We start from the raw sequence: 72,089 nt of genomic DNA, 5'->3' as shown, positions 1-72,089 counted from the left end.
TAGCAGACAAGAGCAAACATTCAAAATTTGGATACCCAAATGAGCCAATTAGCAACATCCATGATAAAGTTGGAATCTCAAAGTAAACTGCCATCTCCAACCAAGGTTAATCCAAAACTAAATATAAGTGTTGTCATATTGACAAATGATAGGGAATTACTAGAAAATCTCTGTTAGATAACTCGTGGGTAAGGCTTACGAAAATATAAACCAGAGGTTGTTGTTGATAGTAAGGTTGACAGAGCTAAGCCTGCTTCTAACAAGCCAACATTGTTTGCAATTAATATATCTTTTCTAGTAGAATTTGTAAAATCTAAAATAGAAAAAAAAGACAGAGTTTTTAGAAACTTTTGTAAGGTTGAGATAAACATTCCTTTACTCTATGCAATTAAATAGGTACCTCAATTTTTAAAGAAGATGTGCACCAACAAGAAAAACTGAGCTGCAATAAAAAGGTAAATGTGGGAAAAAATGTCTCAGGTATAATTTAACGGAAACTGCCCTCTAAATGTAAAGTCCAAGATATAGTTGCTATTTCTTGTAAAATAGGCACTTCAAGCATAAAGAAAGTCATGTGTAATTTAGGAGCATCAATAACTGTCATGCCTTTATCCATTTATTCAATATTGAATACTGATCCATTAAAAGAAACATGTGTCATAACTAAGTTGATAGATCAGTTGTTTATCTTGAAGGAGTTTTAGAGGATGTGCTAGTTCAAGTTGATAGTTTCATTTTCCCTACTAATTTTTATGTGTTAGATATGGAAGATGATAAATTTTCTAATTCATCTAATCTTTTACTATGAAGGTCTTTCCTTAGTACAGCGAAGACAAAGATAGATGTGTAGAATGGTACCTCACCATGGAGTTTGATAGAAAAATTGTAAAATTTAATATTTGTGATAGTATGAAATATCCTAGTGATGTGTCTTATGTGTATAGTGAGGATATTATAGATTCTCTAAGCCAAAAATATTTTAACTTATGCCATGATGATAAACTGAATATTGTGTTTTATAACAATTTTGAAATGAACAGCTTAAAAATTTTATAATATGATTTTGTTGCTGAAGATAATCTACAAGAAATGGTGTTTGAATTTGGGGCACTTAAACCCCAAAAAAGCAATGCACCATATATTAATCTTCCTATTTCTCACATGAAATTTCCACCTTTTGTTTTGTAGGCACCAAAATTAGAGCTCAAACAGCTACCTGACCATTTGAAAATATGCATTCTTAGGAGAAGAAGAAACCCTTCTGGTGATAATTTCTAACAAGTTAAGCACAATAGAAGAAGACAAACTGATTAAAGTGCTTAGGGAGCATAGGAAAGTTGTTCGGTCAATTGCTATAAAAAGAAATAATGTTCGAGTTAGATGTAGCTTGAAAAAAGCCATTTGACACACTAAAAAAGAGTTAGTGCCAGCACCAATTATGCAGCCACCAAATTAGAAATTGCCGTTTGAGATCATGTGTGATGCCAACAATAAAGCCGCAAGTGTTATCCTTGGGCAAAGGATAAGAAAAGACCCTCATGTAATTTATTATGCCTCAAAGACACTTGACAATGCTCAAAGCAACTATTCGATCATAGAGAAGGAGCTTTTAGTTATTTTGTTTCGCTTTAGAAAAATTTTGTTCATATTTGTTTGGTATTAAAGTAATTGTATAGTTTGACCATGTAGTCTTGAAGTACCTACTTAAGAAGGAGGAAGCAAAACCAAGATTAATTCGATGGATACTATTTCTATAGGAGTTTGATTTGGAAATATAAGATAAATAAAGGGCTAAAAAATCTCATTGCTGACCATCCCAGTCATCTACTGTTGAGTGAAGAACCATTGTCATTGAAAGATGACTTCCTAGATGAGTATCTCTTTTCAATTCATCGATTGACACCATGATATGCTGATATTGTTAATTAGTTAATTAGTAATGCATTTCTAGATGAGTTATCTAGAATTAAGAGAGATAAAATCAAAAGAGATGCCAAATGTTATGTTTGGGACGATCCATACTTATGGAAACATTATGCATATTAGATAATTAGGCATTGTGTTTTGGAAATAGAAGTTCCTTTCATTCTAAAATTTTGTCATTCATATGCTTGCGGAGGACACTTTGATTCGAAGCGGACAATTCATAAGGTACTGGAATGTGGCATGTATTGGCCTTCTTTAATTCGTGATTCGTATGTGTATTATAAATCATGTGAAAATTGCGAAAGAACTAGAAATTTAGGACGTAGAGATCAAATGCCATTAACACCTATTTTAATTTGTCAGATTTTTTATGTTTGGGGCAAAAATTTTATGGGGCCATTGCCCTCATCTTTTGGCAATTCTCACAAATTGTTTGTCATTGATTATGTTTCAAAATGGGTAAAGGCCAGCCAAGGCTACTCGAACTTACAATACTAAAGTTGTTGTAGATTTTTTCAAATCCTATATCTTTGTCAGGTTTGGAATACCACGAGCAATAATAAGCAACACAAAAACTCATTTTTGTAATAGAGTTGTAGAAACTCTTTTCAAGAAGTACCATGCCACTCACTGGATTTCCATAGCCTACCACCCACAAACTAGTGGGTAAGTTGGAGCGTCTAATAGGGAAGTGAAGTCAATTCTTGAAAAAACAATTGATGGGTGTCAAATCCATCAAAAATAAATTTTTATTAAAAAATTAATATTATAATAGCAATGAATAGGATTGAATCACGGGTAATTGAGTCATAATGTTCTTTTATGACCAATAATTAAATAAAAGTAAAAGGAGGGGGTTTTTGCTTTGAGTTAAAATTGAACAACTAATTGATTAAACTAAACTAGCAGATAAAAATCAATAAAATGATATTGACATAAAATAATTCAACAAAATAAGAAAATAAGAATAAATTATGAATAGGTTTCCAATCAAGGAAATATTATATGTTTTAATATGAAAGTTTGATCATTGATGCAAAAATAATTCTTACTAATTCTCAATAAACATGTTCTAGCAATTGGAGACGCTCCTAATAGTCAATCTTTTCTTAATTTTAAATTAACCAAGAGACACCCGTTGATTAGTTCTTACTAATGAACAACCCCGAAGACACTCCCAGAGTTTAATTCACCATTAGTATTAAAAACCAGAAAGACCTGATTCTAATCAACAAACTCAATTGTGTGGTTCATTTAGATTACATTATATATTTTCTTAGTATTAATACTAATTTACCACTAGTTTCAGGATGTCCTTAACAATTACAAATTCAAGAATCCTGAATGGCAATATGCTATTACGCTAGATGCATAATGGGCTCTATTGCAATGAATAACAAACAACAATATTCTTATGGACAGAAGAATATATAAATAACGAAAATAAGGAAGAATAAAAGTAAAGCAATTAGATCTCATAGCTATTGTATTGAAACTTCAGTTAAATCATTGACTGGAAAGTAGTGTTTAACCGCTCATGTTGAGCTTGATACACTAGAAAGTTTAATTAAAATCGATTGAAGAAATCGTAGAAAAGATTGTTGAGGAAGACGAAGTCTACTACTGTGTTTTTCTTGCTACTACGACTCTCTCTTTCTTCTTTTATTTAAAGGGTCAAGTTATGGACAAGTAGGGTCTTTTTCCTCTTTTAATTTCAGTCTCTTTCCATGTTTAAAAGACTTGTTTTTATTTGTTTTCCTATTTTCTCTCTTTTTTTTTTTCATTTTGACATATTTTAAAAAATTTGTATCTAATGTCAAGCCTAAGGTGTAAGCTTTGCCCAATGCTTGCCTATGCATGATCTGGTGTCAGCTATTGCTGCTAGTTGTAAGCCTTGCCCAAGACTTGCCTATGAAGGATTTGATTTCAGCTGGTGCTTCTGGGTGTAAGCCTTGCCCAAGGCTTAATCGTGGATGAACTCCTTGGTGCAAAAATAAGCTCTGTTGCACTGTTTTCTGAATATTGAGCCCTATCTTCCCACCTACATAAAAAATTAGCAAAATCCATTAAGTTAGGCAGTAAGTACCTCAAATATGCACTCAATCTAAGCAATAAAAGTGTTATTTATGCACATTATCAAATTCCCCCACACTTGTCTTATGTTTGCCTTCAAGCACCGCACAATACAAATCCTCAACTCTAAAGTCGTCACTTTCAACCCATATATTTTCAACCCTTGGTTCCCAGTTCCATTACAATTTTAGGAGAGATTGTCATGTCACTCCTAAATAAATTATTCCCTACTTTCCGAGCTATCAGAATAAGAAGAGAAATTGAGGCATCAAACAGAAGGACACTGAGAGCCTCTATGACTACTAGGAAAGGTTTAAAAGATTACATGCTAGCAACCCACAGCATGACATATCTTAACAATCACTGATCCATTATTTTTATGAGGGACTGATCCTTACAAAAAGAAGAATGTTGGATGCAGCTAAGAGAGGCACAATTATAAACAAGACTCCTTGAGAAGCGAGAAAATTAATATCAATCATGGTAACAACTTCACAGCAATTTGGAGCCTTATGAGACACTTTAAGAAAAGTGAATGAGGTAAGTATCTCTTCCCTTGAATCCCAAATTTTTGAGCTAATACATTTAATACAGAACATGGGGGCAGAAAACAGACCAAATGTGAAAGTATATGGGATATACGCACACACAAGACATCTAACGAATATGTGTCCCATACTTCAAGAGGATGATACGCGGCATGTTAACATCATGGGAGAATTCCAGAATTAGCAATAAAGGAGATATGACCCCTACTCAAATACATACAACCCCAGATGGAGAGACCATTCAAATTTTAGCTACGGGGTGAGGCAACAAAATTTTCAACCACACTAGGCTGGACCACCTCTTTAACAACACGCAGTTACCCGTAAGCAAGATATGTCCCTCGAAAAAATAATAAAATTACTTGTAACTAACACACAATAATTCCAACAGGAAATAAGGGGCAGTATCCAAAACTTGAAAACTCAGATGCGCCAACTCGCAATATTTTTTAGCATACTGGAGTCTAAAGGAAAATTGCATTCGTAGACCGAAGTGAATCTGATGCCTAACATGAGCGTGATCATATTAAGGAGTAGAAAAGAGTCACAAGACATCCCTCGTCGACCTAGCCTTAAGTAAGGATCACGAAGGGAGGCTGAATCAGAAGCCTTGGCCAGGCTCCTAACCTAACTTACAAAGAAAACAACCACTAAGCAAAGCGAGATTCTAGTCAACCTGAGCTATTTGCAGTGAAGCCACCATTCCTAGAACGGTTCATCAAGACAAAGAAAGAAAAGGAGGATTGAGAGATTCCAAAAATTTTCTGTAAAGTAGAAGTGAATCTTTATTTCTTGATGCAATCAAGTAAATACCTCATTACGCCAAGTTCTTGAAGGAATTCTGCACACACAAGAAGAAGTTGAGTTATAATGAGAGAGTTAGTGTGGGGGAGAATGTGTCGGTTATCATATACTAGAAGTTGCTTCCAAAATGTAAGGACCAGGGCATGTTTGCCATTTCGTGTAAAATTGGTGCTTTAGGCATAAGGAAGGCCATGTGTGACCTTGGAGCCTTAATCAACTTGATGTCATTGTTCATTTATTCCCAACTGAAGGCTGGACAGTTGAAGAAAATGAGAGTTATTATCCAATTAGCTGACATGTCCATTTTTTATCTTGGGGGGGGTGTTGGAAGATGTATTGGTGCAAGTAGACAATCTCATATTTCTGGCTAATTTCTATGTACTAGACATGGAGGATGATAAGTACCCAAACTCGTTTGACCTTTTGTTTGGGAGACTATTTCTCAACACTGCTAAAACCAAAATTGATGTATAGGATGGTACCCTCACCATAGAGTTCGATGGGGAAGCAGTCCAGTTCAACGTGTATGATGCCATGAAGTATTTTGCTGCCCTGTCTTGTGTATACAGTGTTGACATCTTGGATTCCTTATAGTAGAGGCATTTCGATTTGTTTTTGAGATGAAATGCATATAGTGCTCAATAACGTATTATACTCTGACAATTTGGAGGACTGGAAGTAGACTATATGGCTGATAGAAAGTTACAGGAGGCTGTGTTTAAACTGGATTCATCCAAATGACTCAAACGAACACTCCATAATTTGACCTTTCTATTTCTCGCACCAAGATTTTGTCTTCTGTTTTGTAGGCCCCTAAGTTGGAACTAAAGCTGCTGCCGGGACACTTAAAGTATGTAACACCCCGTTTTTTTTTTATTTTTTCCTAACGGTATACGATAAAGCACTCATACAACACAATACCGAAATCCCATATTATTCCAACCATGCACAAGAGAAACTTGTCCACCTTCCTTGTTCCAAATTAATTGTACATACATCTCCACCTCTACAACACATAATAACACAATATCAAACATTCCTAGATATTCAATATCCAGACTAAACCATCCTTTCAAACTACTTTAAATCACAAACAAAACTTGTGCCCTATAGCACTACCGACGGGGCTCCGTTACCAGCCGCTCGGATCCCAATTCCGTTCTTACTCCACCTGTGAATGATGAGAAGTGAGTTCACATAACTCAATACGATAAAAATCAAGTTGTAAGTGCAATATGCAGTGACAAGAATTTTCAGAAATGTCTATTCCAAGGAAATAGCACGGCCAAACAACCACACCCACCCAACAATCATCCATTAACTCCTGTCACCAACATCGGCGACTCATACACTCTTCCCCCATCTCCCGACCTCACGAGGCCACACACACACACACACAATCACCTTCATTCCACGTCACCAATATCGGCGACTCATATCCATATCTCCACCTCTCGACCTAATAGGCCACGCACACACACAAACACCATTATTCCGCGTCACCAACATCGGCGACTCATACTCACTCCTCCACCTCTCGACCTAAAGAGGCCACACACACACACGAATACCATCATCTCGCGTCACCAACATTGGCGACTTATACTCACTCCTCCAACTCTCGACCTAAAGAGGCCACACACACACACGAATACCATCATCTCGCGTCACCAACATCGGCGACTTATACTCACTCCTCCAACTCTCGACCTAAAGAGGCCACACACACACACGAATACCATCATCTCGTGTCACCAACATCGGCGACTTATACTCACTCCTCCAACTCTCGACCTCGTTGGGCCACGCACACACACAAACATTTCCACCTCCCGTCACTACCATCCGTGACTCATACACCCTCCTACCCCTCTCGACCTTGCTAGGCCACACCCACACACATATCCCCTCCCCGCTCCACCAACATCGGCGACTCAAACCGCCCCCACCAACGGCCTCCAAATCTCCTATCCCAAACCGCATGCTCCCATCTCCCCTTATACCATGCTAGTCCCAAGCGCTCTAACTTGCTAACTCCTACTGACCACATTACTCCTCTTCTCTCATCCAATCCCCCTCAAATCCTGTTTCCTAGTCCCCTCTGCCGTACCTTCCAGCCCCCTTCCCTCTCCTACTGCCCCCTACCCGCCACCTCCCCCATCCTCCTGCCTCCTCCCGTTTCCTATACACTTTTGCCTACCTAGGGCGATTAACCTCTTAGCTTGCACCGTCTCACGCCATACACACGCCCTCACCACCGTGCATTTCGGGGAAACACATCGCCGCCTATTAGCGGCTCCCTCCACATCCCCACCCACGCACACACCACGCACACACCTCTTCTGTCCTCTCGAGTTTTTATCCCACCCGCGCCCCCTAGATTGTCCTCTCACATCCTCCTCACTCTGTTCTACCCGCACCACCCCCATCCTTCCCCACGGCTCCCCACACGCCTCCAACACCGCCACACCTTCAATTCCTCCCCCGATCACCTCCGTGAGCGCGCGGGACAACCCCACGCTTACGGCCTACCTTCACCGCTCCACTCCGTCGCGTCATTGCCGACACCGCAACCTGCAACAAAAATTCACTACACACACACACCACACCAAACAGCTCAAATTTTCACCGTACCTCCCGTTTCCATCTTCCTTCTTCCTGCCGGTCGCGTCGTCCGTCCACGGCCTCCTTCCCTCTCCCTTCTCGCTCCCCTCCGCCCCGACTCTCTCCTATCTCTTTCTGGAACTTTCCTCTTCTTCTTCGTCTCCGCTGCCCTCCTTCCCTCCTTTTCTCTTTTTCTCTTTTTCCTTTTTTTTCCTTTCTTTTTTTTTTCTTCTCCCTTTCCCGACCTCCCTTTATACTCTGCCAGCCTACCCCAAAACGACGTCGTTTTCCTTCATCCCAAAACGACGTCGTTTTTTTTTCTTTCAAAACGACGTCATTTTTCCCCTCTCTAAAACGACGTCGTTTCCTACCTGATAGAAATTTATTTAATTATTATATTTTTATTTTTATTATTATTATTATTATTTATTTTTTTTTCTTTCTAGTCTTTCTAGTCCTTACAAAGTATGTCTTCTTAGGAGAAGAGGAAACACTTTCCATCATAACCTCTAACAAGCAGAGCAAGACAAAGGAAGAGAAACTGATCAGAGTACTTCGCAAGTATAAAGAAGTTGTGGGATAGACCCTTGCTGACATCAAAGGAATATCACCCTCAACATGTATGCACCAGATATTGAAGGAGGAAGATAGCAAAACTAGCAGATAAGCACAAAGACATTTGAAACCACCTATGATGGATGTGGTGAAAAAGGAAATCCTAAAGTTACTAGAGGTTGGAGTGATTTACTCGATCTCGAATAACAAATGGGTTAGCCTAGTATAAGTAGTGCCCAAAAAGACTAGAGTAACAATGATCAAAAACTAAGATGGTGAGAAAATACTGACCAAGATACAAAACAGATGGAGGATCTGTATTGATTACAGAAAGTTGAACGCTTCTACTGGAAAAGACCACTTCCCTCTTCCGTTCATCGATAAGATGTTAGAGAGACTCACAGGAAAAACACACTATTGCTACCTAGATTGGTATTCAGGATTCTATCAGATTCCAATTGCTTTAGAAGACCAAGAGAAAACCACTTTTACTTGCCCCTTTAGCACCTTTGCCTACAAAAAGATGTTATTCAGACTTTGTAATGCTTCAGCTACTTTTCAGAGATGCATGATCAATATTTTTTTTATTTTGTAGAGCAAATTATTGAGGTCTTCATGAACTATTTTACAATCTATGGAGAGTCCTTCAATGAATGCCTTGACAACCTCATTAAAGTGCTAAAACAGTGCCTTGAAACTAATCTATCCTAAATTATGAGAAATATCATTTCATGGTTGATCAAGGACTGATCTTGGGTCACATAATGTCTTCAAAAGATATAGAGGTGGATAAAGTAAAGGTCGATGTGATTAAGTCCCTACCCTATCCCAAAAGTATGAGGGAAATTTTTTCCTTCCTCGAGCATGCTTGTTTCTATAGGAGATTCATCAAGGACTTTTCATAGATCACCCAGCCTCTATATAAACTACTATAGAAGGAGGCCAATTTTGAGTTTGATGAACCTTGCAGAAAAGTATTTAACAAGTTGAAAGAGAAGTTGATCGCAACACTTATCATGCAACCACCGAATTAGAACCTACCATTTAAAAACATATATGTTGCTAGTAACCATGCCGTAGGTATAGTTAGTTGGCAGCGAATGGGGAAAGATCCAGATGTCATATATTCTGCTTTCAGAACTTTAGATATTGCTCAGGTGAATTACTCCACCACTGAAAAAGAACTGCTAGTTGTTGTGTTTGTACTAGAAAAATTTCGTTCCTATATGTTGGGTATTAAGGTTATTGTGTTTTCTAATCACGCGGCATTAAAGTACTTACTGAAGAAGAAAGATGCCAAGCCTAGACTGATCTGGTGGATTCTCCTACTGTAAGAGTTTGACATAGAAAAAAGGATAAAAGAGGCATTAAAAACTTGACATTGATCATCTCAGTTGTCAACCTTTAGATGAAGAGCCTGTACAGTTGAAAGATGAATTCTTGGATGAGCACCTCTTTTCAACACAACAAATCACACCATGGTATGTAGCTATTGTTAATTTCTTGGTCACAGGTACACTTTTAGATGAACTGTCCAGGTCATAGAAAAACAAAATAAGAAGAGAAAGCAAGTAATATGTGTGGGATGATCTATATATGTGGAAGCACTACACATACCAGATCATCTGCCGATGTGTCCCGGAAGTGAAAGTCCCTTCTGTCTTGGGTTTTTATAATCCACATGCTTGCAGAGGACACCTTGGTCCCAAGCACACAACCCAAAAGGTGTTAGAATGAGGTATGTTTTGGCTTTCTCTATTTCGGGATGTATACATTTACTGTAAAACTTGTGAAAATTACCAGAAAAGGGGGACTATAAACTGCAGGGACCAAATGCCTTTGACAACCATTCTTGTTTATGAAATTTTTAATGTATGAGGAATTGACTTCATAGGCCCTTTCTCTTCTTTGGGAACTCATACATCCTATTAGTTGTAGACTACGCCTCGAAGTGGGTGGAAGCTAAAATAACCCGAATATATGATGCAAAGACTGTTGTCAGATTCATCAAATCCTATATCTTTGTACAGTTCAGGATACTTCGTGTAATGATTAGTGATAGAGGCACACATTTTTACAACTGAGTTATTACGACGCTCCTTAAAAAGTATCATATCACTCATTGTACTTCCATTTCTTATCATTCAAAGACCAGTAGACAAGTAGAAATCTCTAACAGAGAAAGGAAATCCATACTGGAGAAAACAATCAATCCAAATCGAAAGGACCAGAGTTTATGGTTAAAGGATGCTTTGTGGGCTTGCAGAACAACCTACAAGACTCCCATTGGAATGTTACCATATCGACTGACCTTCAGCAAGACTTGTTACCTTCCTGTAGAGTTGGAACATAGAGTGTATTGCGCAATTAAGAGTTGTAATATGAAGATGGAAGAAGCCAGAGAACAGAGGAAGCTACAACTATGGGAACTGGAAGAGATAAGAAGGGAAACCTATGAAAATGCATGTATCTACAAGAAGAAGATAAAGACTTTTCATGATCAGATGATTTCATGGAAGCAATTTTTTGTAGGTCAGAAAGTTCTGCTGTATGACTCCCGTTTGAAACTATTTTCAGGAAAATTGTGTTCCAGGTGGCTAGGACCTCTTATTATCGCTATTATCTACTCCCACAGAGCTGTTGAAATCATGAGTCTGGACACACAAATTATTCAAAGTAAACCGTTTTATAAGGGATTTACTGAACAACAAGTTAAAGAGGTGGTCATCAAGGATCCTACAGACAATGATTAACAACTCGCAAGCTAAGTCCAACCTAAACTACAAGAATTCATAGATATTTCTCTCTTGCAATTCTATTAGTTGGATGATCACATTACACTTCTCCAATAATTGACATGAGAATTGATTGTAAAAATTGATATACTGATAGAGCTACTCACCCAAAAAGGGCAACTACCCATGCGACGCAGCACCAAATGAACCTCCAAGGGAGTACTCTATTTTTTTTTTCTTTTTTTCCCTCTTATTTTGCATTATTTTTTCATTTTTCTTATTTTCTCACTTATTTACCACATGTATTGCATCACATTATGGACAATGTGTCATTTATATGTGGGGGAACTTAAGTACGAGTTTATGTACATGCTATACTTTTAGGATTCAGGATACCCATGTTTTGAATACTTTTGCCTCATATCCTTATCCATGCCCAAATCCCCACACCCTTAATCGTGCCCAAATCACATACAAAGACATTTTTAGTAATTTTCACCCCAACCTCCTTCAAAACTATTTTAGTTATTTTGAAAACAACTCAAATGTGATATTTCAAAAATCGAATTGCAACTTACAACCATCTACTTGGAATCATAACTGGTCTTTTATCCTTTCACACTAAGAACAGTCATTTTTAATCTTGTATCTTAAAAATGACTTGTTTAGAGATTGTCATTAACAAATGAAAAAAAAATTGATTTTCTCTTACTTCCAAGTGAATGTCAATGTTTAGGAAGAACCTCACTACAACCTATTTAGATTTGTATGTCTAGAATTTTGCACAAAAAAAAAAGAGAAAAGAGAGAACAAATAATCTACTCCTCTAGTCACTTGAATCTGTAACTAGCTGTGTAACCAGGTGCATCATAAATGTTTGCTCTTGCGTCAAAAGGTAGGTGACAATTAGAGTCAAACGACCATGAGTAGCTCTAGTAGCCACTTGAATTTATAACCAGCTGAGTAATCGAGTGCATTCATCACAAATGTTTGCCCTCTCATTAAAAATTTGTTACTATTCAAACATATAAGAGGGCTCAAGTTAGCCACAAATAAATTTATTTTTTTTAGCATGAACCAGTTGCATGAAATCTTTATTTCTGGATAGGTTGGTAGCTATTCTATTAAGCATTGGTTGTTTCTCTCAATGGAAAATTTTTATGCTGAAAATTTTTACAAAACTCTTATGTTATGTCTATATACTGGTTAAATGGTTGTCATTTGTGTGCTTATATGAAAATCTATTCTATGAACTCCTAGTTGCAAGCATTGGCATCCATCATTGCTATCGAGCCTCTCCTCTAATGAGGTGATGGGTGTCGAATCCACCAACATATTTAACGAACAAAATAAAATTATAGAAGTGGTAAATAGAGTCAAATCTTTAGGTAGTCAAAAACTACTTTTCTTTTATGACCAATGAACAAAAAGTAAAGACAGGGAGGAATTTTCTTCTTTTTGGATTTGAAAATGATAAAAGGAGGTGACTGCTAAAAATGAACCTTAACTAAAGAGACAAGAGATATTTGAAAATAATTATAGAAATAATCAAACATAAGAACAATCCCAGTTGAAGAAGTAGCTAGATTTCATTTATGAAATTGATCATTGATGCAGTGATTAGTTTTGATAAAGTGTAGCAAACTAGTTCTAGTTATCAGAAACGTTCCAACTACCAACCCTTCCTTAATCCTAAACCAAGTAAGAAACATTTATTGGTTTATTCTTGTTGATAGGCAGTCTTGGAAATGTTTTTAAAATTTAATCTACCAATAGCCTTGGGAACTAGAAAAACCCAGTTCTAATTGTCGGATTCAACCATGTGAACTGCTCAACCAGATCATCTGTCCTTCTTAGTTCAAAGACTAATTTACCACTAGGTGTCAAAGTATTCAAATAATTACGGATTTAGAATATTTCGACTGAAAGTATTCTGCCGTGTCCCACACCTAATGGGCCCTATTCAAATGGTTAACAACAACAATAATAATGTATGCAGAAGAATAAACAAATACTAAACTTCAATAAAACCAATATTAAGGTTATTAGATCTCACAATACAACTGGAGTTTCACTAAATCCACAATTAGAAAAAAGAGTTTTCAACTAATCATGGTGGGTTCAACACAAAAGAAAGTTTCTATGATTACTAGAAAAAGAAGAAAAAAGGTTTAAGAGAGCTACAAGTCCTATGATGTGTCGCAGCCAAAATGACCCCTTATTTTATTTTTTGCTCCTTTTAAACCATAGAGGAATTAGGGTTTCCGTTTGTGAAGATTGGGATCTCTCACAATGATTTTGACTTCTTTCTAACTTCCTAGAAACATCTTGTCTTTGATTTTTAGTTTCATCTTCTGAGTGCAATGGGATCCTTCTTCAATTTCAAAAGCACACCTTCTTCTTTCAAACCAGCTGCGGCACCTGCATAAGCCTTGGCTCTCCCCGTGATGCTATGATGTTTGTTGTGCCCAAGGGTTATTTGTGCCCTAACCAGTTTTTTATTTTTACGAGAATGTAAGCCTTGCTAAAGGCTTAATGTGCATGTACTCGAGACTTGTGGCCCATATGATCCCTTAGCCTTGCCTGATGCTTATAGACAGAGGCTTACTACCTTTTTTGGGGTATAGACCTTAGCCAAGACTTATAGACAGAGACTTATTGTATTCATACAAAACTTGCTTCTATGAGACTTCTTTCCCTGAATTAAGCGTTATCTCTTCCACCTGCATCAAAATAAACAAAACCACATAAATTAGGGAATGAGCAGTTCAGTTATATATTTAAAATAAACAATAAAGTGTTGTTTATGTGCTCTATCAAACTTCCCCACACTTATTTTGTGTTTTTCCTTAAACACTTCGACGATATCCTTCAATAGCTCTCAACCCTTCACCTTGTCCCACCTGTCCCAGTCACTCCCTAACAAGTCGGATAATGCATCACAATACTTAAATTATAAAACCAAACATCCACTAGTAGTCCTAGGTCTTGAGTTTCATGAAACCACACTAAAAAATAACCACTTTTAACTATGCTCAATTGAAAAGGTTTTGTAGGTTTTCAAACTTTATTTTTATTTTGAAAATAATAACCAATAACTTAGTACACTATCCATACCATGCCTTTTTGGATAAAATATTTTTCCAGTATATAGTTAATTAAAATCATTTCTTGAGCACTACTTTGCTTACTTGAAATGTCACTAGCTTTTTTATGCGATGGCAAATACTTGTGATGAATGCACCCTATTGCTCAGCTGGTCACAATTTTAAATGGCTATTAGTGCTACTTATAGTCAATTTATTAGCATTTTTTTTATGGCTGTCTTGAAATGTCACCAACTTTTTGACATGAGGGAAAAAATTTGTGATGAATGCATCCAGTTACTCAATCAGTCACATTTTTAAATGATTAGAGGAGTATTTTATTATTCGTAATCTTTTTTTCTTTCCTCTCTCTATCTTTCTCTCTCTTTTTTTAATATAGGCAGGCAATTGTGTAGTTTCCTAAGGTGCTGGCATTTTTAAAATAATGAAAAATCAAATTAATGCAATACCTAAACAAATAATGTTAAAGAACATTGTCAAACATGGTTATTTATGGTGTGAAGAGATGAATGACAAATCAGAAATCCTAGAGGGTTATTGTAAATGTAACCCAAGTTTTGAGACATCATAATTGAGTCATTTTGGGAGCAACTAGTGCAGTAGTAGAAAGTTGGGGTTACTATTTATTGAAAGTGTGTCTATGTGAGTGCCTTTGGGCAAGGATAAGAGTGTGTGTCAGCTTGTGTTTAGAGAAAAAAAATGTGGCCAAAATAGGAATCTAAAAGTGCAATATGTGCCTTCCCCACACTTAAATGGCACATTGTGCCCAATGTGATGCAAACATGTAAAACAGAGAACAAAAATAGAAAAAGAACAGAAAATGAGAAAAAAAGAAGGATATAATACTGCCCTGGTGTGGTTAGTTGGGGAGAGGAAGACACTTGTGGCTCGTCTTATGCAGGATCGAGTGGCCACTTGCCCTGATTGGATGAATAACTAGACTAGCTTATCAAATTTTTTAGTTAGCTTACATGTTCATTGCTTGAGCTGGTTTAGGTGGCTCTTGATCATCCAGACATGCAATAATATGAAGTCCATGAATTCCTTAAATTTGACAGGTGGAGTGTTTATGATAGCGGGTTTTCGTGGGTTTCTCTTTTTGCTACAAACTCTTTAGTCTCTGGGCACGGGTGGTCTAGGAGGTGTAAAGCATGGGACGCCATCCTTGAGGTGCAGTAAGCCCATGATATGTAAAGAGCCTATGTCCAATGGTGACTGCAGGCAAGCAAAATGCAAATCATTGGTCATAGTGGCAAAAGAGGTGAGGCCGATAGCAAGTCTGATGATGATGGATCCCAGGATGAGAGGTCATTTGAAGGAAATGACATTAGGGAACTGAGTGGAAATCCAAAAGTCGAGTTTGACTTACCTCTTGTTTACTATGCACCAAAGGAAGTACAACTCTATTTTGGACAGGATGCGTCCTTTCACCCTGAAAAGGAATAAGCTAAAAACTTGTGGATGTACTTCATGCTTACTTCCTGTAGGAAGAGGTCTTTGGAGTTATTGGGGTCATAAGTGTCTGGCAGATTATCGTAGAGCTCGTCGTAGACAATGGTAGGGTTAAAATCCTCACAAAAGTCACAGAATAAGTCTTCATAAAAGGGGTCAAAAAATCCTAAAACATCATTGAATTGGGCGATAGAGTAGTTAAAACAAGTGCCCATCAATCGGAAAGAGATTTAAGTTTGGTGTTTTACAGAGTTAAATTAATTTGTTTTTAAAATTCAAAGGTAGTGTAGAATTCAAGGACTAACTCCACATATGCTAGTATGGTATCCTCAAAGTAGGGTGCCCAACCAATATTATTGATGAGGTTCAAAACTTCATCTTTGATGTTAAGGGTTTCCAAGGTGGGGGGATGAATGCACTTACTTGACATGATGGGGAGTTTAGATATTTTCCCATAAGCTCTCTCCAATTCATCTATGAAGGTGAGGTGTCTGCCGAGCTTTAATTTATTAGGTGGAAGAACGTGTTTGCCCTTTCGGATATGTGCCTTTTTCTGGGCTCTAGTTGCCTCTAGGTCTCTATCTATGGAATCCTTTACTTGAGGTGACATAGAATCTGGCTGGTCATTGATGTGGTTAGGTCCCATGTCCTGGGTGCTAGACTTTCTGTGTGGGGAGTCAAGAATGTTGATGATGGGGCTGCAACATGGATGTTCAGCCGTCACAGGATGGCTCGTGCCCTATGTTGCAGGTGGAGCTTGTGGTTCAGGTGTGGCTAATGATTCAGATAATGATGGGGGTGTGACATACGATGATGATGCAGTTGTCCTGTCAGTATTTTTATGTTGGAAAGGTAAAAGACCACTAGTCTTCTTGGTAGAATGTTTGTGCCTCATATTTTGATAGTTGTGTTAGTCGAATTTAGTTGGAGGGAGAGAAGATAGGGTGTTAAGTTATGATTAAGGCATGGGGAAAAGGTTGCGAGTTTATAAAAAGGGGAAGTGTGGTTATAGAGGTGCAGAATGGTGGGTTAAGGTTGTGTTTTGAATTTAAAAATGGGCGCCAGGTGTCATGACCCTAGCCCAAGGCTTAAGCAAAAGGAAAAAGCTTTTTTTTTTCTTAAAAAAAACCATAAGCCTTGGGCGAGGCTTATTTCAAATGGATGACTGGTGTGAGTTATGCTACAGTAAGGTTTATGATACAATACCAACTGAGAACAAACCTAAACCAGTGGAAGACAAGAAGTAGGCTAGTACTAATGAACTTTTGGGAAATAAAAGGAAACAATTGCGAAGTAATAGTATGTCGGGCTACTCTATCCCTAATCAAATATCAAACAACAAGGTCAAATCCACCAAATAAAAATTTCAGCCTAGGAAAAAATGACACCAAAAGGTCCCAGAAACCTAAAGAGTAATAGGCCTCACTGCTACAGAATGATTCGACCTAAAAATCCCAACCCAAGAAGAAAGCCCAAATGTAATATGGGTATGGGTGCCTATGGGGTACACATGTGTCGCAATGAACATCTAGGATACTTGGTCCCCATTTCTGCCGGTGTTCCAAGGTCTCGTAATGAACTAATCAAAGTGACCTTATACTCGATAAGAAAATTGGAGGCACGTAAATTCCTTGATTCATGGACACAGAGGCCCACACGTGAACGAGGTTGCCTGCACGTGCCCCAAGTATGTGGCCTAATCCACACACCCCACGCACATGCATGCCCATGCGTGCCTGAATGGACCACGCGTACGAGCATGTGGTATAGTCCACCTGCACGGCCCACTAGGCCCACGCATGAAACCAGCCGCGCATGCATAAGCCTAAGGGGTCGAACACGCGCGCCCTACGCAGATGGGCTAGGAATCGACCCAGCTAGCGTCGCACCTTGCCCGTGGCCCAACCCTTATGCCTGCTTCATGCACCCTACGAGGACGGGCCAGGAAGTGGCCTAGTCAGCCTTGCACGCAACCCATAGCCCAACTCGCAAGCCTACTTTATATGACCCAACCTGCCAGCCTACTTCGCACGACCCAACCCATGACCCAACCAATTCTTTTTCCCCTTTTTAGTTTTTTTTAGCTTTACTTTTTTTATTTTATGGACCTTACTTTTAAGTCCCAATGTTTTTATTTTAATTCCCATATGCCTAAATTAATTTCTCCATGTGTTTTACATGAAAATCACATGGGATAAAGCCTATCCCTAGGATTTCTTAATTATTTTTTTAATCTAAATTTTATCCTTACGATTACTTAATTGATTATCTTGTATTTAGATGGGATAAAATAAATATTTTATTATGTAGTTATCCTAGAATTAGCTAGAATTTTATCAATGATATTATTTTATTAATTTTTTTTAGAGTTGTAATCATCTAGAATTATCCCAGGAAAGGTTATAAATATGTCATTTCCCATAGGTTGTAAGTACATTCAATTACAATCAATTTGAGAGAACTTTTTGAAAGCTTAGGCTTTTCTTCAATTAGTATTTTGGTCATTTTTAGTTTCTTCAAGTTCTTCGAGAAAAAGAAGTCTTCAGAAGTCTTGTTGAACTAAGGAGCAGGGATCAACTTATCGATAAGTTTGTGGCATTTTTCCATTCTTTGTTTATTTTTTCAAGTCTTTTTAAGATTTTAGATTTAATTAGAGGGAGAGATTTTCTAAGCGGTTAAGTTTTGGTATTGCATACGTTGAGTGAGTTATAGGAGTTGATTTGATCCTCCCCATACCCTCCTGCGTTAGCTTTGATGAGAGGTTAAGAGCAAGACACATGGACAACTATTTTACAAACCTTGGGCAAGGGTTGTGCAATCAATTGGGCTGATGATGCGATTAGCCTGGGGCAAGGCTTATGCTAGTTGTTGATATCTAAGGCCATGTGTGACTAGAGTATAAACCTTGGGCAAGACTTATACAGATAGCACCAAAATCATTATCCAGACATCATTTCCCTCACACACGTTGTGCAAGGGTTAACACAATTGGCACAAACCTTGGGTAAGGGTTGGTACTATGCTTTTAGCCTTGGGCTAGGCTCATGTAGTTTTTGTCCGAGGATCTAGTGGTCCCATGTAGTTTCTCTGATAATCTCTAATTGAGAAGAAGACTCTAGTTAGAGTGATCGTTAACAATGATTATGTCTAAAAAAATTAAAAATAAAATGATGAAAAATTAAAAAAATGATAAAACCAAATGGGTTGCCTCCCATCGAGAGCCTTTATTTACTGTCTTAGGCTAGACATGACCTCTTGGCTATTAGTTATTATCTACAGGGGTTTCTAGGATGAGCTCTTCAACTTATTACTCTGTAAGCCTTTGTAAAATGGTTTAAGCCTGTGTCCATTTACTTTGAATATTTTTTGTGTATCTAAACTCCTAAGCTCAATGGCTCCGTGGGGGAATATGTTTGTGACAATAAAGGGGTTTAACCACCTAGAGTGCAATTTTTCTGGGAACAACTTTATATGGGAATCATATAATAGGACCTTCTATCATATAGAGAACTGCTTCCTAGATATCATTCAGTCATGAAAGGATTTTATCTTATTTTTATAAATTCATGAATTTTCGTAAGCTTCCTTTGTTATCTCCAATTCTTATAGCTATAGTTTCCTATGTTTCCCGGCCACTTCCAACTTCGTATTGCAACTCTTAATTACTCAGTAGTTCCTATATTCCAACTCCATAGGGAGGTGACAAGCTTTATCGAAAATCAGGGAGTAGGGTGACATTCCAATAAGGGTTTTGTAGGTTGTTTTATAGGCCCACATAACATCCTCTAGCCACGAGCTCCAGTCCTTCCTATTGGGGTTGACCATTTTCTCTAGCATGGACTTCACCTCTCTATTAGAAACTTCTGTTTGGCCACTGGTCTGTAGGTGTTAAGCAGTGAAGGTACAGTGAGTGACATGGTATTTCTCCAAGAGGGCCTCCATAACCTAAATATAAAAATGAGTTCCCCTATGTCGGTCATTATACAAGGAACTAAAAACCAGATGAAGATATGGGTTTGATGAAGTTAATCGGTTCTGCTAGCCTTAGTTTCCATCGATTTAGAGACATAGTCCACTATAAGTAGAATGTATGAGTTTCCCAAGGATGATGGAAAAGGTCCTATGAAGTCTATCCCCCACACATCAAAGATTTTGCAAAGCGAGATGGGTGTCAAAGGCATCAAATCCTTGCAGTTTATACTTCCAACTTGTTGGTAATTCTCACAAGTTTTGCAAAAGACATGCATCATGAAATAGAGAAGGCCAAAATAACCTGCATTCTAAAACTTTGCATGTCGTGCACTTAGGACCAAAGTGTCCCCCAGAAGCTTGAGAATGACAAAAGCTTAGGATGGAAGAGACTTCTACCTCAAGGATGCATCGGTGAATGATTTAATCTGCATAGTATCTCCAAAGATATGGGTCATCCTGCACATACTATCTAGCATGCCTTTTAATTCTATCTTTCTATACTCTAGACAGTTCAGTTGTTAGCGTGTCGGTGACTAAGAAATTGACTATGTCAGCATACCAGGGTGTGGTCTACTACATTGAGAAAAGATGCTCATATGGGAATTCATCTTTTAATGGCACAAGTTCTTCATTTAAGGGCAGACGGCTAAAGTGATCAACAACCAAGTTCTCCGTGAGCCTCTTGTCTCTTATTTCCGTATCAAATTCCTACAGTAGGAGAATCCATTAGCTTATTCTTAGTTTGGCTTCCTTCTTCTTCAACAAGTATTTCAATGTCACAAGATCTAAAAATACAATGATTTTAGTTCCTAACATATAAGAACAGAACTTTTCCAAGGTGTACTTGGTTGAGTAATTTATTTGACCACTGTTTAGAGTTCTGGAAGCATAATAAATTATATGCAGGTCTTTGTCCACTCATTGCCCAAAGACTGCACCTACAGATTCATTGCTAGCATCGCATATGATTTCAAATGGTAGTTCTTAGTTCAGTGGTTGAATGATCAGAGATATTACTAACTTCTCTTTAAGCATATCAAACACTTCTCTGCATGACGTGTCAGATTCAAAAGTTACCTTTTTTTGTAACAATCTTTACAAAGGTTGGGTGATTTTGGAGAAGTCCTTAATAAACCTTCTATAAAACCAACATTTATGAGGAAGGAGCGAACCTCTCGTACACTCTTAGGGTGAGGCAGAGACTTGATCACATCAACTTTTGCTTTATCAACCTCTATCCCCTTTGATGACACAACATGTACTAGTATCAGCCATTGGTCCACCATGAAATGACACTCTTCATAATTTGGGAAAATGTTAGTTTTAAGGCAGAGTTTTAGCACCTTTGTGAGGTTGTCTAGGCATTCATCAAATAAGTCGCCATAAACTGTGAAGTCATCCATGAAAACTTCTGGAAAGTAGTTAGGGCATTGCAAAGCTCGAAGGACATTCTTTTGTAAATAAAGGTGCTAAAGGGACATGTGAATATGGTTTTCTCCTGATCTTCTAGGGCAAGTGAAATTTGATAAAACCTCAAATAATTATCCAGGAAATAATAATGTGTTCTCTCAGCAAGCCCCTTTAACATTTGATCAATGAAAAGAAGAGGGAAGTGGTCATTCCTTATGGAGGCATTCAACTTTCGGTAATCAATGTAGACTCTCCAACCATTTTGTACCCTGGTTGATACTTTCTCACCATCTTGGTTTTCTATCACTGTTACCCCAGTTTTCTTTGGCACCATTTGTACGTGACTTATCCACCTGCTGTCTAAAATTGGGTAGATGACTCCGGCGTCCAGTAGGTTTGGGATCTCCTTCTTCACCACATCCATCATCGGTGGGTTTAGGTGCCTCTATGCCTGATATAATTGAATTTTATAGACATTTTTCTATTTAATTTGAGTTAATTTGGATTGATTTTTATCACATATATTATTGGATTGTCTTTGGCACTTTTTAGGAATGATTTTGAGACTTAGAAGCAAATTAGAGCGGATTGGAGCAAGATTTGGGCAGAAAGGGTTGAAAAATGAAAATATCGGAGACATGGCCATAACGCATGGCCATGTATTATGGAGCTAGCATTTCTATTTCTGAGAAGCAGTGAGACACAACCATGTTCCTAGAAGACATAGTCGTATGCCCTATACTGGGTTAACACACGACCATTTATTAAGAAGCCACTGTTTCTATTTTGTTCAGTGAGAAAGACACGAACCTGTGCCAATTCAACACAGTTGTGGGATGTACCACGTCATATTTGGACTTTGTCAAAGTATTAGGTCTTGAACTATATAAAAAGTGGATTATCTCAAAAAGAAAGGGGAGACCGGATGAGGAGAAAAGAGAAGACGGCTGCAGGCATCAAGAGCTTTTTCTAGTGGGTTATTCTTAATCATTTCATGTTTCCGTTAGATTTGATTCTTACAATTTTCTTTAGGATGTCTAACTAAATTTTTCTATTCGGATCTTTGATGAAACCCTAAGGAATACTTTGTAATTGCTTTGTTTAGTCTATAAAAGTCTTTTTTCCCAATCCTTATGTGTTATCTTGTGGCTTAATGCATAAATAGATTGATCACCTATTTATTGATTTATAATGAATGATTTATAATGAATGATTGGATTCAGAGATTGATTGTTTATTATAATATCAAGTTAGAATAATAGATTGAATGTGAGTAGAGATACTTGGTAGGATCTATATTTTGATGATTGAATATTAATACATCGATTCATACTAATCCATAGAGATATGTGTGTTATTAAGAAGTAGGTAGGATAATGGATTCTGAGAAAGAGATTACTATATGATTGAATGAAATTGGGTGAAAGTTTTAGTTGTAAATTGAATTAAGAAAATTCATAGTTGAACTTAGGGTGGAGTATAAGATTTTAACCGTCATTATATCTTGATCATTAATTAATCCTAATTTATTGTTTTTTTTATTAAGCTTTAGTTTATAGTCATTCTCTTAGTCGTTGGCTAAATAATATCAATTAGTTGAGATTCTAGTAATTATTATATTAGTCTTCATGAGACGATATCCGAATTTACCCCTATAGTACGTGTTTGAACTAGTGCACTTGCTAGGTGAGTTCTCATCACAACAATGTTTGTCTGCTTGGTTTGCTATCCTCCTTCAGCATTATTTTATGCATGCAGGTAGAAGGTGATATCCCTTTGATGTCGGTGATAGTCCACCCAACAATTTTTTTGTGTTTACGGAGTACCCTGACCAGCTTTTCTTCTTCTATCTTGTTCAGCTTGTTGGAGGTTATCACAGAAAAAGTTTCTTCTTCTCCTAAGAAAATGTACTCCAAGTGTTTTGGCAATGGCTTTAGTTCCAATTTGGGGACTTGCAAAACAAAAGATGGAAATCTAGTGTGAGAAATAAGAATATCAAAATGTGGAGCATTACCTCTTAGCTGTTTGGATGATTCCAATTCAAATATATCCTCTTGAAGACTCTTATTAGCCACACAGTCTTCCTCCAGCATCCTTAAATTGTCAACATTCAAAGCATTATAGAGTACAATATTTACTTCACTACTAAAGCATAAATCAAAATATTTTTGCTTTAGAAAGTTTATAGTGTCTGTACTGTACACACAAGATAGGTCAGTGGAGTACTTCATGGTATTATAAACATTGAATTTTATCACCTCTCCATTAAATTCCATAGTGAGGGTACAATCTTGCATGTTAATCCTAGTCTTGCTAGTGCTGAGGAATAGCCATCCTAATAGAAGTTCTGATGAGTTTGGTGATTTATCATCCTCCATTTCTAGTACAAAAAAAATCAAATAGGGAGATAAGATTGTCTACTTGCACCAACACATCTTCTAAAACTCCTTTGGGATTGACAATGGACCTATTAGCTAGCTTGATAATGACACTTGTCTCCTTAAAACTCCTTTGGGGTTGACAATGGACCTATTAGCTAGCTTGATAATGACACTTGTCTCCTTTAATTATCCAACATTTAACTTGGACTAGCTAGATAATGGCATTACATTGATGGAGACCCTAAGATCGCACATAGCCTTCCTTATGCCTAATCTACCTATTTTATATGAAATGACAAACATACATTAGTCTTTACATTTAGAAGGCAACTTCCTTTGTATGATGGCCGATATGCCCTTCCCCTGATGTGACCCCAAGAGGGCGTTCCAGTTACCCAGGAGGCAATCATTAGATTTCGCGCCAATACAAAAACAAAGCTTGGGAGAAGCCTAGACCAAGGAAACGGAGTCGAGATTCAACAACAAGGCCCAATCCCATGAAGCCCAAGGATCCAGTTCGTGTAAGCTTAGATCGAGTAAGATGGATCATCGACACCATCAAGACCAGGAAGCATTAACGACGATGAGTTGTGGACTTTTGGATTGATCTTAGAAGATGACGGTGGCATATCCAAGATGTCACAAGGAGGGGAGATACTTGCGGGTGGGTGATCCGAGTCACTCGGCCCGCTAGGCCCAACTCGTGGCCTAACAAGTTGCGCACTCGAGAAGAACGTGCGACCCATGCCGCCCGCCCCTGCAGACCTGCACCCAACAGAGAAGGAACCGGGCTCAGCAACCAGCAGTAGGCTCCCCTAACCCATACGGATGAGGTTAAGGTGTGGTGAGTTTTTTTGGATTTTTTTAAATGGCCCATGTGATTTTTTTTTCAGTCAAAAAATTTTAAATTTCACATGATAATTATTCCTTTAATATTTTATTATTATTTTAAAATTAAGGATTAATTATATAATATTTTAATCTTGAGATTATCCTAAACTATTATTTTATTATATTTTTAATCTTTATTATGTCTCTTACTATTTTAATGTAATTTTCACATGTGATGTTTATGGATTTCACATGAGATAAATACGAATTTATTTTAATTATTATTTTAATGTAAGTCTATCCCTTAGGATTATTTAATTAATTTATTTAGAATAAAATAATTATTTTATTTTATAATTATTCTAAATTAAGATAGAATTTTATCTAGGGTCTTATTTTATTAATTATCTCAAGATTTTTATACTCATCTAGATTGTATAGAAAAGGTTATAAATAGACATTTACCCTGAGGATGCAAAACACACCTTTGAGAATAAATTTGAGAGAATTTTTGAGAGCTTCGACTTTTCTTTCTTTTAGTATTTTGCTAAAATTAGCTTCTTCAAGTTCTTCGGGAAGCAGGAGTCTTCAGAAGTCTTGTTGAGCCAAGGAATAGGGATCAACTTAGCAGTAAGTCCATGGCATTTTTATTTTCCTTGTTTTATTTCTCTAGTCTTTGTTTTTGCTTTTCTTTTAAGATTGTAGATTCAATTAGAGGGAGGGGTTATTCTAGCAGTTATTGTTTCGGTATTGCATATATTGAGTGGGCTTCAGGAGTTGATTCAATCCTTCCCATACCTTCCCGCGTCATCTTGAATCAGAGCTTTGGCTCTTAGAAACCTAAATCTATCTTTATTTTCTTTAGCATTTTGTTTATTAACAATTCAAATTAATTTTTGATTTGTTCGTAATGCATCTTGCTTGAATTCATATCTATCCATATAATTCAAGTACATCGTGTTATTAGTAAAAAAAATACAAAAATATCCCATTTGCACACCATAAGGCAATTGGTACGTTGTTTGCATCTTGCATGACAAAGGTAGGTTAACCGCCTATTAGATTGTCGTAAAACCATCGAGAGGAAGAGTAAGTCATCTCGTAGGTGCGAGTGAAAACTTTTGTGATTTTTCATTATATCTGCATCATTCACACCGCATTGCACAGTCCATTCATGCTTGCATAGTTTGGGAATCTAGAGTTTGTTAGGAACTTTGCTTTATGTCCATTTTTCCTAACTTGCAGGGACTTGACAAAGGGCATCCCAACTCCAACGCTCAACTTGACCAAGAGAGTGAGTGTGGTAGGTGAGACGAGTGTATTAGGATAACATGAATTTTGGCACTGAGACATTAGCGCAATTCTACATGTGTATGTGTTCCACCAGACCCTAGTACCATCCTAACACATTCTGCTACTTTTTAGCTTCCTTGTTGTATCCAGGGTCGATACAGTAGTGAGATGGATTTGAGGATGCATCCTTTTGAAGAAAGGGGGGATGATGTGACCCTAGGAGGGCGTTCCATTTACTTGGGAGGCAACCATCAGATTCTCGCCAATACAGAAACAAGGCCTTGGAGAAGCCTAGGTCAAGGAAATGGAGTCGAGATTCGACGACAAGGCTTAATCCCATGAAGTCCAAGGATCTAGTTCATTCAAGCTTAAATTGGGTAATAGATTGGGTAAGATGGGTCATCAATGCCATCAAGATCAATAAGTCTTATCGGCCACTGAGACAACTGGCCCAAAGAAGCATCAATGATGATGAGTTGTGAGCATTCGGATTGATCTTAAAAGATGACAGTGGCATGTTCGAGATGTCACACAGAGGAGAGATACTCACGGGTTGGCGAGTCACCTGGCCCGCCACGAATCCCGTTAGGCTTAACCCGTGCACCAAGAAGAATGTGTTGCCCATGTTGCACACCCCTGCAAGTGGGCCGATTGAGGGCCAATAGGAAGACTCAAAGACTGGCCCTCACCCTGAGGCCCAATCCAGTAGATCCGCACCCGATAGAGAAGGAACTGGGCCCAGCAGCCCGACCTAATAGCACACCCAGCAGCAATTGCAGCCCTAGCCGAGGAGGAACCCGTGCGAGCCGCAAACCCGTGAGGCCCAAATGTTGCACGTGCGGGCGCCTCTAGCTCGTACGAATGAGATTTAGGTGTGGTGAGTCTTTTTTGGATTTTTTTTAAATGGCCCATGTGATTTTTTTTTCAGCCCAAAAATTTCAAATTTCACATGGTAATTATTCATTTAATATTTTATTATTTTTTAAATTAAGAATTAATTATATAATATTTTAATATTGAGATTATCTTAAGCATTATTTTATTATATTTTTAATTTTTATCATTTATCCTATTATTTTAATGTAATTTTCACATGTGATTTATATGGATTTCACATGGGATAAATATGAATTTATTTTAATTTTTATTTTAATGTAAGTCTATCCCTTAAGATTATTTAATTAATTTACTTGGGATAGAATAATTATTTTATTTTGTAATTATCCTAAATTATAATAGAATTTTATCTAGGTATTATTTTATTAATTATCTCAAGATTTTTGTACTCATCTAGATGGCCCGATAAAGGCTATAAGTAGACATTTGCCCTAGGATGTAAAACACATATTTGAGAATCAATTTGAGAGAATTCTTGAGAGTTTTGGCTTTTTTTTAACATTTTGCTAAAATTAGCTTCTTCAAGTTTTTCGAGAAGTAGAAGTCTTCAGAAGTCTTGTTGAGCCAAAGAGCGGGGATTAACTTATTAGTAAGTCTGTGGCGTTTTTTCTTTCCTCGTTTTATTTTCTTAGTCTTTGTTTTTCTTTTCCTTTTAGGATTGTAGATTCAATTAGAGGGAGGAGTTATTCTAGCAGTTATTGTTTCAGTATTGCATATGTTGAGTGGGTTTCAGGAGTTGATTCGATCCTCCCTATACCCTCCCGCATCATCCCCACACTTACTTGCAACTCAACTTCCTCTTGTTAGTGCATAGCTCCTTCAAAAACTTAGCCTAACAAGGTATCTGTTTGATGCCTCAAGTAGGGGAAGGTTTACCTCGACTTTACGAAAAGTCGATAGGATTTCTCGATCTTCTATCTCCTTTTTTGTTTTGGCAAATATTTTTGGGAAGGGTGGCTTGACTGTGAATGGTGCCACCTGACTAGAATCTTTCCTTGCCTGGTGGATGTCTTCCTCATTGGTGCCTTTGAAAGCCTTGCCCAAGGCTTTCAATTCAGTTCACTTCCGTGATCCTTGCCCAAGGCTTGACCGACGAAGATTTTCTTGCAGCTCTTTGCCACTCCGTAACATGACTACACGCACATTGGGCCTCGGGTTTACTTATGTTTGAGAGAGTACTTTATCTTGGGACTCTCATTTGCACGTGGATGCTGCAAGTTGGCTCACCTAGGTTTCCAGATTATGGATATTAGCTCTTGTTTCCTATTGAAATTGTTGAGTGTTAGTTGCAAGGGATTTAACTATTTCTTTAAGGGACATACCTTGGTTTGAGACTACCTATTATTACTTTGGAGGTGGCCTGGTCTGGTAGTAACACTGAAAATTCTACTACCTCGGCCCATAATTAAAGCTCGGGTGATCTCTCTATCTAGGATTGTATGTATTATAGTACAAGTCATATCTCCTCCATGGGTGATTCAAGAATCCTCCCATTGCATTAACATGCTACTGGTAGTCTTATTGGAGTATGGGACATATATATGTTAGGTATCCCGAATGTGCATAGATTCTATAAACCCACGCCTACAGGACATTTTCTACAAGCATGTTCTACACCAAATGGGTTAGTTCAGAAATTTGAGATTCAAGGGAGGAGATAGTTACCTCATTCACCCATATTGGGTTATCATGTGTAGCTCCCAATTGTTGTGAGGTAGCTACCATGATCGATATCAGCTCTCTAGCCTCTCGGGGTGTCTTCTTTACTATGGCACTTGTACTAGCTGCATTTAACATCATTCTTTTCAAAAGAAAAAATCTCTCATAGAAGTACTGGATGAGTGACTGTTCTGATATATCGTGTTATGGGCAACTTGTGCATAGCTTGTTAAACCATTCGTAGTAATCGTCAAGGCTTTCAGTATCTTTTTGCTTAATCTTGCATATCTCTCTTCTTATTCATGCAGCGCGGGAGGTGGGGAAGAATATATTTAAAAATGATGTAACCATCTAGGCCCAAGTTGTGATTAAACCGGGAACTAAGTAGAATAACCAGTCTTTGACTGTATCATCTAGTGAGAAAGGAGACACCTTCAGCTTGATTTGTTCCTCAGAGATTCCTTGCATCTTCATACTAAAACATACCATATGGAACTCCTTAAGATGTTTATGTGGGTTCTTGTTCTCCAAGCCCTTAAATTTGGGTAACAAGTGAATTGAGGCAGATTTCAATTTGAAAGGAACATCTAGATTTGGGCAGGTGATGTAGAGAGGCTGCTAGTTCATAGGTGAAGTGGCTAGCTCCCCAAATGTACATTCTTGAACCATATGTTCTGGTTCTACTTCGGTTTCAATAGATGTAATGCCTTCTTTGTTTGGTTTGTTTTCTTAAATTTTTGACAGTTTCTTAATATATAGATCATAAAAAAAAGACTTTCCATGATTAGTACTGGTCATAAAAAGAAAAAAAGAACAAAGTTACTTCAACTCCTCAGCAACAGCGCTAAAATTTGATGGGTGTCGAATCCACAAAAAATAAATTCATATTCAACAAACAAAATAAAATTGTAGTAATTATAAACAGGGTTGAATCCTCATGGAGTCGAGAACTGCTTTTCTTCTATGACCAACGAACAAAAAGTAAAGACAAAAGGGAATTTTCTTCTTTTTGGATTTTAAGACGATAAAAGGAAGTGACTACTAAAAATGAACCTTAACTAAATGTACAGGAGATGCTTGAAAATAATTATAGAAATAATCAGATGCAAAAACGATCCGAGTTGAAGATATAGGTATATTCCAGTTATGAAATTGATCATTGATGCAATGATTAGTTTTACTAAAGTGCAACAAACCAGTTATAGTTGTCAAAAATATTTCTACAACTGATTCTTTCTTAATCCTAAACCAACTAAGAAATGTTCATTGGCTTATTCTTGTGATATATAGTCCTAGAAATGTTCATAAGATTTAATCTACCAACAACCTTGGAAACTAGAAGAACCTGGTTCTGATTGTTAGATTCAACAGCATGAATCGTTGAACCAAATCGTCTGTCCTTTTTAGTTCAAAGACTAATTTACCACTAGGTGTTGAAGTAATCTAAATAATTACGGATTTGGAATATTCTAGCTGGCAATATGTTATCGTGCTCCACGCCCAACAGACCATGTTCAAGCGGTTAACAACAACAATAATAATGTATGCAGAAGAATAAACAAATATTGAACTTCAGTAAAACTAGGATTAAGGCAATTAGATCTCACAATACAATTGGATTTTTGCTAAATCCATAATAAAAAAAAAGAGTTATCAGCCACTCATGGTGGGTTCAGTATAAAACAGAGTTTTCATGATCACTAGAAAAAGAAGAAAGAAAGTTTCAGAGAGCTGCAAGTCCTTAGATGTGTGACGACCAAGATGGCCCTTCTTTTATTTTCTACTCCTTTTAAACCCGAGAGGAATTAGGGTTTCCTTTTGTGAAGATTGGGATCTCTCCTAATGATTTTAGTTTCCTTTTAGCTTCCTAGAATCATCGTCCTGCTTGATTTTTAATTTCCTCTTCCGGGTGCAATGGGATCCTTCTTCAATTTCAAAAAACACGTCGTTTTCTTTCAAACTAGCTGCAGCACCTGCCTAAGCCTTGGCCAAGGCTTAGTCAAGTGTAACTTGGCTCTCCCTATGCGGCCATGATGTTAGCTGTGCCCAAGGATTACTTATGCCAAAATTGGTTTTCTATTTTCACAGGATTGTAAGCCTTGCCCGAGGCTTAATTTGTGTGTATTGGAGATTTTTCTGAGTCTTATAGACAAAGGCTTGCTGCCTTTACTGGGACATAAGCCTAGGTTGAGGCTTATAGATAGAGACTTGCTGCTTTTACACAAAACTTGCTTTTGCAAGACTTCTTTCCCTGTTTTGACCTCCGCCTCTCCCACATACATCAAAATAACCAAAACTACCTAAATTAGGAAGTAAGTAGTTTAGTTACGTATTTAAAAGAAATAATAAATAATGTTGTTTATGTGCTTTATCACAAGGTGTCTTGTTCACTATCAATATGCCACTAGCTGCATCCAATATCAATCTTTTTGTGGGTAGCAATCCTTCATAGAAGTAGTGTATGAGGGACTATTATGAGATTTCATGTGAGGATGACTTGTGCACAACCTCTTGAATTTTTTCCAATAATCATAGAGACTCAACAAGTCTTTTTGTTTTATCTTATATATTTCTCTCCTTATCTTAACAGCTCTAGAGGCGAGAAAAAATCTATCTTGAAACAATTTTACCATATCAATCCAAGTAGTAATCGAACTAGGAAGAAGATAAAATAACCACTCTTTAACTACTTCATCCAAAGACAAAGGGAATGTTCTTAATTTTATTTATTCTTTAGAAACTCCTTGCGGCTTCATGCTTGAGCACACAATATGGAATTCTTTAAGATGTTTTCACGGATCTTCATTCTCCATTCTCTGGAACTTGGGCAACAAATGAATCAACCCAGATTTTAGCTTAGGCACAGCTTTCAAAGCTGGACAAGTGATGCAAAGGGGTTGTTGGTTGGTAGGTTGGGCTGCCAACTCTCTCAATGTATATTCTTCTACTTCAGGTTCATTGACCGAACTATTTCCTTCAAGGATTGGGTCTTGATTAGTCACTTTTCTCTTTAGCTTAGTTTGTTTCCTCAAACTCTTAGCGATCTTTTTGATTTCTGGATCGTAAAGGAGTAGTTCCTCTCGATCAAACTTGGTCATAAAAGGAATTAAATTAGTTACTTTAATTTCCTGATAACGACACCAAAATTTAATGGGTGTCGAACCACAAAAAATAAATTCCTATTCAAACAACAAAATGATATTATAGTAGTAGTGAATAGGGTTGAATCATAGGGAATTGAATCATAATGTTTTTTACGACTAACAATTAAATAAAAGTAAAAGGAGCGGGTTTTTGCTTTGAGTTAAAATTGAACAACCAATAGATTAAAACAAACCAACACATAAAAATCAATTAAATGAGATTGATGGAAAATAAGTTAACAAAATAAGAAAATAAGAATCAATTATGAATAGGTTTTCAATCAAAGAAACATTATTCGTTTCAATATGCAAGGTTGATGATTGATGCAAAGATAATTCTTATTAATTCTCAATAAATCGGTTCTAGCTATTAGAGACATTCCTAATAGCCAATCTTTCTTAATTTTAAATTAACCGAAAGACACTCGTTGATTAACTTTTACTTATGTATAACTCTGGAGACGCTAGAGTTTAAATTAACCAAGAGTTTAATTCACTAATAATATTAAAAAATAGAAAGACCTGATTCTAACCAATAAACTCAACCGTGCAGTTCATATAGATTAGATTATATATTTTCTTAGTGTGAACACTAATTTACTATTAGTTATCAGGATATCCTGAACAATTGGATTCAGTAATCCCGAATAAAAATATGTTATTATGTAGACACACAATGGGCTCTATCGCAACGAATAGCAAACATCAATATTTTTATGCACAAAAAAATATATAAATATTGAAAATAAGGAAGAACAAAAATAAAACAATTATATCTCACAACCCTTGTATTGAAAATTCAATTAAATCCTTGATTACAAAGTAGTATTTAGTTACTCATGTTGAGTTTGATACACTAGAAAGTTCAATTAAAATCGATTGAAGAAATCACAGAAAAGATGGTTGAGGAAGATAAAGTTTGCTGTTGTGTTTTTTTTGCTATCACAACTCTCTCTTTCTTCTTTTATTTAATGGTCAAGTTATGGGTAGCTAGAGTTTTTTTTCTCCTTTGATCTTGACCTCTTTCCGTGCTTAAAAGGTGCTTAAAAGGCTCTTTTTTATTTGTTTTTTTATTTTCTCTCATTTCTTTTCATTTTGACAGATTTTGAAAAATATGTATATGATGTTGTGCCTAGGGTGTAAGCCTTACCCAAGCCTTGCCTGTGCATGATCTATTGCCAACTATTGTTTTTGGGTGCAAGTCTTGCCCAAGGCTTAATTGTGAACGAACTCCTTAATGCAGAAATTAGCTCTATTACACTATTTTTCGAATATTGAATCATATCTTCCCACTTGCATTAAAAATTAACAAACTCCATTAAGTTAGGCAGTAAGTGACTCAAATATGCATTCAATCTAAACAATAAAAGTGACATTTATGCAGACTATCAACAGTCATTTCTAATAGGAAATATTGGAGTCTGCAACATGATGACACATTATGGGCTTACAGGACAACCTTTAAAACCCCCATAAGTATGTCACCTTATCACTTAGTCTTTGAAAAACCTTGTTATCTTCCTATTAAATTAGAACATGAGGCCTACTAGGTAATCAAAAGCTGCAATATGAAGTTAAAGGAAGCTGGAGAACATAGGAGATTACAATTGCGAGAATTTAAAGAAATTAGAAATGATGCTTATGAGAATTTAAGGATTTACAAAGAGAAGAAAAAAGTTTTTCATGATCAAATAATTTCTAATAGTGTGCATAAACAATAACTTTGTCACTTATTTTGAATGCGTAATTGAGTTGTTTATTGCCTAATATAGAGGGTTTTATCTATTTTTTTGCAGGTCGAAGAGATAAAGCTCAAATATAAAAAAGCAATCCAACAGAAACAAATTTTGTGCAAAAGCTATCATCAGTCCTAGTATAAGTATTGGGCAAGGCTTATACTTTATAGAGGGCAATGGTTCTCTATTCACAAGCTTTGGGCAAGGCTTGCGTTCTTGCTGCAATATGAGGCAACTTTATATGCACTGATAACCCTTGGGCAAAACTAATGTCCTGTCAGCCACAATAAGTGCCAAGTCACACAGATAAGCCTCAACCAAGGCTTAGGTTCTAACAGCAGCAGATTTGAAACTCAATATGCTTTTGAGTTTAAAAAGGAGATCACATTGCAGCCAAAAAGTGGGAAATCTAGAATCAAGGAACAAATAAGTTTTGGAAAAGTAGGAAGAAAGCCGAAATCATTTGGGAAAGACCTATCATCACAAAGTGAAGCCTTGATCCCCTCAGCCTTTTCAAAGGAGAAGAATAAGTGGAAAAGGGGGATGCCATTAGGAAAGCATCAAGCTTTAATTTTCCTATCATATTTTCTTTCTGTAAACACTAAAAGAAAAACAATGCTTTTTATATTTAGCTCATAATGAGTGGTTGATAAAACACTCATTCCAGTTATAGATTTAGTCGAAGTTCCAATTCTATATTGTGAGATCTAATTATTTTATTTCTTTTCTTGTTTAAGTTTTAATATTTGCATGTATTTCTTTGTGAACACTAATTTACTACTAGTTATTAGGATATCTTGAATAATTACAGATTCAACAATCCCGAATGGCAATATGTTATTATGCTAAATGCACAATAGGCCCTATTGCAATGAATAACAAATAAAAATATTTTTATGCACAGAAAAATATATAAATATTGAAAATAAGGAAGAATAAAAATAAAATAATTAGATCTCATAGCCCTGTATTTGAAACTTCAATTAAATCCTTAACTGCAAAGTAGTATTTAACCACTCATGTTGAGCTTGATACACTAGAAAGTTTAATTAAAATCGAGTGAAGAAATTGCAGAAAAGATGGTTGAGGAAGGTGAAGTTTTCTGCTGTGTTTTTTTAGCTATCATGACTCTCTCTTTCTTTTTCTAGGTCAAGTTATGGGTAGCTAGAGTTTTTTTCTCCTTTGATCTTGGCCTTTTTCCATGTTTAAAAGGCTCTTTTTTATTTATTTTTCTATTTTCTCCCTTTTTTTTTGACAGATTTTGAAAAAATATGCATATAATGTCGTGCCTAGGGTACAACCCTTTCCCAAGCCTTGCCTATACACGATCTATTGTCAACTGTTGCTTTTGGGTGTAAGTCTTGCCCGAGGCTTAATCGTGGACGAACTCCTTGATGCAGAAATCAGCTCTACTACATTGTTTTTCGAATATTAAGTCCTATCTTCCCACTTGCATTAAAAATTAGTAAAATCCATTAAGTTCAACAGTAAATGACTCAAATATGCATTCAATCTAAGTAATAAAAGTGACATTTATGCACACTATCAATAGTCAGTTTTAATAGGAAATATTGGAGTTTGTGACTTGATGATGCATTGTGGGCTTATAAGACAGCCTTTAAAACCACATAAGTGTGTCACCTTATCGCTTGGTCTTTGGAAAACCTTATCATCTTCTTATTGAGTTGGAACGCAGGTGCTCAGGCAATCAAAAGCTGCAATATGAAGTTTAAGGAATTTGGAGAACATAGGAGATAACAACTTTAGGAATTTAAAGAAATTAGAAATGGTGCCTACGAGAATTCAAGGTTTTACAAAGAGAAGGCAAAAGCTTTTCATGATCAAATGATTTCTGATAACGCACATAAACAATAACTTTGTTATTTATTTTGAATGCGTAATTGAGCTGTTTAATGCTTAATATAGAAGGTTTTTCCTATTTTGGTACAGGTCAAAGAGATAAAGCTCAAATCTAGAAAAGCAGTCCAATAAAAGCAGATTTTGTGCAAAAGTTGTCATCAGTCCTAGTATAAGTCTTAGGCAAGGCTTATACTTTATAGAGGGCAACAATTCTCTATTCATAAGCTTTGGACAAGGTTTGCGTTCTTGCTGTAATATGAGGCAACAATATATGCACCGATAACTCTTGGGCAAAACTAATGTCCTATCATCCATAGGAAGTGCTAGACTACACACAGATAAGCCTCGACTAAGGCTTAGGTTCGAACAGCGGCAGATTTGAAACTTGGTGTTGTTTTAAGTTTAAAAAGGAGATCACGTTGCATCTGAAAAGTGAGAAATCAAGAATAAAGTAACAGATAGTTTTGAAAACTAGAAAGAAGGCCGAAATCACAAAGAGAAGCCTTGATCCCCTCAGCCTTTATAAAGGAGAAGAAGAAGTGGAAAAAGGGGATGCCATTAAGGACAACATCAAGCTTTGATTTTCCATATCATCTTTTCTTTCTGCAAACACTAAAAGAAAAACAACACTTTTTGTATTTATGAGTGACTGATAAAACACTCATTCCAGTTATAAATTTAGTTGAAGTTCTAGTTTTGTATAGTGAGATCTAATTATTTTATTTCTATTTTTGTTTAAGTTTCAATATTTACATATATTCTGTGCATATTAATATTATTATCTATCAATCATTCAAACAGGGCACATTAGGCATACGGCGTGGCATCATACTGTTATTCAAAAACCCCGAATCTGCAATCATTTGGGTTGTTTAGGTACTTAGTGGTGAATTAGCTTTTATACTAAAGGGATTTGCAATCTAGTTTAAATGTAGCATGCAATTGAATCCATTAATTAGAATATGGTCCTTCTATCTCTTAAAGCTATTGACAAATTAAATCAGAAGATCGTTTCTTGGGCTGTTTATTAACAAGAATTAACCAACAAACGTTTCTTGGTTGATTTAGGATTAATGAATGATAGGTTGTCAGAATGTTTCTCGCTACTAGAACTGGTTTGTTGACATTTAAAAAAATTGATCACTGCATCAATGACCAATTTCGTAATTGGAACCAAACTACTTCTTTAATTGGAATCTCCTCAAATTTGTTTCCTATTTTAATCTATTTCATACAGTATTTTATGTTCTCTTGCTTAAAATCTTGTATGTTGATTTACTTCCTTGTGTTGACCTAGAACAAGAACTTCTTACTCCCAAGATTTTAATTTTTATTCATCATTTATAGAAGAGAATCAATTCTTAATTCCTCGAAGATCCAACCATAGTCGCCACTACTACAAATTCAGTTTGTTGATAGAATAGGAAAATTATTTTTGGTGGATTTAACACCCATCAAATTTTGGCATCATTGCTGGGGAAGTAAAGTAACTAGTTATCTTTTTTTCTTTTTATGACCAGGTCTAATCATGTAGAAACCCTCCTTTATGATTCAGAGATAGAAAAAATCACCAAAAGCTTGAGAAAATAGACCAAGCTTATAATATCTCAGATACCTAATGGGGTAAAAGAGAGCCTAATAACAAAACCAATACAAGTGCAAATAACAAATATATATGTAACAAAAAAATAAAATTTCTTACAACAAAATTTGAGTTTCAAATTTTACAATAGAAACACAAGACTTACCTTTTAACTTATCGTGGAGCAGGTTTATTTGAGATTTTATGAAAACCTTTACTTTTCTTTTAAAACCAATTTAGAACATTGATATCATAATAGAACATAAAGACAGAGTGGAATATAAAATAGTCAAGACGTAGTAAGATAGTGTAATTGAAACTAGTTGAACCAACTAAAAACACAACAAGATCATGATAAAATAAGAAAGAACATATCACACGAAACTACTAGGACATGAAATATCAAACAACTATTCTAGCCATGTCATTAGATGATTAAGTTTTATTTATGTCTTTTACAGATCTTCGCGCGAAGTCGTTCTAACTTATATCAACTAAGGACAGAAGGGATCCCTAAACTACCACTGTGAATGGTATATGTTTATTTCTATATCAAATGTTTCATATATAAACTAATGACCATGGTCATACTTCACCACTGCGGCCCCTACAGATTAGATAAAACTAATGACCATGGTCGTACTTCGCCATTGTAGCCCCTAAAGATTAAATCATGGATCCATTCTCACCAAAGGGAATGCCAGTCTCATTCACAAGGAGTGGTCACCAACATATTCAGATACAGAAGCAGAAACCCCTCAAAGATAACGGTCAAATAGATTTTCCATTCTTTCTTTCTTTACTGATTTTCATTCATAATAGTCACAAATTTAAGGCTCGGCGGGGGTCTAATAACATATTTTGGCACTAAGGCCCATTTTACCCAGACTTAGTCATTAGTTCATATTTTCGAGCCGAATCCCAATGTAATGACTCTCCCCACCATCACTAGAGGTAAGGCAGAGGGTCAAACCCGCACATACTTCAAATCGTCATGTGTAAAGTCAATCATGCATTATGTTTTACATAACTCATATTCATACTCATTTCAATTAGCCGATGCATCAATAAAATTACAAATTAATTATCTAAAAATTCACTTAGAAATATAAGAGAAAATAATTAAGAAATCCCTTACCAAAATTATTAAGCTTTTGAAGATTGGTTTGCTTTTTAGGAGGAGAAAAGGAGAATCCTTGACAACGTTTGATGGCCTTTGGGGAATCTTCCTTTTTTTAAAACTTTTCTTTCTTTCTCTAACTCTATTTCTCTCTTTAAACTCTCATCTCTCTAAACTTTCTCGGGTAATTGAAAGAGGGGAGATAAGCCTATGCGTGCGGCCGGCCTAGGTGAGGCGTATTGCTGCCTCGGGTAGTATGCCACTGCCCCCTTAGGCACTGTGCGCCGCTTTGGGTGGTGTGTTGCCGCCTTGGGTGGAGAGCCACCATCGGTGGAGGAATTTTTACTCCATTTTTTGCACTACCGTCGCGTCACATCAAATCATTCATTTTTCACTCAACTCTCTCTCTCTCCTCACCAGATTTTGCCACTTTGTGCAAATCCAACAGTCCTCATTTTCTATAAATAGGGACTCCTTTTTTCCATTTTCCTCTGCACTTCCATCTCATTCTTCCATCTTCCAAGAGTTAGAGAGAGAGGGAGTGATCTGGAGAGAGAAAGAGAGGAGGAGAAGAAGAACAGTGTAGGAAAACTTTAAGATTTCGGTAAAGAATTTAGAATTTTCTTAAACATCTTAAGTAACATTTTTAGAAAATCAAATTATAAAGTTTTTGTTTTATGTTTTCTGTTTTGCGTGTTGTACGTTTAATAAGTGATTTGTTCTTAATTTCAAGCATTCTATGTGATTTTATAGGCACTTGATGATCTGTATGTAAATTAAAAAATATGAATCTGGTGTTAATTTTCTAAAATATTTATAAAAAAAAGAGAAAAAGAAAGAAAGAGAAGGGGAATGAGCCTAAATGGTCTGAAAAAAATATATGTATCTGTATTAACATGTATAATGCATAAAGTGTCTCATTAGTATCTTTATCTCTGAGGGATATCTATTTTTCCTTCTCCCATCTGGTCTAAAAAGACGTGAGAGGACCACTCCCTATGGATGATGGCGTACCCTCTGACGAGAGCGATGATGCAAATATCTGCTAAGGGTCACCTTTGGCTAAGTACTGGTGTGGCTATAGAATATCTGATAGGACCACTGCGGTAAGTACAGTCATGGTCATAGATCGTATCATGGTTTGGCAAGCTAGAAATGTGCCTGAGAAAATTGCCATTATATATCTGATATGGTCATTCCATATGGATAGTCAAAAATTTGTATCTGCTATCAGAGATGAAAGTCAAAATGACTTCGAGAAGCATGACACAAAAATCTGAACATTTTATAATTTATTTGATTTTCTTTATTATTTAAATATGATGTTTAATTTGACTATGATGTGATGGATATGATTTTTTTTAATAAATAAATTGCTTTCATAAAAAAGGAACTCGACGTGACCTATTGGTAAGTATTAATGACATAATTATTCGCTTTTAAAATCTTACAATATTATTTAAATATTATTTTTCTTACTAAGTATATAAAAATCACCATTTCCATGCCCCCCAGATGAGGAAGATAGTGAGAAACCGATAGCTGACCTACCCCTTGAAGTCAATGAGGATCCCGTGGATCTACAAACCTTGAGTGCATGACTTGTCCCGTACTTTAATGAGTCCAATTGCATAGTGAAAGAAGTGATCCTTTTTTATTTTGATATTTTATATTTTGCAACTTCTGGCCCCGGTTATATATATGTGTAATTGGAACTCATATATTTTGGTAAGAGATTTGTAATAATTTGCTCCACTGCATACAATTTTATCATGCACTCATAATCTATTTCTGTATCTGGCATCTTTATACCTTGATTTGCATCAGGAATGTCACAGATGGTATCAGAGCAGTTATGCGGACCAAATCCCTTATAACTGAGACTATAGGTAGAAAGCCCCTTAGGATACCTAGGAAACAAAGTCATCTTTTCCAAAATTAGACTACCAACTCGTGTCTTCCTTTCTTTTGTAGGAATGACGCAAGGGAGACCTTTGTAAAATGTACCCAAAGACTCAAGGTCCAGGACCATCCAACCAGGGCCGAATTTATCGAACTCTTTTGAGCTATCCAAGGATTGACTTCAACCGTAGGACAGAACCAAACCAACCCTTGTCAACACCCTGCCCCAGAATACCAAACAATCGAAAAGTCTATCTCTCACAATATAGTAGAGTTTAGGAAGCTTAACCCGCTACACTTTAAAATGGCCCTGACTCCTGAGTAGTCAAAGCCTAGATCCTACAGATAGAGAAGTTTTTCTCTGTCCTATACCTAACCGAGGAACATAAGGTTCTCCTAGCAGCCTTTATGCTAATCGATAAAACAGAACACTAGTGGCGATTAAAGAAGGAAGTCCTGCCTACCCCTACTACCAGGGAAGTTTTCATGGATGCATCCTTTGATAACTTTTTCCTAGCCTCTGTCCGATAGAAGAAGGAGGAGGAATTTTAGGACCTCCGCCAAGGAAATCTAACAGTTGTCCAATATACAACCCAATTTGTCCAACTATCTAGGTTTGCTTCTCTAATGGTCACCCCCCAAAAGTCATAAAGCTAGAAAATTTCTAAATGGCCTTCGTGCCGATATCTTTGATCAGGTTACGATGTTGAGACCTAGCTTATATGCTGATGTGCTAATGTGACATCCCAAATGCTAATTAAGGCAAATAGATGTCAGATACAAAAACATGATTACGAGTGCATGATAAAATTTTATGCAGTGGAATAAATTAATACAAATACCTTATAAATATATATGAGTTCCAATTACATATATATAACTGATGCCAAAAGTGGCTACAAAATACAAAGTCAAAATACAAAAGAGAGCCACTTTTTTCACTATACTATTGGACTCATCGGAGTGCAGGAACGATCATGCACTTAAGTTTTGTAGATCCACGAGATCCTCATAAACTTCAATAGGTAGGTCAGCTGGTGATTACTCATTTTCTTCTTCATCTGGGGAGGCATGGAAAGAGTGAGTTTCATATGCTCAGTAAGGAAAACAGTATTTAAATAACATCGTAAAATTTTAAAGGTGAATTATTCTAACATAAATACTTACCATTTGGATACTTCATACTCCTATCTTTCATTACAAAAATAATTCATTTATTAGAGAAAAGAACACGTTAATATAATCAAAATAAACACACATCACACCAGATAATAGAGAAAAATAAAAAAATTATGAAATGCTTAGATTTTCATGTCATACTTCGAGAAGTCGTTACAACTTCCATATTTAAAGGCAGATACAGATTTCTAACTACCCATGTGGAATGACCAAATTAGATACAGATAATGGTAATTTGCTCAAGCACATTTTTGGCTTACCAAACCATGGTACGATCTATGACCACGGCCATACCGACCATAGTGGTCCTATAAGATATTCTATAGTCACGACAGTACTTATTCAAAGGTGACCCCTAATAGATATTTCCATCATCACTCTCGTCAGATGGTACACTGTCATCCATAGGGAGCGGTCTTCTTATATTTTTTCAGATAAGACGTGGGAGGGAAAACAGATACCCCGGATGAGGTTAGGGGAACAAATACCCTTCAGAGATAAAAAGTCTAACGAGACACTTGATGCATTATGCATGTCAATACAGATATATACTTCAGACTATTCATGCTTTATTCCACATTTCTTTTTTTTTTTTCTTTTCCAGGTCATAATACTAACTTCATATTATTTTTATTACATGAAAATCGTCAAGTATCTATAAATCATATGACATGCTTGAAATAAAAAATAATTCAGCTTATTAAACCTACAAATACAAAAGCATGCAAAACAGGCAAAATCACAATTATCATATTTAATAATTTTTCTTTTATCTAAAAATATTCTTTAAGACATTTAAAGAAATATTACATTTCTTAGTGAAAACATGATAATTTCTCCTTCACTTTTTTTCTTTTCTTTCCCTCCTTTTTCTAGGTCACTCTTTTGCTCTTTCTCTCTCTCTAATTCTTGAAAAATGGAAGAATGGAAGTGTAAGGAAGAATGGGAAGGGAAGACCCTATTTATAGAAATTAGTAATCATCGGATTTATGCCAAGTGGAAAAATCTGGTGAAGAGAGAGGAAAAAAGATGTTTGACTCCAAAAACGAGGGAAGAAAGTCTCATCTGATAGTGGTAGCGTGTCCGCCGCCCGAGGTGACTGCAACGCACTGCCTGAGGTGGCAGTGGCCCACCCGGCGGGCTACAGGGTAGCCTGCAGGTGCACAACCCTCCCTGCTGCGTGCGCAGGCCTCAGGCTCATAGGGGCCTATCTGTGCAAGCCTAAAGTGCAGACGCCGCGCGCACAATGTGTGGCGCCTATCCGCACGCGAGGTGATGCATAGATGGCTCGCCTACGCGCGGCAAGACACTCGCAGAGTCTGACCCCGCACCGCTCGTGCAGATGGGATGTGTACTGTGCTTACATCCCTGTTGTGCACCCGTGCAAGCACACAATACGCAACCGCCCGCGCAGGCAACTCCCCTTCTCCGTGGGATTTCTCCTGTTTTGCCATTTTTTCTAAATTTCATCATTTTTTTGTACTAAAATAAAATAAAATTAATGCAATTAAATTAAAATTAAAATTTTTAATTAAAATTAATAAAATTAAAATAATTAAAAATCAGTAAAATTTACGAATTACAATAATAATTAATGAATTAAATTAAATGAGTTCAATGCGGCTTAAAGGTCCGACTAAATAGGATTTTCCAAATTACTTAAGCACAACAATGGATGGGGTGTTACAGTTAGAACATGCTCAGTTGCCTGAAGATCTCATCTCGGCCAGGCACCAATGCATTGCCCGAGCCCGTACCCAACAACAACTACCCCAACAACATAGAAGAAGATTGTTCAACCCAGTAAGTAGCCAACCCGATAAACAAACCCGAGTTGCCTTTTCTGCTCCTCTACCTCCACCTGCTGGATAGCCTACCCAACCTTCCCAACCTGTAGCCCAGAGTCGTGTGTACCACCTAGATGAACCCAGTGCCCTCCCCACTCCTATCTTTATCCAGGGTATGCTTTCTATTCATGATACTTTTGCCAAGGCTTTGATAGATACAGGTGCTACCCACTTTTTTATCTCTTGTGCATCTGCTTATAAATTTGATATTATGTTTGAACCTTTAAAAGAAATATTAACTGTAAAGACTCCCTTTATGGGATTATTAGAAGTTCACTGTGTGTATAAAAATTGTAAGATAAAAGATTCGAAAATGGAAGTATTTATAGACTTAATACTCTTAAATTTCTCAGGGTTTGGCGTTATTCTACGAATGGATTGGTTAAAAAAATAGAAAGCAATTATTGATTGTGAAAGTAAAGTTGTAACCTTGCGAACTCCAAAAAAGAAATCAAATCTACTTTTCTAACAATTGAATAAACAAGAATATGGATGCTGATCCTATAGTGTATTTTATTCCCATTATTTGCAACTTTTTGGAAGTTTTTTTCATCGAATTACCTAACCTACATCCCCCATGAGAGGTAGAATTTTCTATCGAACTGTTTCCTAGAACCCAACCAATTTCTAAACCTACCTATCGCGTGAGTCATGCTGAACTCATAAAACTAGAAAACTAGCTTTCTGAGCTTCTTGGTCAAAATTTTATTTGTTCTAGTCACTCCCATTGGGGCATTTTAGTGTTATTTGTGAAAAAGGATGGCTCCCTTAGACTATGAGTTGACTACTGAAAACTCAACCAAGTAACAATAAAGAGCAAGTATCCCCTACCTCGAATCGATGACCTTTTTGACCAATTGTAAGGAACCATAGTCTTCTCCAAGATCGACATCCGATTAGGATACTATCAGCTGAGAGTCAAAGAAGAAGATATTTCGAAGATCGTTTTTTAGTATAGATACAACATGTATGAGTTCAAGGTGATGTCGTTCGGGTTAACTAATGCCCCTGCTACCTTCATGGATTTCATGAACAGGGTTTTCCAGCATGCATTGGATCAATACATCATTGTATTCATTGATGACATCCTAGTGTACTTCAAGAGCCCGGAGGAACATGCAGTCCACCTGTTCGAAGTGTTGGGGACACTTCGACGAAACTAGCTATTTGTTAAACTTAGCAAATGCTCATTCTGGTTGGATCGAGTTTCTTTTCTTGGTCATTTGATTTCAAGTGAAGGAGTTTCCACGAATCGGGCCAAGGTTAAAACGGTGATCAACTAGAACTCGCTCACCAATTTAGCCGAGATACATAGTTTCCGTGGCTTGACAAATTATTACCGGTGATTTATTGACAGATTTTCTAAGATTGTTACTCTGTTGACTCGACTCACTCGAAAGGCATACCTTTTAACTGGTATTACGAATATGGTGAAAACTTAATGGATTTAAAGCATCATCTTACCTGTGCCCCAGTGTTAATCCTCCTTGACAATATTAGAAGATTTCAGGTCTACTGCAATGCATCTCATATTAGATTGAGATACGTTTTGACGCAGCATTATAGAGTGGTCACTTATGTATCTAGACAGTTGAAATATCATGAGTGGAACTACTGTGACATTCCAAGTGCTAATTAACAGAACTGGGTGTCAGATACAGATTCAGAATAATGAGTATATAATAAAATTTATGCAGCGGAGCAAAATCATTACAAATTCCTTATAAATATATATGAGTTCCAAATACATACATAAACTAGGGCCAGAAGTGGCTATAAAATACAAAATATAAGGTTCACTTCTTTCACTATGCTACTAGACTCATCAAAGTACGGGGACAGTCATGCACTAAGATTTGTAGATCCACGGGATCCTCATAAACTTTCAAGGGTAGGTCTGCTTGCTGTTCTTTATTTTCTTCCTCATCTGACGGGGGCATGGAAAAGTGAGTTTTATATGCTCAGTAAGAAAAATAGTATTAAATTAACATCGTAAGATTTCAAAAGTTAATAATTTTATCTTACCATTTAACGTCCTCGTTTATCTATCTCACATTATGGAAAACTATTTATTTGTTAAGAAAACAATACGTTAACACAAAAAATCAAACATACATAATGTCAGATAATAGAAAAAATCAAATAAATCATGAAATGCTCAAATTTTTGTGTCATGCTTTGCGAAGTCGTTACAACTTCCATCTCTAATGATAGATACAGATTTCTAACTACCCAAGTGGAATGACTAGATCAAATACAGATACAACAATTTGCTCAGATTCATTTTCGGCTGGCCAAACCATGGTACGATCTATAACCACGACCGTACCAGCCATAATTGCCCTAACAGTTATCTAAAGTTACGACATTACTTAGCCACGGGTAACCCCTACAGATAATGCGACACTACTCTCGTCAGAGGGTACACCGTCATCTACTGAGAGCGACCCTTTTACATCTTTCCAAACCAAATAGGGGAGGAAAAAATAGATACCTCGAAGGGTAAGGGGAACAGATACCTTTTAGAGATAAAAAGACTAACGAGACACTTGACGCAATATGCATGTCAATACAGATACACTTCGGATCATACAGGCTTCATTACATTTTTTTCTTTTTCTTTTCTTTTATACTTTTACTATTACCTATTATATATTATATTTATTATATACAAATTCATCAAGTGTCTGTAATTCACATAGCTTGCTTGAAGATAAGAACAATTCAACTCATATGAACACAGAGGCATACAAAACAGGCAAACTATCAATCATATTAAATTTATTTATTTAAAAATTTTCTTTAAGACGTCGAAAGAAATACTAGATTCTTTACCGAAACCTTGATGATTTCTCCTTCACTATTCTCCTTTATTTCTCTTATTCTCTCACTAAATTACTATATATCTCTCTCTAAACCTTTAAAAATGGAAGAATGGAAGTGTGGAGAGGAAGGGGAAGGTGATGGCAATTTATAGAATTTCATAACCGTTGGATTCGGGCCAAGTGAAAAAATCCAGTGGAGAGAGAGAAGAAAAAGATCTTCGGCATGAAAAATGAGGGAAGAGGGCCTCCTCTGCTTGCGGCAGCGGCGCGCCACCCAAGCTAGTGGCAGCACACTACTCAAGGTGGTAGTGCTCCAGACCTACTGTCGCATGCAAAGGGCCTACGCACACTTGGGGCCACACACGTAGGCTTACTGCGAGCAGACCCGGTCCATGCAGGCTTACTGCTTAGATGGCGCGCGCACAATGTGCAGTGCATGTCTGCGCGCAAGTTGACATGAAGATAGCCCGCCTACGTACGAAAGGACACACGCGCAGGTCCTGACCCCGTGCCATGCATGCTATGCGCACGTCGCATCCTTGCAGAGGGGACGTGCGCGATGTGCGCACGTCTCGTCTATGCAGAGGGGACATGTGTGCTGTGTGCACATCCCGTACATGCGTGCATGCAGAAGCGATGTGCGCACTTTGCGCACATCCCGCGACCTCTGTGCCGAGCACCCACGCGAGTAAACCAGATTTCTTGCGAGATTTTTCCTACGGGAATTTTTCCCATTTCGTCATTTTCTGATTTTTTCTAAACTTTCATTTTCAATTTAATTTAGTTAAATTAAAATTATTTAAAATAAAATAAAATAAAATTATTTAAAATGAAATTTAAATGAAAATCGATTAAAATTACGAATCACGATAAATATTAAACAACATAAATTAATTAAGTTTAAAGCGGTCAAAGTCCCAAATAAATAGAGTTTCCAAATCATTTTAGCACAGTGATGGGTGGTTTGTTACATCCCTCCCACCTTAAAAAAATTTGGTCCCCAAATTTGTCTCAAATAAGTTTGGATGCTTTTTCCTCATTTCGTCGTCCAACTCCCATGTTGCTTCTTCCAGGGTATGATGTTGCCATCATACCTTCACTATAGAAATCATCTTGTTATGTAAGACCTTATCAGTCCACCTGAGAATTTCCACGGGAACCTCCTCATAAGTCATCGGCCCTTACCTGAACCTCATCGCGATGAACAACAAGAGAAGGATCAGTGTTGTACCTCTTGAGTATCAAGATATAAAAGACATCATGTAGACCTACGAACTCTTGGGATAGAGTGAGGCGGTATGTCACGGGTCCAATGCGCTCGATGATCAGAAAAGGTCCCACATAACAAGGGCTCAACTTCCCTCTCTTCCCAAGCCGCATTTTGCCTTTGTAGGGGTAGACTTTTAAGAAAACTTAATCTCCCATGGCAAACTCCAGGGGTCGCTTACGATTATCGGTGTAACTTTTTTGGCAACTCTGAGAAATTGTCAAATTCTTGCGGATGATTGCGACCTTCTCAATGGTCTCCTGAATGAAGTCTGGTCCTAAGTTGCACTGGTTCTCGACTTCACTCCAGTAAGTAGGGGAACGAAAGGGCCTTCTATACAATGCTTTATACGGGGTCACACCGATACTGGAATGATAACTGTTATTATAAGGAAATTCACAAAGAGGAAGATACTTATACCAATTATCACCAAAGTCAAGAACGTAAGCACGCAACATGTCTTTCAATGTCTGGATATTACATTCTGACTGACCATTCGTTTGGGGATGATAAGCGGTGCTGATGTACAACCCAAACCCCAAAGGTTCTTGAAAGCTATCTCAAAAGTGAGAAGTGAACCAAGGGTCGCGGTTAGATACAATGGATGAGGGAACTCCATCAAGTCGAATAATCTCATCAACATTAGGTAGACTAACTTACTTGTGGAGTTCGTGGTTCGAATAAGCAGGAAATGGGCAATCTTGGTCAACTTATCCACGATGACCCAAATGGCATTTTGACTAGAATAGGTCTTTGGCAATCCGACGTACTCCCATTTCTATTCAAGAATTAGAAGACCCTGTAGCAAGCCACCAAGTCTCTGATGTTCTATCTTTATATGTTGATAAGTGAGGCATCGTGACATATAGTCAACTATATCCTTCTTCATTCCTGGCCACCAATATTGTCATTTCTAGTCCTAGTATATTTTAGTACTCCCGGGATGAATGGATAACTTGAAAGCATGGACGATCTTAGGTACATTTATACATACAGCAATGGGGACCCAAATTTAGTTCTGGAATTTGAATAGTCCATCATCAGAGATCTTGAAATCAGGAGATTCGTCATATGTGAATTTATTTACATTCTTGATGAGTTCCGGGTCCGTGGCTTGTGCTTCTCAGATCTTCATAAAGAGATATGGTATGGCTTGGATCTAGGTGAGATAAGTGCCATAATAGCTAAGATGGAGTGTCCATCATCTTTCAATTAGAGGCCATGGTCTGAGCCAGTAGAACAGGCTCCTTTCGACTTAGGACATCGGCGACTACATTCCCTCTCCTAGGGTGATAAATGATCTGGCAATTATAATCCTTCAAAAGATCCATCCAGGATCTTTGCCTCATGTTTAACTCCCGTTGAGAAAAGATGTAATTGAGACTCTTATAGTCAGTGTAGATTTCAAATGTCTTACCATACAGGTAATGCCGCCATATATTTAGGGCAAAGATAATGGCTGCCAACTCTAGGTCGTGGGTAGGGTAGTTTTGCTCATGAACTTTGAGCTATTGGGATCCAAAGGCGACTACTCTGCCATGTTGCATCAAGACACACTTCAAAACAATATGAGATGCATCACAGTAAACTTGAAATCTCCCAACATCATCAGGGATGTTTAACACAGGAGCAGAGGTGAGGCAATACTTTAGTTCCATGAAGCTTTCACCGCATTCATAATTCTAAATGAAAGGTATGCCCTTTTTGGTGAGTTGAGTCATATACGCAACAATCTTGGCGAATCTATCAATGAATCATCGGTAGTAGCCTGCTAAGCCAAGGAAACTACGTACCTCGTCCACATTGGTGGGCGGACTCCAGCTGATCACCGATTCCACCTTGGATGGATCTACAGAAACTCCTTCAATTAAGATTACATGACCGAGAAAAAAAACTTAATCCAATAAAAGGAGCCCTTGCTTAGTTTCGCATATAGTTAGTTTTGCCTAAGAGCCTCCAACACTTCTGCCAAATACATAATGTGTTCCTCATGGCTTTTGAAATACACCAAAAGGTCATCAATAAAAATGATGACGTACAGATCTAGTGCGTGCTAAAATACTAGTTCATTAGGTCCATGAAGGCTGCTTGGGTATTGGTCAATCCGAATGGTATCATCCTGAACTCATACAAATCGTATCTGCACCGGAAGGCAGATTTTGGAATATCTTCTTCTTTAACTCTCAATTGGTGATACCTAGTCCTAAGATCAATCTTAGAGAAGACCGTGACTCTTTGCAATTGATCAAAGAGATCGTCGATCTGAGGTAAGAGGTATTTATTTTTAACGGTCACTCGGTTGAGTTCACTGTAGTCCACGCAGAGACGAAAGGTACAATCCTTTTTCTTTACGAACAACACTAGAGTGCCCTAAGGGGAATGGCTCAGTGCGACTCATGCGATATGCAGGCTTCGAGATCGACTGGGTTACAAGAAACAATTCAATCATGAAATTCAATGGGAAAGATATTTGAAAAATTGCTAACAATTGGTATGGAACACATAGCAGGATCAACATCCATATTTTTGTTTATTCAATTATTAGGAAAATGATAACAATAATTTTATTTCTTTTTCGGAGATAGTAAGGTTACAATTTTACTTTCACGGTCTATTATAACTCTATACTTTTCCAACCAATTCATTCCTAATATTACATCAAATCCTACAAAATCTAATAGTATCAAGTTTCCACAAAACTCTATCCCTAAAGTTTTTATCCTGCAGTCCTTATATATACAATGAGCTTCTAGTAGTCCTTTAGAGAGAGTTTCCACCACTAATTTTTTTTCTAAAGCTTCTGGTCTAAATTCTAGGTTACAAGCAAATGCATAGGAAATAAAAAAGTGAGTTGCACCAGTATCGATCAAAACCTTGGCAGAAGTATTATGAATAGAAAGTATACTCTAGATGAGTACAGAAGCAGGAAGGACATTACATCATCTAAGTAGTACACTCGACCATGTGCTATGGGTCGGGCTATATCCTTTGGTCGCTAAGGGCAGTCTTTTATAAAGTGTTGTGTGTTTCCGCACCGATAGTAGGTGTTATTGATACGCCGATAGGGTAGGTCACCATGCAAGCAACCAAAATGTTGGCAAGGTTGGTCAGCTCGGGCAGGTGGAGCTGCAGGTTTAGGTAAGGTAGAAGGAAGATCAATTCTGGTTCGTTTATCTAGAGAGTTACTTACTGGGTCAGGCAATCTTTCTCTAATTTGTTGGGGTTGTTGTTGGGCACAGACTCGGTTAAAACGTTGGTGCTTGGCCAAGATAAGATCTTCAGGAAACTGAGCATGTTCAAGCACCTCCGCATACAAGCTGGGTCTCAGCATCACGACTCGGTCATAAATATTGGCACAAAGACCTTTGAGAAACTTCCTAACTTTTTGGCTTTCGAGGGTGACCATCAAATGGGAAAACCTAGATAGTTGATTAAACGGGCTGCATATTGGGCTACAGACAGGCTTCTTTGGCGGAGGTCCTGAAATTCTTCTTTTTTCTTTTCCCAAACATAGACAGGGAAGAAATTATCAAAGAAAGCATCTATGAAAACTTTTCAGGTAGTAGAGGTAGGCAGGACTTCTTTCTTAAGTCGCCACCAATGTTTGGCTTCACCGTTTAACATGAAAGCTACAAGAGGGATTTTTTGTTCTTCAGTCAAGTCTAAGACAGAGAAAAGTTTCTTTATTTGTAGGATCCAGACTTCGGCTACTAAAGGATCAGGGTCACCTTCAAAGTGTGGGGGGTTAAGTTTCTTAAACTTCACTATATTGTGGGAGATAAACCAATTTGTGTTTCGAAATTTAGGGGCAGGGGGTGGACAAGGGTTAGTTTAGTTTTGTCCTATGGCTACAGTTAATCCTTGGATAGCTCAGAAAAGTTATGCAAATTTAGTCCTGGTCGGATGATCTAGGGCTTCAGGTCATTCAATACGCTCTACAGATGGTCTTCCTCATGTCATTCCTACAAAAGAAAGGAAGACACAAGTTGGAGGTTTAATTTTTAAAAAGAGGAATTATTTCTTCCCTAGGTACTCTAAAAGTTTCATCTACCTAAGGCCTCAGTACAAGGGATTTGTTCCGTGAGATTCTACTCTTATACCATCTTTGACGTCCCAAGTGCTAATTAAGACAACTGGGTGTCAGATACATATTTAGAATAACGAGTGCATGATAAAATTTATACAGTTGAGCAAAATCATTACAAATCCCTTACAAATATATATGAGTTCCAAATACATACATAAACTGAGGCCAGAAGTGACTACAAAATACAAAACATAAGGGCCACTTCTTTCACTATGCTACTGGACTAATCAAAGTGCGGGGACAGTCATGCACTTAGAGTTGTGGATCCACGGGATCCTCATAGACTTTCAAAGGTAGGTCTACCTACGGTTCCTCACTTTCTTCCTCATCTTGGGAGGGAATGGAAAGAGTAAGTTCTATATGCTCAGTAAGAAAAACAGTATTAAATAAACATCGTAAGATTTTAAAAGTTAATTATTTTATCTTACCATTTAACTTCCTCGTTTACCTATCTCACATTATGAAAAACTATTTATTTATTAAGAAAACAATACGTTAACACAGAAAATCAAATATACATCATGCCAGATAATAGAGAAAATTAAATAAATCATGAAATGCTAATATTTTTGTATCATGCTTAATGAAGTCGTTACAACTTCCATCTCCGATGGCAGATACAGATTTCTAACTACCTAAGTGGAATGACTAGATTAGATACAGATACGACAATTTGCTTACACCAATTTTTGGCTGGCCAAACCATGGTACGATCTATGACCACGGACGTACCAAGCATAGCCCTAACATATATCTATAATCATGACATTACTTAGCCACGGGTGACCCCTACAGATAGTGTGACACCACTTTCATTAGAGAGTACACTGTCATCCATTGGAAGTGGTCCTCTCACGTCTTTCAGACTAGATAGGAGAGGGATAAATAGATACTCCGAAGAGCAAGGGGAACAGATACCCTTTAGAGATAAAAATCCTAACGAGACACTTGATGCAATATGCAGTCAATATAGATACACTTCGAACCATATAAGCTTCATTCCATTTTTCTCTTTTTTTTTCTTTTATACTTTTACTGTTATCGATTACATATTATATTTATTACATGCAAATTTATCATGTGTCAATAATTCACATAGCATGCATGAGAACATAAACAATTTGACTCATCTGAATATAAAGACATACCAAATAGGCAAAATATCAATCATATTAAATTCCTTTATATAAAAATACTTCTTAAGACGTCAAAAGAAATACTAGATTCCTTACCAGAACCTCGATGATTTCTCCTTCACCATTCTCCTTTCTTTCTCTTCTTCTCTCACTAAATTATTAATAATATCTCTCTCTAAACCTTTAAAAATGGAAGAACGGAAGTGTGGAGAGGAAGGGAAGGGGGAGGGATATTTATAGAATTTTAGAATCATTGGATTCTGTCCAAGTGGTAAAATCCAGTGAAGAGAGAGGATAAAAAGATTTTCAGCACAAAAAATAAGGAAGGAGGGCCTCCTCTACCAGTGATGACGGTGCGCCGCCCAAGGCATCAGCAACGTACTGCCCGAGGTGGCAATGCTCCAGCTGGCTGCACTGCAAGTGCACAGGCCTAGTGCTGCACGCACAGGGCCTTGGCATACTAAGCGCCGCACGTGCAGGCCTACTGCGTGTAGGCCTGCTGCGCAGACGATGCACACATAGTGTGCGGCGCCTGCCCCCGCACGAGGTAACGCGTGGAAAGCCCGCCTTCGCACGACAGGACGCACGCGCAGGTCCTAACCCTGTGTTTTGCGCATGTCCCGCAAAATGTGCGCACACAATTCCCAGCACCCAGTGGGAAACCAAATTTCTCGCGGGAAAATTTTTTTTCTGTTTCATCATTTTTTAATTTTTTCTAAAATTTCATTTTCAATTTATTTAGTTAAATTAAATTTACTTGAAATAATTTAAATAAAAATTAAATAAATAAAAATCAATAAAAATTACAAATAACAATAAATGTTAAACAACATAAATTAATTAAGTTTAGAGCAGTCAAAGACCAAATAAATAGAGTTTCCAAATCATTTTAGTACAGTGATGGGCAGAGTGTTATAACTACCCTACTTACGACGTGGAATTGGCGACCATTATCTTTGCCTTGAAAATATAGCGTCATTACCTATTTGGTCAGACCTTTGAAATTTACACTAACTACAAAAGTTTAAAGTACATCTTTTCTGAGAGGGAGTTGAACGTGAGATAGAGATGTTGGATGGACCTCCTGAGGACCTACGACTGTAAGATCATTTACCATCCCGATAGAGGGAATGTAGTCGCTGATGCACTAAGCTGAAAGGAGTCTGCAGTGTTGACCCAAACCATGGCCTCCAATTGGAAGTTAGTAGACGTTATGCAAGCACTCCGCCTTAACCACTATGGCACTGGTACCTATCTCATCCAGATCCAAGTTTTGACTGATCTTTTTTGTAAAGATTTGGGAAGTTTAGTCCACCAACCAAGAAATCACTAAAAATTTGAATAAGTTCTCTTCTAATAAGTTTTCTAATTTCAGACTCTTGGATGATGGGTTGTGAAGATTTCCAGACCAAATTTGGGTCCCTATCACTGTTAGAATGGACGTTCTCAAGGCTATCCATGCCTCCAGACTGTCCATCGACCCCAAAAGCACCAAGATATACCAAGGCCTGAAGCATCAATACTGGTGGCTGAGAATGAAGAAGGACATTATTGACTACGTCTCCCAATGCCTTACTAGCCAGCGAGTTAAGGTAGAACACTAGAGACCTAACGGTTTGTTACAGGGCCTTCCGATTTTGAAATAGAAGTGGGAGCATGTAACCATGGATTTTGTCACCAAACTACCTAGGACTTGCTTTGGTCATAATGCTATTTGGGTCATCATTGACAGACTAACCAAGACATCCCATTTCTCACCCATCAGGACCACTGACTCTACCAGCAAATTAGTTCACCTTTATGTTAATGAAATTGTTCGACTCCATGGTGTTCCCTCATCCATTGTGTCCAACTAAGACCCTCAATTCACCTCCAACTTTTGGGGCAGCTTTTAAAAAGCTCTTAGGTGTGGATTTTACTTCAGCACTGCTCATCATCTCCAAATTGATGATCATACTGAATGCACTATCTAGACGTTGGAAGACATGTTATCCACTTGCAACCTCGACTTTGGCGATAACTGGTATGAGTATCTTCTCATGTGTGAATTTGCTAATATTAACAGTTATCATTCCAGTATCAGCATGGCTCCGTATGAAGTTCTATATGGCAGGCCCTGCTGTTCTCCTACTTGCTGGAGCGAAGTCAGAAACAAGTGGGACAGACTTTATGCAAGAGACTATTAAGAAGTGTGATCATCCACAGAAACTTGGTTACCACCCAGAGTTGCCAGAAGAGTTATGCAGATAATCATAGAAGACCCCTGAAATTTTCAATTAGAGACCAAGTGTTCCTTAAGATTTTTTCCTACAAGAAAAAAATGCAGTTCGGGAAAAGAGAGAAGTTAAGTCCCCGTTATGTGGGACATTTTCATATCGTGGAACGTATTGGACCTCGTTGCGTATTGCCTTACTCTATCTTGAGAGTTTACGAGTCTACATGATGTTTTCCATGTCTCCATGCTCAAATGGTACCAACCTGACCCTTCTCATATCATTCCTCATGATGAGCTGTAAGAATAAGCCGATATGACTTACGAGGAACTCCCATTGAAAATTCTTGATTGGACCAAAAAAGTTTTACACAACAAGATGATCCCCAATGTGAAGGTGCAGTGGCATCAACACACTCCGAAAGAGGCAATGTGGGAGTTAGAAAGTGAGATGAGAGAGAAGTTCTCAAACCTATTCGAAACAAATTTGGGGGGACCAAATATTTTAAGGTAGGGGATGTAACATTCCACTCACCACTGCGCTAAATTTGTAATTGAAAACCTCTATTTATTTGGGCCTTAAGGCCACTTGAACTCATTTAAATTTATTTCGTAGCTTTATATCATAATTTGTGAATTAAATTCGTAATTTCAATTTTATACCGATTTTGTTATTGAATTTATTTTATTTATATTTTTATTTTGATTTTTATTTAATTTTATTTGTTATTATTATTATTATTTATTTTATTTTATTTAAAAAAATAATTTCAGGAGAAAACAGAAAAAAGGGACAAATCACGCAAGAAAAAACCGACAAAAGAGGCTTACCCGCGCACGTGTAAGCACGACCAAGCACAGGACGTGCGCACTGTGCGCACGTCCCATCCGTGTAGGGCGCGAGTCCGGTCTTGCCCGTGCATGCAAGCCAGTCAGTACACGTCACATCACGCATGAACAGGGCCAGGCACCATGCACTATGCAAGCGTCTTCCATGCGGTAAGCCTTAGTGGATAGGCCTACGCGCAAGCTAACTCCTATGCGTGGCAAGGTAGGTCGATGCCTGCAGGCTAGGCAAGCAGCGTACAGCCGGCCTAGGTGAGGCACATTGTTGCCTCGAGCAATGTGTTGTCGCCCCCTTGGGCGTCGTGCGCTGCTTTAGGCAGTGTGCCGCCGGCTTGGGTGGAGAGTCACGTTAGTGGATGAATTTTTCCTCCACTTTTTGTGTCGTTGTAACATCGTGTCACGTCAAATCGTTTATTTTCCACTAAACTCTCTCTCTCCTCACAAGATTTCGCCACTTCTAAGAGTTAAAGAGAGAGAGACTGATCTAGAGAGAGAATGAGAAGAAGAATGGCGTAAGAAAACTTTAAGGTTTCGGTAAAAAATTTTGTATTTTCTCAAACATCTTAAGGAGCATTTCTAGAAAATCAAATTATGAAGTTTTTGTGTTGTGTTTTGTGTTTTGCATGTTTTAAGTTAAATAATTGATTTGTTATTGATTTTAAGCATGCTATGTGATTTTATAGGAACTTGATGATTTGCATGTACATTAAATAATATTAATTCGTTGTTAATTTTTTGAAATATTTATAAAAAGAAAAAAGAGAAAATGAAAGAAAGAGAAGGGGAATAAGCCTGAATGGTTCGAAAAAAAAATATGTATCTGTATTGACATGTATAATGCATTAAGTATCTCGTTAGGCTTTTTATCTCTTAGGGGTATCTGTTTTTTCCTCCCCAATCTTATTTGAAAAGATGTGAGAGGATTGCTCCCTGTGGATGATGACGTACCCTCTGACGAGAGCGGTGATGCGAATATCTATTAGGAGTCACTTTTGGCTAAGTACTGTCGTGGTTATAGAATATCTTATAGGACCATTGTGGTTGGTACGATCGTGGTCATAAATCATAAATTGGTTTAGTAAGCCAAAAATGTGCTTGAGCAAATTGCCGTTATATATCTGATCTGGTCACTCCACATGGGTAGTCAAAAATTCATATATGTCCTCAGAGATGGAAGTCGGAACGTCTTCGCGAAGTATGACACAAAAAGCTGAACATTTCATAATTTATTTGATTTTTTCTATTTTTTAAGTATGATGTCTAATATGACTATGATGTGATGGATATGATATGTATTTTTAATAAATAAATTATTTTCATAAAGTAAGAAAGAACCCCGATGTGACTTGTTGGTAAGTATTAATGACATAATTATTTACTTTTAAATCTTACGATGTTATTTAAATATTATTTTTCTTACTAAGTATATAGAACTCACCCTTTCCATGCCTGCTTAGATAAGGAAGATAGTGATGAACCGACCATTGAGCTACCCCTTGAAATCTATGAGGATCTTGTGGATCCACAAACCTTGAGTGCATGACTTGTCTCACACTTTGATGAGTCTAATCACGTAGTGAAAGAAGTGGCCCTTTTGTAATTTGAAATTTTGTATTTTTCCACTTCTAGCCTCAGTTATATATATGTGTCATTGGAATTCATATATTTTGGTAAGGTATTTGTAATAATTTGCTCTGCTGCATAGAATTTTATCATGCACTTGTAATCTGTTTCTGTATCTGGCACCATTATGTCTTAATTTGCATTAGGAATGTCATAGTAACTAACCAATATGGCTGCTGATAGGACACGTGCTGATAGTGTGTAGGCTGGCAGCTATAGTGCCTAAGTGCGCGCAATGTGACGCGCGCTGCGTGATGTGATGTGTGTGCAGGCACGCGCGATGGGACATTGCCTACATGGGCACAGGCGTGCGGGCTCGTGGGTTCGTAGGATTTTCTCTGTCGTTTTCCATTTTTTCTGATTTTTTTCATTTTTCTTTAAAGTTTTAAAGGATATTTTGGTAGAAATTAATAATAAATAAATAAAATAAAATAAATTTCATAAATCAATAAAACGAAATATTTAAAATTTAAAAATACGCACAATCCAAATTTTGATAAATATTTAAATTAATTTTTAAAGGCCGCAATGCCTAAAAAACATGGAATTTAAAAGCATCGTTTTTAAACACAAAGGCTTCGGGGTGTTACATCCTCCTCACCTTATAAAAATTTAGTCTTCCAAATTTGGAAAAAAAAATTAAAACAACTCAAGATACTTGTCCTGCATTTTATCCTCCAATTCCCACATTATTTTGTCAAGAGTGTGATACTACCATAACACCTTGACCAAAGGAATCCTCCTATCCTGCAGAATCTTCTCCATCTAATCAATGATCTCAGTAGAGTACTCTGCATAAGCCATGTTCGAACGGACAAGAGTTTCCTGATGCAGGATGATGTTAAAATGATCATGACAATACCTTATGAGCATGGAGACATGGAAAACATTATGTAGCCCGATAAATTTTGGGGAGAAGGCAAGGCGGTACACCACAGGATGAACACATTCTAAAATCTCAAAAGGCCTAATAAAACAAGGAATCAACTTTTCTCTCCTTCCAAACAGCATGTTTCCCTTGTAGGGAAAGACCTTGAGGAAAACATGGTCACCAAGAATAAATTACAAAGTTCTCCTTTTGTTGTCAGCATAACTCTTCTGATGACTTTAAGTAGTAATGAGGTTTTTACGGATGACGGCAACCTTATCAACAGTCTCTTAGACGTAATTCGTTTAAGGGAGATGCCTATTCCTAATTTCATTCCAACAGGTTTGAGATCAACATGACCTACCATAAAGAGCTTCATATGTAGTCGTACCAATATTGGAGTAATTGTTGTTATTATACACAAACTCGATAAAGGGAAGATGTGGATCCCAACTGCCACAAAAGTCCAATATATAGGTGCAAACCATGTCATCCAATGTTTGAGTGGTTCGTTCAGACTGTCCATCAGTTTGTAGATGGTAAGCAATGCTAAAGTACAGACTGGGGCTAAGAGCTTCTTTGGAACTTTCCAAAAAATGAGAAATGAAGAGAGGATCCTTGTTGAAAACCACAGAAGCTAAGACAGCATAAAGTTAGACAATCTCTTCAACATACAATCGGACCAACTTATTGGTTAAGTCAGTAGTCTTGACCGTAAAGAAATGGGTGGATTCAGTCAATCTATCCATAATGACCCAAATAACATTACGATATGCACTCATCGTCAGCAAACTCGTGATGAAGTCCATAGTCACATACTCCCATTTCCATTTGGGGATAGGGAGACCTTGCAGAAGGCCACTAGGTCTCTAATGCTCTACCTTGATCCTTTAGCGCGTGAGACATCGAGAGATAAATTCAACAATATCTTTCTTCATACTAGGCCATTAAAAATAGTGCCTCAGATCTTGATACATCTTAGTACCTCTAGGATGGATAGACAACTTAGATGCATGGACTTCCTTCAGAACATCCAATCTGAGCTTAGGGACCCATACTCAATTTTGGAACTTGTACAGTCCATCATCGATTATTCTGAAGTTGCAGACTTCCTCGGATGCAGACTTGTCTATATGCTTCAAGATTTCAAGATCCGTTGCTTGGGCAAGGTATGCACATTTGTTGTAATGATTTAATTAGAGACCTTAAATTGTCTTGAGCATCTTCTTGTTGGAAACCATCAATTGTGCCAATAAGGTTGAATCTTTTCAACTAAGGGCATCTACAACTACATTATACTTACCTGAGAGAGACAAGATCTTGTTGTCGTAGACCTTTAAGAGGTCCATCTAATGCCTTTATCTTATGTTCAACTCCTTATAGGAAAACAAATACATTAGAATTTTATGATCGGTATAGAGTTCAAAAGTCTGACCATACAGGTAGTGGTGCCATATCTTTAAGGTAAAAACAATGGTCGTAAGCTAAATGTCGTGAGTGGATAGTTATGCTCATGCACCTTTAGTTGCCTAGAACCATATATTATTACCCAACTATGCTGCATGAGTACATATCCCAGACCAATATGAGATGCATCATAGAAAACTTAAAATTATTCAGCATTATAAAAAATGATCAATACCGAGGTAGTGGTGAGTCAACACTTAAGTTCGACAATACTATCTTCACATCTTTCATCCCAATCAAACATGACACCCTTTCTAGTGAGACGAATTAAAGGAGCGAAAATATAAGAGAATCCCTCAATGAAGTGCTGGTAATAACCTACCATTCCCAAAAAGCTACAAACTTCTGTAATATTGGTCAATTAACTACAATTGATTACAACCTTGACCTTTGAAGGGTCAACAAAAACTCCATCACTAGAAATCATATGGCTAAGTAAAGAAATCTGCTCTAACTAAAATGAGCATTTACTTGACTTGGTATAGAGTCAATGTCATCAGAGAGTCTCTAAAACTAGATTTAGGTGAACAACATTTTCTTGAGGGATCTTGCAATACACTAAGATATCATTAATAAAAACGAAGATGTACTACTTTAGTGCAAGTTTGAAAACTCGGTTCATAAGGTTTATGAAGGTAGCGGGGGAATTGGTTAATCCGAAAGACATAACCTTAAATTAAATTGGTCATACCTATAGCAGAATGTCGTTTTAGGAATATCTTCGGTCATAACCCTCAACTAATGATAGCCCAACTTGAGATCAATCTTAGAGAAGACTGATGCACCCTACAATTGGTCAAATAGGTCATCAAAACAGAGCAAGGGGTACTTACTTTTGATAGTCACCTGGTTGAGTTCCCGATAGTCAATACATAGCCTCAGGTCTCATTTTCTTCTTCAAAAATAAAATCGAGGCACCCAAAGGAGAATGACTTGGTCTGATAAACTTTTTTCCCTCAATGTTGTGATCTAACGTTCTAACTCCAAAGATTTTGTTCAGCCCATTTAATAGACGATTTTTGAGATAGATTGTGTCCCTGGGCTTGATCAATTAAGAACTTGATCTTCCACTAGGGAGGTAGACCTGGTAGCTCTGCAGGAAAAACATTGAGGAAGTTGCAAACTATGGGGATTGTCTGTATTGACGGCTAAGGATCCATGTGCCTATGAATCACAGAGGTTAAAAAAGACAAACAATTTTTCTAAATTTTTCTAATACAATTACTAAAATATATAAGATTTATAAACAATCAGAAAACATCGATTGACGAAGTAACATTTTCTTATAGTTCTAGGATTATTTTCTTTTGGGCGAGTGAAGGGTTACAGTTTTGTTATCATAGTTAATGATAGCTCGATAGTTTTCTAACTTGCCCATTCCTAATATTATATCAAATCCAAAAAAATCTAGAAGTATAAGATCTATAATTAGTTTTTTACTTGAAACATTCACTCTATTGTTCTTATATACAATATGTGCTTCTAAAAGTTCTCTAAAAGGTGTTTCTACACTAAAATTGTCCTAAAGGTTTTGGATTAATTCCTAAGTTTCTTATAAATCTACATTATACAAAAGAATGGGTGGCACCAATATCAATCAAAGCACGGACGGTAGAATTATAAATAGAAATTGTACCTTGAATGATAGCCAGTGTATCCACAGCACTAGACTCGTCAAAATGGAAGACTCTTCCTTGGGCAATGGGTCTAGTAGCGTCTCGCAGCTTCTGGGGACGGTCCTTCATAAAATGTTGAGTGCTCCCGCACTTATAATAAGAATTCAAATAGTGGCAGGGTTGATTACCATGATTTTTCTCGCAATATTGACATATTTGGGCAGGTTAAACAGGGTTACCAAGAAGTGGGGGTGGAATAATAGCAGGAACTATATGGGGTCGCTTATCAACACGGTCAGGGCCAATCATCTTTCTATTTTATTATTGTTGTGCATAGACATGATTAATATCCCAATATTGGTTCGCAATGAGTTCTTCGACCAATTGGGCATGCTTAAAAACCTCTATATAGGAGTTGGGTTTCAATATAGCCACTCGATCAAAGATATCAAATTTTAGACCCTTCAAAAATTTTTGAGTCTTCCGACTCTCAATGACTACAATCTTAGGAGCAAACCAGGATAATTGGATAAACCAGACGGCATATTGGCTGACAATCATGTTTTTTTTATGCAGGTCTTGGAATTCCTCTTCTTTATTCTCTTGAACATAAATCAGAAAAAAGTTCTTGAGAAAGACATCCATGAAATGGTCCCAAGTTGTTAGAGTTGGCACAACATCCTTCTTAAGCCACCACCAATGTTCAGCTTCTCTAGTGAGCATTAAAGATACCAAAGGAACCTTCTATTCCTTGATAAGTTCCAGGACAGAGTAAAACTTCTCAATTTGCATGATCCATGCTTTTGTGGCCATGGTGTTAGGTTCACCATCAAAGTGAGGAGGGTTCAGTCTCCTAAATTCTAAGATATTCTAAGAGAGATTTCGGTGGACGGGATGATGGCATTTACAGGGGGTGGCTGATCATTATGTGCTCGGTTGATAATCATGCTCTGATACCAATTGTGACATCCTAGATTGGTGGGGTAAAATGAAGCCTAATAATGAAACTGATACGAGTACAAATAATAAATATATATGCAGTGGAAAAATAAAATCCCTTAGAACACAATTTAAGTTTCAACATATCTATAAAAGTTTATGGAAAGCCACTTATTTGATTATAAATTTGTTTCATCAGAGTGCAGATAGATAAAGCACTCATAATCCTTCTAAAGATCCAAGAATGGATCCTTATAAGCTTCAATGGGCAACTTAATGAGTGAATCATCACTACCATCATCTGGGGGGAGCATGAATTAGGGTGAGTTTCAAATAATTCAGTAAGAAAAATAATATTTAAACTACACTACTAAGGTTTTTAAATGTTATTTAAACTTTGAAGTATAATATTATTAGAGAAACACAAGTTTTGACTTGTCTGGAACGAGTTCGTTTAAGATTTTATAAAAATCTTTACTTTTCTTTTAAAACCAATTTAGAACATGGATTTCATAATATAACATTAAAACATAGCGGGATATAAAATAGTCAAGACATAGTCAGGTAGTGTAATTGAAACTAGTTGAACAAACTAAAAACATAACAAGGTATGATAAAATAGGAAAAAACATATCACACATAACTACTAGAACGTGGAATATCAAACAACTATTTTATCCATGTCATCAAATGATTAAGTTTTATTTACATCTTTTACAGATCTTCGTGTAAAATCATTTTAACGTATATCAACTAAGAGCAGAAGGAATCCCCAAACTATTACTGTGAATAGCAAAGATATTCATTTCCATATTAGATATTTAAAATATAAGTTAATGACCACGATCGTATTTTGCCATTATGGCCCTTACATATCATATCACAAATCCACTCTCGTTAGAGGGAATGCAAGTCTCATTCACAGGGAGTGGTTCACCAACATATTCATATATAGATTTAGATACATCATATCACAAATCCACTCTCGTTAGAGGGAATTTAAGTCTCATTCACAGGGAGTGGTTCACCAACATATTCATATATAGATTTAGATACATAAGCAAAAACACCTCAAAGATAACGGTCAAACAGATTTTCCATTCTTTTTTATTTCTTTACTGATTTTCATTCATAATAATCATAAATTTAGGACCTGGTGGGGTTCTAATAACATATTTCGGCACTAAAGCTCATTTTACCTGAACTTAGCCATCAGTTCATCCTTTTGAGCTGAGGCCTAACAAAATGACTCTTTTTACCATAACCAAACTAGTACATACTTTAAATCATCATGTGTAGAGTCAATCATGCATTATGTTTTACGTAACTCATGTTCATATTCATCTCAATTAGCCAATGCATCAATAAAATAACAAATTAATTATCTAAAAATTCACTTAGAAATGTAAGAGAAAATATTCAAGAAATTCCTTACTGAAACCTTTAAACTTTTTTAGATCAGTTTACTTTTTGGGAAGAGAAAGGGAGAATCCTTGACCGAAGTTTGAAGGCCTTTGGGGACTGTTCCTCTTTTTCTGTCTAAACTTTTCTTTCTTTTTTTAACTCTCTTTCTTTCTCTAAACTCTTCTTGTCTTTGCAAACTCTTCTTCTCTCTCTAAACTCTCACAGGTAAGTTAAAGTGGGATAAAGGAATTGGAATGAGGAAGAAAAGTGGAGAGGAAGGGCTTTAAATAGCCATGGAGGGGAAATTACATGCTTACCATGTGGCAGAATGCATGAAAAATACATGGCGAAGGTGGAAGAGTACAGCCGACGACATTGAATGACGGGACAACTTACTAGTACAGCGGCTGACAAGATGCATGTAGATAGACAGCTATAGCTCGCAGGTGCATGCGTAAACCAGCACATGCATGTATAGGCGCACAGGTGCACATGATGTAACGCGCGTTGCACAACGTGACCGCATGATGTGTGATGTGACGTGTGCGCAAGCTCGTGCGATGAGATGTCTCGCGTTGTGCGCGACATGATGTGCCCACACACTCGAGCATGATCGACTTTGCATGCACGTGCGGATCTGGATCACAGACTTGTGGGCCATTTTCTCGCTTTACGAGATTTTTCCCCGTTTTTTTCATTTTTTCTTATTTCATTCATTTTTTTTGAAATTTTAAATAATTGTTTTGATGAAAATTAATAATAAATAAGATAAAATAAATTTCATAAATCAATAAAACAATATTAAAAATTAAAAATACGCACAATCCAAATTCTGATAGATATTTAAATTAGTTGTTAAAGGCTATAATGCCCAAAAAATTTAGAATTTAAAAACACCACTTTTGAACAAATAGGTTTTGGGATGTTACAAAGCTAAGAAGGAGAACGAGTCAGCAGGATGCAGATTTTAAAGAAAGTAGTGTAAGAAAAGCAAAATAGATGGCTCAGGAATGTACCTTGAGAGAGCTAACTGCACCGCCTACGAATCAACATCCTCTCTGCATTACTTACCCAGATCTAGATGTTGCTTTCAAGCTAAAATCTAGTCTGATTAATCTATTACTCAATTCAGAGCCCTAGAGAACAGGAACACGCATTAGCATCTTAAGGAGTTCTATGTAGTGTGCTCGAGTATGAAACGCAAGGGGTGTCTAAGGAACATATTAAACTGAGAGCATTTCCCTTCTCCTTGGATTATGTAGCCAAAAACTAGTTGTTATACTTACCTCCCGACTCGATTACAACCTGGAAAAATATGTTGAAGTCCTTTTTGGACAAATTTTCCCCTACTTTCTGAGTTGTTGGGATAAGGAGAGAAATATGTGGGATCAAATAAAAGGATTCAAAGAGCCTTCACGACTGTTGGAAGATATTTAAGCGACTATGCGTGAGCTATCTGCGGCATGACATATCAAAACAGTCCCTCATCCACTATTTTTATGAAGGGCTACTTCTCTAAAAAAAAAGAATACTGGATATAGCCAGTAGCGGTGCTATAGTAAACAAGACATCATAGGAAGACAAGGAGTTGATAGTGATTATTGCAGCCACCTTGTAGTAGTTTTGGACTACACGAGACACTCAAAAGAGGGTAAATGAGGTAAGTATTTCCTCCCTCGAGTCCTAGATTTTCAAACTAACCCATTTGGTTTAAAACTTGGTTGTAGGGAATACCTCGTGAGCAAGAATCTGCAGAATATGTACGCATGCAGGACATTCTATGGATATGTGTCCTACACTCTAAGAGGATGACCATCAACATGTTAATGTAGTAGGAGGATTTCCTAGTCAGTAGTAGTGGAGATAAGACACATTCTCCAACACCTACAATCCTAGATGAAGAGATCACCCAAACTTCAGCTACAGGTCAAGAAAGTAGAATTTTCAGCAATACCAGCCAAGGTCATCTCAGCAACAACAACTGTCACCTCTAAAACAAGGTATGCCTTTTGAGGAAATAGCCAAGTTCCTTGCCACTAACACTCAAATATTTCAATAGGAGATAAGAGCTAGCATATAAAATTTATAGACCCATATGAGCCAACTAGCAACCTCTATAAACAAATTAGAATCCTAAGGAAAATTACCCTCCCAAACATAAGTAAATCCAAAGCCCAACGTGAGCACAATCACACTATGAAGTGGTAGAAAACTACAAGAAAATCCTCATTGAGTAAGCCTTTATTAAGTCTTACTAAGGGGGGCAAAGCTAGAAGCCTTGGGTAAAACACCTAAGGTTCCAGTTGATGACAATACTTGCCAAACAAAATTAGATTCTGACCAATCAAAAACGTTCACCACTAGTCCACCATTCTCAAAAAGATTTCCTAAAACCAAGAAAGAGAAGGATAATAAGGAAATTTTAAAAACCTTTTGCAAGGTCGAGATAAACATTCTCTTGCTTGATGCGATCAAGTAGGTGTTTTGACATGCCAAGTTCCTAAAGGAGCTATGCACTAACCAAAAAAAGTTTAGCTATAACGAAAAAGTAAGTATGGGGAAATTTGTTTATGGCATTATATAAAGAAAATTACCTCCCAAGTGTAAAGACCAAGGTATGTTTGTCATCTCGTGCAAAATAGGTACCTTAGGCATAAGAAATGTCATGTATGAACTAGGGACCTCTATAAACATAATGTCGTTATCCGTTTATTCTAAGTTAAACACTGGACCATTAAGACCGGTGTTATCATTTAACTGGTCAGTAGATTAGTTGTTTACCTCGAAGGAGTCTTGGAAAATGTATTAGTCCAGGTAGACAACCTCATTTTTCTAACTGATTTCTATGTACTAGATATGGAGGATGACAAATCCACGAGCCCTTCCTTTCCACTACCTGGACCAAAATAGACGTATAGGATGGTACGTTCACCATGGAATTTAATGGAGAAGTGGTTAAATTTAATGAGTACGATGCCATGAAGTACCCAACTGACTTATCTTATGTATACAGTGTGGACGTTATAGGTTCCTTAAATCAGAAGTATTTTGATTTATGCCATGATGATAAGTTGAATATTATGCTCTGTAATGGTTTCAATGTTGACAACTTAAGGGGCTCTGGAGGAAGACTACCCTGTTGATAGAAATCTACAAGAGGCCATGTTCAAGCTGGAATCGCTTAAGCAGCTAAAAGATAATGGCCCCCATATTGATTTTCTTCTTTCTCTCATGAAACTCTCACCTTCTATTTTACAAACACCCAAGTTAGAACTAAAGCCACTACCAGGACACTTGAAGTAGATGTTTTTGGGAGAGAGAGAAACTCTTCAAGTGATAATCTCTAATAAACTGAGTAAAATAGAAGAAGAAAGACTAATTAGGATACTCTGAGAGTACAGAGAGGTAGTTGGGTGGACCGTCGCTAGCATTAAAGGAATATCACCTTCTACTTGCATGCATAGAATACTGATGGAGGAAGACAACAAGCCCAGTAGAGAAGCGCAGAGGTGCTTGAACCCACTAATGATGGAAGTTATATAGAAGAAGGTCCTGAAGCTGCTAGACACTAGAGTCATCACCATATTTCGGATAGCAAATGGGTGAGTCAAGTACAAGTGATCCCAAAGAAGACGAGGATAACAGTGGTAAAGAACCAAGATGGTGAAAAGGTATCAACCAGGGTAGAGAACGGATGGAGGGTTTGTATAGATTACTAGAATTTGAATGCTTCCACAAGAAAGAACAATTTTCCCCTCCTTTTCATCAACTAAATTTTAGCTGGCTGAACACATTATTGCTACCTGGATGGTTATTATTTGTAGCATTTTTTGGGGCAATCTAGATGAGTATAAACTCTTATATAAATTAATAAAATAATATCCTAAATAAAATTCTATATGATTTTGGGATAATTACATAATAAAATATTTATTTCATCCCATCTAAATACAAAAAAAATTAACTAAATAATCTTATGGATAGAATTTACATTAAAATAATAATTAAAGTAAGAGAAGACTTATCCCATGTGATTTTTATGTAAAACACATGAAAAAATTAATTTAAAATAATAGAATTAAAAATATAATAAAATAATAGCTTAGGATAACTCTAAGTTTAAAATATTATATAATTAATTCTTGGATTAGCTTAAATTAAATAATTATTATTATTATTATATAATAAGGTGATAATTACCATGTGAATTTTGTTGAATTTAGTAGAAAATCACATAGAGCATGTGGTGAAAAAGAAGTCCAAAAAGCTTGTCACTTCTTCCCCTCTCCCACACACATCACACACCTCACCCATGCAGGCTAGGGAAGCCTGCACGTATGCCTGCGACCTTCAGTCCTTACAGCTCTACAACCCGCCCAAGTTTCTCCGTGGTGGGGCTCGTGGCTACTAATGGGCCAGGCTGCTAAGCTGACTTGCTGGGCCAAGTGTTCGGCCCAATTTTTCTCCTTCGAGTGCGGTTCACTAAATCGGGCCAGCCTTTGGGTCTTACCAATGGGTTGGCCATCTACAGGGACATGCAACATGGGCCATAGGTTCTTCTCCAGCCTTGCTAGGCCACGAGTTGGGCCTATTGGCCAGGGAAGTAGGTCAGGTGACATGGGTCGCCTGCCCACAGGTACCTCCCCTCTGTGCACCGGCTCGCACATGTCATCTTCATCTTCTAGGATTAATCCAAAAGCCCACAACTCATCTTCGTTGATGCTTCCTTGGGTCAATTGTCTTGGTGGCCCATAAGGCTTCCTATCTTAATGGCATTGATGATCCATTGTACTCGATCTAAGCTTGCACGAACTGGATCCTTAGGCTTCATGAGATTGGGCCTTGCCATCGAATCTCGACTCTGTTTCCTTAGTCCAGGTTTCTCCCAAGCCTTGCTTTCATATTAGCACAAAATCTGATGGTTGCTTCCTGGGTAACTGATAAGCCCTCCTAGGGTCACGTCAATTCATCACAAATTTTTGTCCTCTCAAGCAAGCAATAAAAGTGCTCAAGTTAGTTATAAATAATTTTTTTGTTTTTAGCATGAATTAAACACGTGAAATATTTTTATCTGGATAAGTTTGGTGATTGTTCGCTCTCAATAAAAAAAAATGTATGCTAAAATTTGCATGACTCTCTCATTTCATGTTTGGACATTAATCAAAGTGATTGCTCATTTGTGTGGTTACATGAAACTCTATTCTATGAACTACTAGTTGATGCTTGTTTTATCAATTTGAAAATCGAGATGTAACAGATCGAGTTACAATGGAATTGTTGGGAATAGATGGGTTGAAAGTAAAGAGTTGGGAGTTGGTGATTTGTATTGTGTAGTGCGTGGGAACAAGCATAAGATGAGTGTGGGAGATTTGATAGTGTGCATAAATATCAATTTTTTTCCTTAGTTTGAGGGCATAATTAGATCAATTATTGCCAAATGGAAGGAATTTTGTTGAATTCTAATACAGTTATAAATATAGGAGTCATTTCCAAAAAAGCCCCTACCTAAGCTAATTTTTGCACAAAAAAGTTTGTTCATACACTATTAAGCCTTGGGTAAGACTTACACCCTAGTGGTGGAAGCATATATTAATTTTTTTTACAGGACTCTTTCAAACTCAAAAAACCCTATCTTTATCTAGAGGTTGGAGACCAAGTCAAAAGCGACTTTTTTAAAAGTAAAAAGAGAAGGCTAAAATCAAGGAGAAAAATCCTATCTTCACGAGATTCAATCCTCATCTTTGTTTTGTTTTCTAAATAAGGCTGGATTAGAGAAAAGAAAGGAGGAGACAAATTTTTATTTTCTCAATTCTCTTTATAATTTTCTGTTGTTGGCTTTAAAAAAATGCTGGTATTATAAACTCAATATGAGCGACTAGATACTCTAATTTATTATCGAAGATTTAATTGAAGTTTAAATTTCAAGACTGTGAGATCGAATTGCTTTATCTTTGTTCTTTTTTTTAATATTTATATATTTTTCTGTGCATACAAAAATTACTATTTGTTATCTGTTGCAACAAAGCCCGTTGTGCATCTAGCATAATAGTATATCGCCAATTAGCATTTCTGAATCCATAATTGTTCAGGTTATTTTGATAACTAGTGGTAAATTAGTATTCACACTAAGAAAGTATATAATCTTAATGAATCGCATGGTTGACTTTGTTGATTAGAATCGGGTCTTTCTAGTTCATTAGTGAATTAAACTCTCAGAGCGTTTCTAAGGCTGTTCATTATCAAGGGTTAATCAACGAGCATGTCTTGGTTAATTTAAAATTAAAAAAATATTGTTTATTAGGCGCGTCTCCAATAACTAGAACCGATTTATTGAAAATTGGTAAGAGTTATCTTTGCATCAATGATCAATCCTACAAACTAAAACTGATATTATTTCTTTAACTGGAATGTATTCATAATTGATTTTAATTCCATTTAGTTTGTTAAATTATTTTCTGCTAATTTCAGTTTAATTGATTTTTATTCGATTGCTGACTTAAATTATGTCAATTTTTAATTAATTAAATATTTAATTTATTTTAATTCAAAACAACCCTCCCCCCCCCTTTATTTTTATTTTATTTTATGATGAGTGTCCAACCCATCAAAACTAATTTTCCTATTCTATCAACAAACTAAATTTGTAGTAGTGATGAACTGAGTCGAATCCTCAAGGAATTGAGGACCGCTTCTCTTTTATGACTGATGAATAAAAATTAAAATAAGGGGAGTAAGAAGTTCTTGTTTTGGGTCAACACAAGGAAGTAAATCAACAAACTAGATTTTAAGCAAGAGAACGTAAAATACTATCCAAAATCAATTAAAATAGCAAACAAATTTGAAGAGATTCCAGTTAAAGAAGTAGCTAGGTTCCAGTTATGAAATTGGTCATTAATGCAGCGATTGATTCTTCTAAATTTCAACAAACTAGTTTTAGTTATGAGAAACTTTCTCACAATCAGTCCTTCCTTAATCCTAAATCAACCAAGAAACATTCGTTGGTTAATTCTTGTTAATAAATAGTTCTAGAAACGATCCTAGAATTTAATTTACCAATAGCTTCAAGAGGTAGAAGGACCTAAGTAAACTAGATTGCATATCCCCTTAGTGTAAAAACCAATTCACCACTAAATACCAAAACAACTCAAAAGAGTATAGATTTAGGATTTTCGAATGGCAGTATGCTACCACATCGCACGCCTAACGAACCCTGTTTGAACGATTAGTAGACAACAATGATAATATGCAAAGAAATTGATGCATGAGGGTATGGGGAGGACCGAATCGACTCCTATAAACCCACTCAACTTATGCAATACTGAAACTTTAACTGCCTATAAAAACTCCTCCCCTTAATTGAATCTATAATCCTAAAAGGAATGCAAAAATAAAGACTAGAAAAATAAAACAAAAAAAAAAAAGAAAAAACGTCACGGACTTACCGATAAGTTAATCCCCCCTCCTTGACTCAAAAAGACTTTTGAAGACTCCTGCTCCTCGAAGAACTTGAAGAAGCTAAATTAGTAAAAATGCTAATAGAAGAAAAGCTTACACTTTTAAGAATTTCTCTCAAATTGATTGTAATTGGTGTGTTTATAACCTATAGGCAAAGACCTATTTATAGCTTTTTCCGAGCAATCTAGATGAAAACAAACTCTTGGAATAAATTAATAAAATAATATCTTATATAAAATTATATCTAAATTTAGGATAATTATATAATAAAATATTTATTCTATCTCATCTAAATACAAAATAAATAATTAAATAATCTTAAAAATAAAATTTATATTAAAATAATAATAATGAAAATAACTTAATATTTATCTCATGTGATTTCCATGTAAAACACATGGAAAAATTAATTTAGGCCAGTGACTTTTTAATTTTAAAAGATGGGTAATTCAAAGTGGGTCCCAAAAGCCTTAAAATAATAAAGTACAAATATTAATTAATTTAAAAGGTGGGTAGGGTTGGTTTTGGACAACCCAGACAGGTTAGAAGGGTCGACCCACGTAAATCGTGCAAGGCAGGCCTGCAGGTTGGGCCGTGAGTCATGCACTGGACCAGCTTCAAGCCAATCGGCGTGGAATGCGTGCATTCGGGACTTTATGCCTATGCACGCGCGGTTGATTATATGAACGAGGCCTGAGGGCCTCTTAAGCTATGTGGGCAGGGCTATTGTCCAACTTAAACCCGCATGCGTGCAAGCCTTGCAAAACATATATGCGCGTGGTGCGCGCATGTGGGCCATCTTCCTTAGGCGTGGGCTTTTTTATAATTCTTCAAGCCCATTAATCTTACTTGGGCCTTAAATCTTTTAACTTGAACAAACTTGGCACATCTGTTGGAATACTCCCAATTTGAAAAGTAGTCAAGGATGAAAGTACTTTCCTACTTTGGGTGTTCCTGTTTAGGAAACTAAAAATTACTTTCCTATTTGAGTCGGGACCTGATAAATTCCTCCTTGATATAGATTGATATCCTTAACACCAAATTTTGGCCATCCAATACCACACCAGCTCCCCCCTTTTTCAAAAAGATTCATCTTTGAATCTCAACCTTCATCAAAAGGAGATTGGTTAGTGATAACAATAGAAAACACACCATACTTCCCAGGTATATTTACTTTATTGATGCATGTCATGACTTGATTCACAATTCCTCCAGGATCTGGATTAAATTTTTGTAGCCCATTTGCCATGGTAATTATATATAAGAGGAAAATAGTACGACTTGCGAAGAGTGGTTAAGGTCAAAATGAATCTTCCTATAAGTAAGTACAATTGAACTCCCATTTTCACAAGAGATATTACTTAACATTCTGTCCCTGTCATTAGGATAATCCCTTATTTTCTCTCTTTGTTTTTCTCTTAATGAACCATCTTTACCTGTCTGCTAGGCAACCTTTATGCTCAATGGCCCATTGATATTCTCTGTGATTTTTTTCTCTCTTATGCTTTTCTTGAGTAGTGATTAAAGGACCGTTTAATCTTGACCTAATCTTCATGTGCCTCTTTTGGTGATAAAGGCGTAAGGACATGATTCAAACCATCCTCTCACAATGGATATTTATTGGTGCAGCCATTATATTGTAGCTGTCTATCAAACTGCCAAGGTCTCCCAAGTATCAAATGACTAGCATGCATAGGTACAATATCACAACATACCTCGTCATGATAT

This window comes from Carica papaya, chromosome 2 (assembly GCF_054855325.1).
Source record: "Carica papaya isolate Zhongbai chromosome 2, ASM5485532v1, whole genome shotgun sequence".
Lineage (NCBI taxonomy): Eukaryota > Viridiplantae > Streptophyta > Magnoliopsida > Brassicales > Caricaceae > Carica > Carica papaya.
Note: the sequence above shows the minus strand (reverse complement) of the source record.